This window comes from Rosa chinensis, chromosome 2, assembly GCF_002994745.2.
Source record: "Rosa chinensis cultivar Old Blush chromosome 2, RchiOBHm-V2, whole genome shotgun sequence".
Lineage (NCBI taxonomy): Eukaryota > Viridiplantae > Streptophyta > Magnoliopsida > Rosales > Rosaceae > Rosa > Rosa chinensis.
The window spans coordinates 45,596,486-45,668,574 of record NC_037089.1 but is presented as its reverse complement, the minus strand read 5'-3'; the positions used below and the strand labels follow the sequence as shown (position 1 = coordinate 45,668,574).

Sequence of the window (72,089 nt, the reverse complement as noted above, 5' to 3'; positions counted from 1 at the left end):
TGTTCTTGAAGCTTTTGGCTTTCATTAAAAATTGGTGTCATGGGTGCATGCTCTTTTTCATTATGCAAAGCTTTCTCTCTTAATTAATGGAAGGTCGGTTGGTTATTTTTCTTGTAGTAGGGGTGTGAGACAAGGTGACCCACTTTTCCCATTGTTTTTTTTGCTTAGCAAAAGAAGTTATGAATCATGGTCTTTCTGAGATGGTGTGTCTTGAGAAATTAAAGCTTATCTCTTCTCCATGTAATGCATTCACTATGCCAAAAAGGTAATCATACGACACACATCAGACGACAGAAGCCTAATTTTCTGTCGTCTCAATTTTTCAGACGACATAAAAATGTAACTATGTTGTCTGAATACTCACTGAAACACACTTTTTTCATTTTGAATAAGAGGGTGGCATTCAGACAACATAATAACGTTGTTAGCTCAAGATAGAAATATAGCTATCATTTTCATTCATCTGAAGCCGAGAAGGTAGTCATATTCAGACAACGGTGATAAGAAAATTCTGTTGTCTGAATATAAATTGTTGAAATTTTGGAATTCTCCCTCCATGCTCGTTTGACCATTTCCCTCTCAAAATGGTCAAACCCTAGTTGAGTCAAAAGACCAGTAACATTCAAACAACAGATTTAAAGAAATTGTGTTGTCTGATCAATTTTTTAAGTTCGGTATTTTCTTTTTCCTTTGAAAGTCCCATGTCCTTAAGCCTGATATTTTTTTCATTTGGTCTAAAACTCTCCAAGTCTCGAGTAGAGTCTCTCTTTGGGTCACCCACTCACCCCTTCTCCATCATTCTTCCGCTCTAGCTGTTTCTTTCCCTCATCAGATCTATGAACGAGGAACTAGTGTAGCTTTTGGGTACTCGAATCCAAAAGCCCCAACTACATTTCTCTCTCTCTTTACTCGCTAGATCACCCGTTCGTCCAACCCTAGAATCGTAAAAAACTAGATTAGTTGCAGTAGCCATGGCCATCTCTGCCATGGACCCAAAAGCCGTGAAATCGGACTTGGTCTTCATCCTCGACTACGGCTCCCATACACCCACCTCATCACTCGCCGCATCCGATCCCTCTCCGTCTTCTCCCTCACCATCTCCTGCACCAGCCCCCTCAAGACCATCACCGACCTCAACCCCAGTGTTGTCATCCTCTCCGGCAGTCCCCATTCCGTCCACACCGACGACTCCCCCAGCTTCCCAGCCGGGTTCACCGAGTGGGCCGAGGCCCACGACTTGTTTGTCCGCGGAATCTGCTATGGCTTGCAACTGATTGTGCAGAAGCTTGGCGGGGTGGTTAGGGCTGGGAAGAAGCAAGACTATGGCAAGATGGAGATTGTGGTGGAGAGCAATTCGGGGATTTTCCGGGACTAAGAGGGTTGGGGATAGGCAGGTGGTGTGGATGAGTCATGGGGATGAGGTGGCTAAGTTGCCCCAGGGGTTCCGGGTGATGGAGCAGAGCTAGCAGGGAGTGGTGGCCGCCAGCCATTGAAAGCCCAGAAAGCTGCAGTACCACCCTGAGGTATTATTTCAATGGACTTGTTATCATGTGCTTTCAACATTTTTGTTATGTATGTTGCCGAATTGGACTTTGATGAAACCCGCAATGTTTGTTATGACTTTCATATCTAGTAAATATGAATGGTTTTTGGTTCTTTCTGATTTCCCACAGAAAAAGTCATGTGGTAGTAGAAGTCTCTGTTTCTATTTCAAAGTGTGTCACCTTCTGTGTGTTATAATGTGATGGAAAGGAATGTTAGCAGTTGCTTTAATGTTGACTGTTTGTTTTTTTTTAAGTTTTCCTTGATTGAAAATTTCAATTGTTATTAGCAATTATAACTGCTTCAGTGAATGAGATTCGTAAATTGGGAATGGGAAAGAATGGGTTTTGGGAAGAGAAATGGGTCAGGGGGAGTATTTTTCTCTCATTCCTTTCGTTATTTGCAGATAATCTAAAAAAATGATAGTTTTTTAATTGCCAGAATGTGTGTCAACTCGTATGTTCTTCCTCTGAGTTGGGATTTCAGACTTCGATAAACCTAAAGACCTGTAAGTTGAGGAACTCATTACACTATTATCTTAAATTGAGTGAGTGATGCTTGTCCCATCTAGATTAGATTGATAGGAGAAGGTGGATTCCTCCTGTAATCTCTCTAGTCGAGTTTCCTACCAAAAGAAGTTTGCTGAGCTTGTTGTTAAACTTTCTTTCACAAGTTACCCCAGACACTGCGTTGTAGATTCAATGCCATGCATCATTGTTAAACTTCTTTTATATATCCCTTTCAATTGTACTTGCTACCTGGTTTGACTATTACATTTTACTTGGCGATTATTTGTTATTATTTTGGAATAGCCTATTCTTGAGCTTGTATCTCCAGACTTGCTATGATTGTGTTTGTTTCCTTTTCCTTTAGAAGAACCGGCCATGTTTCACATTTCTATCAACTCGATTGTAAAACTGCAAGTATGCTGCATTATCAAAAGAAGAGTGGGAAGAACAATTCGCAAGTATAAACTGCAAGTATGCTGCATTACTTGGAGATTATAGTTTTATTCTGAAGCATAAACAACGCAGGTTGTTAAAGTGAAATCAGCCATCTCAAGGTCTGGTTCATTCTCTATTATATATATCGATCTTATTTGCTTTACCAGAAAAGAAAAAAAACATTTGGGGACAAGCTGTGATTAATTAGTGATCTTTTTGATTGGCTTTTATATATTGTTTATAATCAACATGCATTTATGCAGAGTGGATTTAGATTATGGCAGCACTCACAGTTATTATTTTAGTATCTGTTTGATAATCTCAAACCATTTTATGGCTCCACTTTTTCTAATTTTTGGTTGTACACAATGAGACATGGTAGTTAATTAATTGTTATAAATGTCTGTTGGATCATTGTATGGAATTGATCAAAGGTCTTTTGCTGTTATTAGTTGAGTTGATTGAATGAGTTGTGAGAAAAAGATTGGTAGAATAAGATTAGTGTTTCTGTCTTAGTTCGATGAGATCAAGTTAGATATTTTCTGCTAAAAAGACAATTCTTTTTGTTTTTCTTTTTAAATAGATAGGGTGTTGTGTTTAGATTCATCAAATGTAGGTTCTTTTGGGTAAGTAAAACTCCTTTGTGTTTAGATTCATCCTTTAATTTCTAGCATCTATTTATGCATGTCAAAAAATTTATAAGAAAGCACATGTCGACCTTCTTAGTGCGGATACCCGAAAACTTTTAAGGTCTCTCTCCTCATGGATTGAAATTTTCTTCCAAGAGTTTTTTATGGGTTTAATTTCTGAATTAGAGTTCCAATTTCACTTGTGTTTAATTTCTGAATAGTTGATGGTAAAACTCTTTCATTCTCTTTTATAGCTTTATCTGTAAAAATTTGCTGATTGAACAAAACCCACATCGTTTCTCTGGTCATTTCTCAATTCTTCTATGACTACTTTCACATATCCTGTGAATATCTTATCAAGTCTTCCAAAAGCATCAGCATTATTCGAAAGGGAAGGTATGGTGCTTGGACCCCAAATAGACTAAACAGTTTATTTGATTGGATATTAATCTGTCTTTGTTTTCTTGATTTGAAATCTTATTTGTTTTTCAGTTGAGCTAATAGAAGCGTTTTGTTTTGTTTTGTTTTTGGGTTCTTCATTTCATGTAAAGTTTATGGTACCCTGAATTCTAATTATATTGATTGGAGATGCCTTATTTAATTTCAGATTATTCTGTTAATCACTTGATGCTTCTTTCTTCATATGTATTGAGTAGCTTCTGGTCCAAAATCAAGTATTTACAGTCCCACATATTAGAATATAAAACATAATTTACAGAGCTTGGTATGGTATGAAATTATGGGCACATCAGGTTATCAAAGTATGGTTATGATGTTAATTTGCTTCTATATATATATATATGCGACTGCTCTCTTTGACATAAGTTGACAAGTTTTGATCAGAGGCTGTGTAAAATGTAACTGTATTGTCATGTCTTTTGAGCCCAATGGCCTTGATTATGGCTCAAATTCAAGGTACAGAAAACACATTGAGAGCTGATAGACGATATTGGGTCTTAGTGCTCAAAACATTTGTTCTTCATTTGCGTATGTAAATATCTGGTTAGATTTCTCTGTCATGGAACAATAGTTGCTGGAATGTTTGGTTCTCATTCAAAAATGCATCAAGCATGCCCATGTTTTGTTCTTTTGATGATATCATTAGCCTAATAGTTGTTTGGGTTTTGCTTTATACCTTGTAGTTTCAGCATATGCAGTGAAAAATTGTATGCAAACTCTGAAGGCAAGTGATTGGCATCTTGAAGGAGCTAGGAGCATTTAATATATTCTACAGCCAAGCCACGGGAGGAGAAGAAAAAACAAATGTCCAAGTCTAGAGTACATTGTAAATTATTTTGCTAGTTAGCTTCAATAGTTAGGTCTCATGGAACAATTAATGACTATTGTAGATGTATTTTGATGGCTGTAATGACATTGGAGTTTTCAGAATGAATGCGAACATCAAAGAATGGCAAGAGCAAACTTATATGTGTCATCTGAAATACAAGGCAACAACAAACTTGAAAAACAATATGTTGTTGGAACAGCTGAGAAACAATAGAATAGAATCACAAATAACTATCCTCTGATATTGATTAAGACAACATAAAATTGTCGCTCAAATGTACATAGAACCACAAATAAGTATCCTCTTATGTTGGTTAAGACAACAGATAGTTGTTGCTCAAAGGTACATAGAACCATAAATAACTATCCTCCTATATTGGTTAAGACAACAGAAAAATGTAATCTTAACTAAAAAACCACGACAAATATTTGTTATATTTAATAGACATAGACAACATAATAGTTGGATTATTTGTTGTTTTATACACATTCAGACAACATAAAAATGAATTATAAATGTAGCTACAACAACAAATAACTGATGTTTCTTATATTTTCAGACTGCAGTTATATGTTATTGAAACATACTTAAGACCACAATTATTTGTAGTTTATAACCATTACAGACAACAAATAAGTTCTCAGCACCTAATACTTTAGTTCATTCATACCACAGAAAGATCATGAATACTGTCTTTGAAATGGCTATTAAACAATAGAAGATAAAGATTGTTGATGTCTGTTTATATATAAGGTAACACATTTCTGTCGTCTGAAATCTTCATAACACACACCTTTACATGTGAGGAATCAATCAGACGACAGAAGACCAAAAACATGTATGTCGTCTGAGTGCAATCAGACGACAGAGTTTATCTGTCGTCTGATTGCACAAGAGACGGCAGCGCCTCAGACGACAGAAAATCATGCAATCAGACGACAGATAAACTCTGTCGTCTGATTAACTTTTTGGCATAGTGATTGGCCCCTTCACATGTACTATTTGCAGATGGTGTAATTCTTTTTTTGTAGAGGTGATAAGTGCAATCTTCAGCTGATTATGCTATTCTTTGAAAAGTATGGCAGTGCATCGGGCCAAGTAACTAATAAGTCAAAATCTCAAGTCTTTTCGAGCAAGCATCTCTATAATCGGCAATATTCTATTGCTTTTTCTTTGGGTACACTATTAGAATAACTTAATCACACGACAGTCATCAAACGACACATAAATTTTTGCTATCGTCTGAGTTAGTCAGACGACAGATGTTTTAAACCTGTCGTCTCACCTCTATACTCATCCAACACATTGTCCTTTGGTAAATTTAAGAGATTTCAGACAACACTAACAAGAACATCTGTTGTCTGAAAAATGGAAAAAAAAAATTAATTAATTTACATTTATTTATTTTTACTCAAAACCCAACCTTTGTGAAAAACCCGCTTTCCCTCCCTTAGCTAAAAATTTAGGTCATTCTTCCTCACAAATCACTCTTAGCCTCTCTCTTACTTACCATCGTTCTCAGCCTTGCTCTGACTCACCATCGCTCTCACTCTCAATCCCCCTCACCCTCCTCTCATCCTTATCGAGCCTCTCAGCCTCGCCCTCACTCTCTTTCGTTCTCACTCTCAATGGGTTTTTCTTACTTCAACCTCCGATACAGCAAGGCACAACATGTAATTTGCATAAGTAAGGAGAGAAACGAAGAAGAGATCGGCAAACTACTTGCAGACCCACTCATGCAACGATTAAAGTAGAGAGAGAAGACTCTAGTGCTAAATAGGAGCAACTGGAGTTCGAGAAAGCTGTCAAAGTCACAGATTTGTATATTTGTATGCTTATTGCTTAACGTTCTCTCCCTATTTTGATTCTTAAGTACTCTTTTGAAATTTGAATATTCTAGATGCAATTTTATTACTCCTTAAGTCTTATATATTTTTAATTATATAAACAAAAGCTATAAAAATAAAAATTAAAAAATACAAAACGAGCTAGTCCCTTGGCCACCGCCAGACTAGCGCCTAGCAATTTTTCAAACCTTGATATATATATATATATATATATATATATATAGTGTGTGTGTGTGTGTGAGTTCTGTGGTATGAATGTATGATAAGCTTTTGGAATCTTTTTTTCGTTTTGTATTAAAATCTCATATATTTAGCTAAAAGGGATTTTGAATTTTGAAGTCGTGGACAGGTGCAAAGTGGTTCATTCCTGCCTGGATATTGCTGCTCCTAATGGTTTGTTTGGTCTTGGTATGGAGAAGATATATGTTCCTAGCATTTTATCCCGGGAAGGCTTTAATGCAGTGTGATGGCCTCAATTTTTATTTAGGCTGCTTTATTGAATTATTTATTTGATCTTTCTTGTTTTTTGTGTGTGTGTTGTGCTCTAAGATCGAGTCACATAGGGTACTAGTTATAGAAGTTGTTCGAATGGTGTATGTTTGTGTAGTTGTATATTAATTTTTTTATATATAAATATCTCATTTGGGCTTTAGAAGCATCCAGCCATCTATCTAGATGAAAACAGTTGTTTACTCTCTTCCCTCCATCAAGTTCGTTCAGTAAAGTACATTACGACCATACACCTCAGTCCTTCTCCTTTTTCTCTACTCTTCTAGACATATTGATATCTTCTCTTCAAGCCAAAATACTAAATCTGTAATAGCTCAAAAGAAAACAGAGAAGTCATTATGGCTATTCACTACCCAAGAATCTGAAATTCTTCTTTGCTTACTGCTGCCTCTAGCAAGTTAAATTTGCCACTCTTCTTAAACCCAATTGTTCTGCTTCAACCATTCAAGAAATTGGGATGTAATTGGCTATAAATTTGATTTAGGTGGCTCGATTTGCTGAAAAGGGTGTCAGCAATTGGAATTGATTTACTATAGCTATTGATTGGCTTTATTAGCCGTTGAACTAAGGCTTGAGGTAGGGAAGACAAAACCTTCCTATAGCTTACATTTTAATCTGGGATGTATTGGGATTCACTGCTTTAGATTGCTTCCTTTACGTATGAGATCTTATGTTGGGTATTAATTGATTTGTAAGTGGAATCTTGTTTGATATGGAATGCTTTCTCTTCAGGCAGCCTTGATTCCTTTTTGTTTTGCAATTATATGAAGGATTATACAAGTAATAACTATCCTTGCTTCTTATGATCATTACACTTTGTTCTTTTAGCTTTATCTGAAATGGTATTTGAGCAAAAGTTTTAACAATGATTTCTGGAAGCATCTCTCCGAATTTTCTAATGTCGAATAGTCATTGACTTGAATAAAGTAGAAAATGTGATCTCTCCTCTTATTTATCTATCGGGTAAATCTATGGTATGTTAACATTTCTCATACATCAACTATTTTTACCCCTCTAAGTACTAATGTTATCACTTTGAGGACTAATATTACTATTTTCAGGACTCATATGGTAAACTAATAAAATTTACTACTTTAAGGACTCATGTTACCACTTTGAGGACTAATATTATTATTTTGAGGACTCATGTGGTAATTAAGAAAATTTACCACTTTAAGGACTCACGTTACTACTTTGAGGATTAATATTATTATTTTGAAGACTCATTTTACCACTTTTTGGACAATTGTATGCATGTCATATGTTAACACATTATAGAATTTTCCTTATCTATATACTTTGCTTGTGGAATGTTTGCTGCAAGGACTAAAACATCGATATTTTCGCCAATATTTTGGCGATAAATTCATTTTTTTAGTCCCTGAAATTTTCATGGCCTACGATCATAATATCGCGAGATATTTTCAAAATTTCACGATATTTACGGATATATGTGATATTTACCAAAAGTTTAAGGAATATTTCTCAAATAAAATCCAAGCGAAATTGACATGTACAGGTTTCGAACCTGTCCCCTTCCTAAAGGAAGTCAAGAAAACACCCCAACCAATTGGGCTGACATTGTTTTTGTTCCAATACACCTTTTTTTATATTAGTATGTATTTTTCATGGAATAGATTACTAATTTATTTAGACAATTAATTTAAAATTCTAAGATATAATTTCTAAAAAATTTATATTTTTAGTTTGTTGACTCTAACATTTCTAAATAGTTTAATGTTTTACAAGATCTCCAAAATACTTTTGCCACGTTTTAGTAATATTAATTCGTTTGTATTTGATTGAATAGTTCTCTAACTTTACTAAATCTCTAATTATAATTAGTACCAAATATTTTACAAGCAGTAGCATATATACTCTTAATTACTATAATTCACTACTAGCCTCTTAACGCGTGTGTCAATTGGCTTTTTTTTTTAAACTTTATTTGTGTCTATAATATTTTGTTTGAGTTTTTATTAATATTTCTAAAAAAAGAGTTTGTTTTCGTAATTTATCTAAAAAATGTTTATTTTTTATGAAATTATGAATAACTTTTTTTTCTTCAAAAAAAAAATAATAACTTTTTGTTTAATAAGCAATTTTTTTATTTAAACTGCCAACTCCAAAAAAAAAAATTAAACTGCCATTGTAGTTAACAAAAACGTCTAAGATCCTTTTTTGTGTGTAATTTCTTCAATTCAGTTAGCTGTTATATTTACTATTTTAGCATTCATGTGTTAAATTATAGATTTTTAGACTATAATTAAAGAAGGGTAAATTGTGGGTTTTTGAAAATTTAACCATAAGCCTTGTTGGCTTAATTAATCACGCGTGTGTCAATTGGTTTTTTTTTTTTCTTTATTTGTGTCTATAATATTTTGTTTGAGTTTTTATTAATATTTCTAAAAAAAAGAGTTTGTTTTCGTAATTTACCTAAATTTTTTTTATTTTTTATGAAATTATGAATAACTTTTTTTTCTTCAAAAAAAAAAGAATAACTTTTTGTTTAATAAGCAATTTTTTTATTTAAACTGCCAACTCCAAAAAAAAAAATTAAACTGCCATTGTAGTTAACAAAATGTCTAAGATCCTTTTTTTTGTAATTTCTTCAATTCAGTTTACTGTTATATTTACTATTTTAGCCTTCATGTGTTAAATTATAGATTTTTAGACTATAATTAAAGAAGGGTAAATTGTGGGTTTTTGAAAATTTAACCATAAGCCTTGTTGGTTTAATTAAGACTGATGATACGAAGGTTGTTCACTATTTTTTTTTTCAAATATAATAGATAGTGAAACAAATAAGTAGCTCACAAAGTTGCACTTAAAATTTGGATATTTTCTCTCAATTTCCACCATTTCTTTCGAAAATTTGTAGATATCAAAAATTTTCCGATATTTTCCTCGAAATTTTCATTTTTCAGACTATCGATATTTCCTCAATACTTGATATTTTGGTGATTGGTTTGCTGACTATTTTGCATTGTTGAATATATGTCACTGTTCTCACATGGAATACCTCAGCATGAAATCTTTTTTTTGAATGGAGGGGTTGGATGTGTAAGATCCTTACTAGGAAGAAGAAAGGCTTACAAATGAAGGGTTAATATGATGTATTTTTGAGACTAATATGGTGGAAAAACTTTGAAAGCAAGTTGCTCTTCTATTTGTAAAGGAAAGCATTTTGTGCTTCCTCACCTTAATGATTCTAGCATGTTTCTTTCTCTTCAACTTTGGAATGACAAAACTAATTATGAAGCTATACTTGAGTTTCTAAACTTTCATTTTGTTATTGGCGAATATTTTACCAAGTGTTGAAAAAGTGTACATATATGTGTACTGTGTAGACTTTCTTTTTAGACAAACACTTTCAGTTTTCTTACCATGCTAATACATTTAATTCACAAATTTTTTTGCTATACATCTATAACTCTTTTATCCGTTGCATTCCTTACTAAACAAATTTATTTGCTCTTCTGGAAAAACATTAAAAAAAAAAAACTTGTTTCCACATTAGTCATAACCTGGTATGGGTTATGACATGCAGATTCCTTTTCCATATGTTTTGGACATGAGGAGTTGGGATAATCAATTTTGGTGACAAGGGGAGTCCTGACGGGGAAGAGAGCCCATTTAATTATGGCATGCATATTACTTTATTTGTTTTTAGCCAAAAATAGTGGCAAGTAACTAAGTATCTTCATTGCTAATGTTTTGTAGAGTGAGCTGGTCTATTGCCTGGCTGTTGTCAAGAGTTTGGAACTAAATATAATTGGACGTAAGTCTTCTTCATAGCAGTTTTCGCATGCTTAATCTTTAAACTTAAAAGTAAGCGAATGGAATACATGGCTAGGAACTTAGGATTTCGGTTACCTTAAGTTAAGATGACAATTACTCAGTTTATTAGCATCTTCTGCTGTTGGTAATCCATAATGATGACGTAGTCTTTAACAACGAATTAGAAAACAGCTACTATGACTTTCTACTTGCATTGCATTTGTTTACTGTTAAATGCTGGCTTATGCTTCAGCCATTCACACAACGGAAAACTTTATGACTGGCTACCATGTTGTATTTGACAGAGAAAAAAAGGTTTTAGGCTAGCAGAAGTTTCACTGTATGTATTACTCATCTATATGCACACACACCTATGCTCCATGGCCTGTGTATGATCTTTTTCGATGACCAAGTTTCTTTACTGCAAATGCATGCTATGACACTGAGGACCATCATACTTACTTACCCTTGATACATTATGCATTCTGATATTGATTTGCTGCAACTAGTTGTCATCTAATATTGAATGTGAACGTTGTTGTTTTCTGCTTTACCAACTTAAACTGGGTTGCTGGAATATTGTCATCTCATATTGCTCGCTAAAAATATGCTTACTAAAATTGTGGATGCTGGACTGCATTGTTCTGAATTACTCTGCATGTTTTTGATCAATTTATATATAGTCATGGATTATTGGATAGTTTTCTGAATACTAAGTGCAAACCAATTTGTTTCAGTGTGAAAAATAGGGAAGGCAGCATATACACAGCATCATATTGATGCAGTCATATTGATGCTGTCAGAACAGAGTGGGCAAAATTTGTTGTTAAAATATATATGTAAGTAGTATTGCATCTAGCTAATTAGTACTTGGGTTTAGGGACTTATTTTGGTAAATTGGGATTGCTGAATTGATCTGAACATGAATTTGTACTTTTGTAAATGTGTTGGATATGGTAATGTATGAAATAGATGACAGTTATCTATGACAATGTGATATTTTGGATATGTTTTGGACATGAAATTTCATATCTGCAACCAATTGTGCAAAGCCAATTCGGACAACAAATATAGGTCAAGTGTCTATTGTCTGAGATTCACTAAGACAACACATACTTAAAGCAACAAATAATTCATGTTGTCTAAATATGCCATTCACACAACAGATATAACAAAACTCATGTTATCTGAACTTCTGTTCACACAACATATCTAACAAAACTCATGTTGTCTACCCTCATCTTAGCCAACATATATAACAAAATCAATGTTGTATGAGATTCATTTCACTCATCATATATATACAATAAACTGTTAAATGGGATTCATAAAGTACAACTGAAAACAATAAAATGTGTCATCTGAGTGTTCAGTGAGATGACATATTCCCTTTTGAAATTGTTATTGTTAATGTATCTTGCACAACTGAGAAAAATGAAACTGTGTTGTTCAAGATATACTCTAGACCATAGATTCTTAAAAATTCTGATGTTGGAGTTTCACTAAACACAACAGAAACAAATGTGGCGTTGGAGATTCATTTCAGACAACAGAGGTTTCCCAACAGTGTGGTGTGAAATTCATTTCAGACATCACATAGTCATGGTCCGCTTGTCTGTGATTCATTATGCACAACATAGTTCTCTTAGAAGTGTTGGGGTAATATAATGTTTCTGAACAATCATCAAATGAACTGTTGTCTGAATGTCTAACAGATAATAGTTTATCCAAATCAAAATAGTTTGGTAATTTTCAGACTATAGTTATGAGCTTATATATGTCGTCTGAGTGTAACACAAGACAATAGTTTTGAACTGTTGTCCAAGCGAAGTCAATCAGACTACAGACTACTAGACAACAACAGCTTTTTTACTCAAACGACAGTTCCTAAACTGTTGTCTGATGAACTTTATGGTGTAGTGGTATTCCTCTTGGCTCAGCCCCTTTTATTTATTTGGGTGTTCCTATCTTTCATGACAAGGCTCGAGTGTCATACTTTAAGCCGATTGTTAATAAGATCCAGTTACGGTTCTCTAGTTGGAAGGGTTCTTTGTTTTCTATGGCGGGGTGATTGCAGTTGATTAAATCAATTACTTACAGTATGCTTATTTATAGCTTCCAAATCTATGTGTGGTCAATTTCTTTGCTTCGTCAAGTTGAAGTTTGATGTTGTAATTTTTTATGGTCTACGTCAATTGATAAGCGGGGAGTTCCATTGGTGGCGTGAAAAAATTCTTGTGCTCCAATTGATGAAGGGGGCCTGGGGCTAAAGCAGCTAGTGTTACTTAATTGCTCATTAGTTTTGAGGAGAACTTGGGAAATTTTTTCTTCAAGCGCTGAAGGTTGTTCTTTTATTCGGGCTAGATTTTGGCACGAGGATTCTTTGTGTCTCTCTTATGTTGCTTCTTCTATCTAGCCTTGGGTGAAGAAATTTTGGCCTATTGTTATGGAGAATGCTATGGCTAATTGGCTCGGGTACAAAAGTTTCTTTTTGGCAAGATAATTTCATTGGTAGACCACTAGTTTATTTTTTTGGCTCTCATCTTGTAGTAGCTAATTTACATGGGACGGTGGTTGATTATATTGTTAATGGGGCTTGGGTTTTTCCTGATCTTCTTCAATTCCATTTTCCTCTGTTGTGTGAATTAGTCCAGAAAGTTCCTATAGCCACAGACTCGTTGGTGGAGGATAAACGTATTTTGTCTTCTACTATGTCTGGGGAGCTTACCGTAAAAGTAGCTTTTCAATTTCTTCGTCAGCCACATCCTAAACTGAAACGGGGTAAGTGCATTTGGTCCCCATATATTACTCCTAGAATGTCCCTACTTACTTGGAAAGTGCTGTAAGGATGAGTGTTGTCAGATGACTTTTTGAAAAAAAATGGTGTGGCTTTGGCTTCTTGATGTGATCTATGTGGTAATATTCTAAAACCTATTGGATCACATTTTCCTTCATTGTTCATTTGCACGTACAATATGAAATTGCATGGCATCTAAATTTGATTTGGGTGTTGTTCCTATCTCTTTAATGGACTTACTGCGCGCATGTGGGATTGAACAACCCTAGTCCTCAATTAAGAAAGTTTTAGTTGACTTGTTTTACGACAGTACTTTGGTTTATATGGCAAGCTAGGAACAAATTTAAATTTGAAGGCTATGGGTTCCAAGTTTCAGTCATTTGCCGGTTCGTTTCTAGTCACATTTTAATAGCTAGTCGCATTGCAAAAGGTTGTATGCACAATACTATAAACAATCTCAGAGTTTTAAAAAGCTTTGGGTTTCAATACAGACCTCGTCGGGCTCTTACAATGGTTGAGGTTATTTGGCATCCTCCTTCATTGGGGTGCATTAAAATTAATTCGGATGGTACATGGAAGCAAGATTCTGGCATTGGTGGTTATAGAGCAGTTTTTTGTGATTACACAGGGAACTTTGTTGTTGCTTTTGCTTCAAAAATGGATATTCCTAGCTCAATTGCAGCGGAGGTTATGGCTATTATTAAGGCAATTGAGATAGCTTGGGTCAGAGATTGGAAGCACATATGGCTAGAAGTAGACTCGTATTGACTTTGCTCTCCTCATTTAGTCCCTTGGAAGCTTCGCATTGAGTGGGCTAACTGTTTACACCATATCTCTCAAATGCAATTTCGTTCTCTGCATATTTTTTAGAAGTAACCAGGTAACGGATGCTTTGGCAAATTACGGTTCAACTTCTACTAGTTTGGTGTGGTGGGATATGCCTCCCCCCTTTATTCATGCTCATTGTGATAGGAACCGTTTAGGTCTAAGGCAATTTCATTTGCGGTAGCTAAATTTGGTTTTGGTTTCGGGAGGTTTGGTTTTTGTCCCCCTCCTCTTATATTTTTCTCTTCTTTCAATAAATTCTTAGGGTTAAGGGGCCTTTTACCTCTCTTAGCTCTTGGTTTCAGCCAAAAAAATATAAAAAAAACAAATACAACTTTAATTGTGGAAGAAGATGAGGAGATTACATCAATTCAAAATATTTTATTGGGGGGCAATAAACTAAAAGTTGACATTTTTTTTGTTCACTTTTTTAAGAAACTTACTTCACGGAAGTTGTAGAAGATGTTAAATTGAGTATGTGGGTATGTGACACACTAAAATCGGAGTTGTAACGAAAAAGTTATAGAAGATTTAAGTTAGTGGCATTTTTGTAATTTTAGGATCACGAACAATTAGTTCCGAACCCAGATTTTTTTTTATCCGACGCTAGAACTTTGTGGCATTGCCGTCATCTCGTCTAGCCATCTCTAACCATGAAATTTGTTCCATTCTCTTCATCTCCAAACCATTTTTCCAACTATATATGTCTTGCTCCATGTTATTCACCATACACAATGAATCGAAGAAAGGAAGTTTTGACCCTTTTCCGACATCTTTTTTAAATTCCGGCCAACTTTGACCAAATTGGAAGGGAAGACCGGTTGGGCTTTGCCCGTCTTGCAATTCTCTGCAAACCTTCCAAGTATCACATTTCAATTTAATTCGAAGATGAAGATCCAGCCACCAAAATTTAGTGGCAGTGCGAGAGGGAAAAAGAGAGTTTAGTGGCAATGCATAATTCTTGATTTTTCAGACCCTGAAATGAACATTTGGCTTTTAAATTGGATAAGTGGGAATAAAAATCTCTTGGTGGAGTAAATGGGAGTACCTTGGCCTAATTTTGTGCATTGGGTCAATGCCTATATATATATATATACACACACACACACACACACATATATGGGCTAAATACTAGTTATTGGGTCAAAAATCAATTCAATCTCTAGACTTCTAATTTCATCAAAAACACCCATACACTATCATTTCTCATCCAATAGATCATTCTGTCAAGCTTCTGTCAAATAGAGCCATTAAACTGATGACGTGGATGCCAACTCAACTAGCAAGGAAGGGAAAATTCTGAAAATAACCCTAGCCCTCTTCTAACCTAGAATTTACCCAAAACCCCTATTACACGACATTCCTCCCAAACAGAGTCCCAAATAAATCTTTAAATCGAGAAAACCGAACGCTCTTGCTTTGAAATTGGGTGACACTGAAAAATTGAGAAGAATTATTGAACGGGCGAACTTTGTATTGATCTAGAGAAGATTTTGACATGGCTGATGACGAGCTCGATGTTTGGATACCCAGAAGAAAGAACGATGGAGATAAAATCCCTCATTAAGGTGAGTTTGGCTGTTGTAATTTTGGGCTAATTTTTTGGATTATGGTTTTGAATCTTCTAACACTACTAGGATAAAGTTCATAGACTTCAGTCCACAACTGATGTAAAAAAAAAACGATGTCTTAGTGTGTGATGTTAAAGATCACCAAAACTAAGACATCTGTTCACAACTAATGTCTAGTTTGCAATGAGACATCGGTTTAAGGTTCAGAACCGATGTAAAAAAGTTAATGTGATCACCATTTTGGTGTGTTTAGCTATTGTCAAACCTTCATATTTTGGCATTAGATGCTTAATGAAATATAGTTCTAACAACACAATTATCTATTTTAACATCGTTATTGATTTAGAAACAATGTCTGATAATATTTTACACATCGGTTCCTGAAGAAGAACGATGTTCAATGCTATATTGGACATCGGTTCCTTCATTTATATCGATGTCCATATTTATGCTAGACATCGGTTTTTGTTTATATATCGATGTCCATAGTAATTCTAGACATCGGTTTTTGTTTAAGAACTGATGTACATGCTCTTTCTTAACATCGGTTTTTATTTAGTAACTGATGTATTTTCTCTTTCTTGACATCGGTTTTTGTTTCCAAACTGATGCATTTTCTATTTTCGGACATCGGTTTTTATTTTCAAACTGATGTAATATCTATTTTTTGACATCAATTCTTCATCAGTAACTGATGTTTTTTTCTTTTCTTGACATCAATATGTGAATTCAAACTGTTGTTACATCCCTTTCATGCTGTATTTGGTACTAGAAAGCTGATCCACAAATAACATGAAATTCAAATGAAATTCAAATATTAGGGAATTGCATTAATTTCTATCCAAAATTAGAGTTTGAGGTAGCTTCAAAAGTTTTGCACAATAAACCCTAACCACTTTAAGGCTAGTCTAGAAGATACCACTACTGCAATAACTACATGCAGCATAATTTGTTCACAATTCATCCTGATATCACTACATCTACTACAAAATGGTCAGCAAAATCTAGCCTTACTCAAAATCATATTACTCTGCAGCATTGACATGGCTGTGAACTAAAGAAACAAGTTCATGAAGAGCATGGACAGCAACCGGCTCCAGTTCATGCAAAGTAGTTTCTTGCTTTAGCTCATTTCCTTCAAGATCCTGCCTCTCACTCGCCCGATCCAAATCCTTGTCATTCTGATCTGGGTAACATATAAAATCATGGCTGTCAGCAAAATCAGTGGCAACTGTAACTACAAAAGGTGTGAACATTGATACATAAAGCTAGCTACAGATCATTAATAGTGTTGATGTACTGTTGAAACATATAGAACTCCTTCCAATCTCTGTAGATATTGTAGGTGCATCATTTTATGGTCATTGCAGAAGCTATCGAAAAATGCTGAAGCTGGTAATATACATAAACATATAGAGAATTATTTTACTTTGAAAATGGAATATTATGTAATTATAATGAAAATGAAGATTAACAAACAATAACAACAAAAGTGGAAGATGATTTATACTAACCTGTGTCTCAATCAGTCAAATGTTCAAGAATGGATTCTAATTTCTTGTAGAACTCTAACAGCTCATTCATGTCTTTTGTTTGGAAAGAACTCCCTTCTCATGTCCATTAAAGCCTTTGAATATTTCTGAATATTTCTGAACACTTAAAATAGAATAATATGATCGCTGATTTCCTATAAAACGGAAGAGTCGAAAGTTAAGTACCTGCAAAAGCTCCAATTATAGCATTCTCAGGATCGTTGAGCTCTCTCTTTGCCTGATAAAAATGGAAGATCAGAAAGCTAATCATAGATATCAAGATAAAAGAAAATGCATATACTATACAAATCATTGTTACATATATGTATATATACAGACCGTGTATTCATATGTTATAGAAGCATTCAAGAGGAGGCATGTTGTCTCACTCACATGCACACTTTTTGTTATATAAGTCATGATCTCATGTTATATAACCATAGATTATTGCGGCTAACACTTGTGAATTTGGTTTAGAAGAGAAAAACTAATGTTTGTGATCCTCCCATTGGTATATTAATGGGGAAGTTGAACGGGCAAGAAATTGTTTCATGACTACTTGTTCAGAGTTTAGGGAATTCCACTTTGGGAAATAGACCAGCAAGTATATTCTTAGTGATCTGCTGAATTTAAGGCTTCCACTTTTGGCAGTTTATGCAGATTGGGGAGCTGATGTACTTTGAGAGAGAGAGAGAGAGAGAGAGAGAGAGAGAGAGAGAGGAGGGGGGGAGGAAGGTAGCTGGTATGTAGCTTTCTAGTGCACATCTTGACATATCGTCCCAAGTAGTAATGTTCCATCTTTAACCATTTTAATAAAAGCTTCCATCTAAAATATACAACTCAAAAGTGAACTAAAAAATAGAGAAATAAGACAGAACACATTGGCAACAGAATCGAACAGACAGAGGCTAGAGACTCAAGCTTAAGAATAGAATTCTAGACATGGTATAACACATGTAAAGAAAGCAACATCATGAAAATAACTGCAGGGAATACTTTTTGGATATGGATTTTTCTTATAAGATCTTAGTGGAATACAAATCAAAAGAGAAAGTGAGCTTTGACCAACATATCCTATCTTTTTGGATAAGGATTATAAAGGAGAAAGTTAGAAGGAGCCAAGCGATGGAGATAAAAGAAACTTAACCAGGTCCCAGCAAAGAAAGCTAAAGGAATCATGAGCTCCCAACCATTAATATTTAATAGTCATGCTGCAGAAATTAAACCCATTTACCAAACACGGAAGAGGAAAGGCTACAGAAATTTCAAATATATTTGTACTTAGAAATTAGTCACATACCAAACTGATAAGGAATCCACAGCAATAATTGCATGACTCAAGTATTTGTTATCTTAGTATTTGTTAACCTGACGTCATCAATATTAAGATTACCAGCTCTCCAAGTTGTATTAAATATTAAGGAACAACCTATTGAAGATCAATATCAACCTAGTAATTAAAAAATATGTATGTAGAGAGAAGAAAAATAAACATACCAGAGCATATATAACACCAGAGGCAGCAGAGAGTCCAACGAATTGCCAAAGACCAGAAGAGGCTTCCACAGCTTTGGCTATAGACCAAATATAGACATCACCGTCGGCAGATCCAACATCAACCTAATTGTCATTTGACTAGACATTGTTTGGTTACATGGTTACAACCTTAATTCTGAAGTAATTTCTTGGCTGAAATCAGTGCCAACCTGATAGGCAGGAATCAAGGCCTAAGATGAAGGCATTTCGAAGCACTCCTAGCTTCCAATCCGAATGTTAAATGCCAAAAAGATACAAGAAACTGTAGTTACAATTTGCAATTAAATGACAATTTAATTCAAGATAAACTTGCACATCTCAGACTCTAACTACAACAGAAATTGCATTTACATAACAGTTAGTACTACTTTATGACCATGATTTCAACCTACTTAAAATTTCAAATCATGCCTACGGATGAATGTAACTCATAAATTAGAAATAAATTACAGAACTTATCATCATAACACTGATCATGACTTTTCCAAAAGAAAAAAATAAAGAGTAAAACTTCACAGTTCACATAGCAATTAGAAGGCCAATAATCATATGCACCTGGAATCAAATTCATTAAACTAATGCAGAATGGAGTGCTTACTTCAAATTCTATGTATCCAAATAGTTGGAATAGAGAGTACAATCCCACCTAGAATGTGCAAATAAATAACATGAGTCCATTTTCGTTACACAAACAAATATATAACATGGAGGAAATTAAGAATATCTGCAAAAGATGAAGAGTATGGTCATTTTTAGCTAAAGAGCTTCCTTTAAGCACATTTGGATTTCAAATCCAAATCAACCTCCTTTACATCGTCTAATTCACAGCCACAAACCTTGGTGGCTAGCTGCTTCCTTGAATCCTTTCCTCAAGTTTACTTACAACCAGTTTGCTTACACTACTACACAAAGTGAATCAGACAACAGTCAAAAGCCTGTTGTCTGAATGAAAATGGAGATGTTGTAAACTGGCGTGTTGTCTGATCTCCCCCATCAGACAACATTCTTTTTTAATTGTCTCTCTGGTCATTCACACAACATGTGTACCTAAATATGTGTTGTCTAAATTTACCAAATTTTGATTCATGACGGTAGTCTGTTGTCGGGTATGAACTCAGACAACAGCTTACTGTCGGGGTGTTGAGTGAAATTCACCAAGCACAGCAATCTTTCCAAGCCTTTGTTGTCTGCTATATATTTTCAACGACAATATTGTATGAGACCTGATGTGTGAAGTAAACATCACACAAGCATTTTTGATTACCAAATGTTGTGTGAAATGTATTACAAATATCAATTTGCTCGATATGGTGTTGTCTCGGGTGAACCTCAGACTACATCTTCAATAACCGTATGTTGTCTGAATATCTCTAAGATAACAATTATCTAGATTCCAATGTTGTCTAAAATTCAATTAATATAACAATATTAATTAAGCATGTGTTGTACCGGATGAATTTCAGACAACACATTTTTTTTTCTTGTTGTCTGAATTAACAGTTATATAACAAGTTTGATGATACTGATGTTGTCTAAATGTAATTTAAGATAACATTAATGTTGATGAATTTGTTGTCTTGAATGAACCTCAGACCACAATATTCTTTCCTTCTTGTTGTCGGTGTTCCTTTAAGATAACAAGTTGGTATATAAAGGTGTTGTCTGAATTCTCCTCAGACAATAAGCTTTATTTGGACCTTTCTTTTGTGTTGTGTGATAGTTTGCACTACAACAGTTACATTCATGTATATGTTGTTGGACTTGAGTTTGCACAATTGATCTGGAAATAGGCAGATATGAAATTCAAAGTTGTCATTTACTTCATCATTCTCATACATCATTCTCGCAAATCTTACATTATCAATTCAAAGTACAAGCATCAACTCATGTCCAATCAAATCCATAGAACAAAGTTTCAACTGAACTAAAAAAGAAGATATAACTCCATAAGTACCAAGCGCAATGCTTACATATATGTCTTCACCATAAACTTTGCCCACTCATTTCTGACCACATCAATATCTTCCTGGGTATATGTTGCTTTGCCTCTTCTCTCCCACTGAAATAAATTAGTTTGTAGTTAGTAATGGACAAATTTGCAAAAAGAATCTATAGCTGTACGTCATTGAGCATTATGTATTATGGACAACCTTGACAAAGTTTTGTAATCTGAGCATATATGCCACTTAGTAATTGACATCAAAATTTCAATAACCATAATCCAAGCAACCAACAGCAAAATTTCAATTACATTTACCGAATAACAAGCATCAGGGTTGAAATAAGAGACATGTAAAAGTACAAAACTAGCATGTGCAATTAAGTTTAACCACCTGCCTACCACAATGTTTAAAAGTACCACTACAAATTCACTTACATAGTTCGAAAAAATAACCATATCCACATTCCCAGGCACATCAAGCAGCAACTGCCTCAAAGAATACTCCTTGGCACCAGCTGGGTGTAGTAACTCATCAGTATCAAGATGAATAATCCAGTCCATTCCAGCATCCTATTGTTTTTGTATGCAAGAGAAAATTCCAAGAAGACAAAAAGAAAAAAAATCAACACGAGCTCGTATCAGAAAGTAAGAATAGTAAGAATAACAAGAGGGGGGAAATTATATGAGATAACATCTTTCATACCCTTGCCATAACAATAGCCATCTCCATATTGAGAGATTGCTTCACAAATAGCTCATAATTGCATGGTTTGTAAAAGAAACTTGACAGCCATGTCTCATTCCAAATCTGACTGATGGTACCAAAAACAAGAAGCATAAGAACAAGTAAATCAGTAAAGATATATCCAAGAAACAACTATAAGAGATAAATGTAGAACAATGTGGAAGCATTTAAAGATGATTATTCATTGATCACGAGCTAAGGAAAGAGCCTAAGCAGCCAGGAATATAGCAATTATAAAAGAAAACTACATTAGCAGTTAGCATAAGAGTGGTCCTAGCAAAAAAGTGGCAACTCACCTTCTAGCTTGTTGCTCCTCGAGCTCCTTTGTTCTGTATATCAATTTTACTCCCTGAGAAAATACCAAAAAGTTTATCCTCAAAAGATTTTACCCAAAGAAAATGACAAGATATAATAGAAATCCATTTGAAGTGGGGGAAAAGAGAACCAAAAGAAGAATAAATCAACTAAGCTGAACATAAGCAGACCAAAGCATATTTTGACTCACAGTTATAGACTCCAGAACTTTGGATACTTCAGGAGACGCAGCCTTTCCTTCCACAAAAAGAAAAAAGGTGGAAACTCCAATAACCTTGTGATAAAACATCCATGGTAAAATCTGATCTAAGCCTGCCGACGTACTTGTAGTAATTACTATCTGCAAAGTCAGAAGCAAAAAAACACAAACAATTCATTAAAGTTTGTTTTTCAATAGAAATAATAATAATAACATAATGACACTGAGTCATTGTGAGAAGGACAGGGTCATTCCACTGAAATGTCTTTCTGTCGAACAAGTGATCATATTAAAATCTAGTACTCAAACCTAACAACTATCATTCATCATCTGAACAATTGGGTTACACGAAACATCATCAAAAGTGTTATAGAACGAAAACAAGACATCACATTAAATCTTTATAATCACACTAGTTAATAAAGTAGAATGTGATCTCAAAAATAGCCGACTCACATAATCAAGTTCTACTAGCCAAGGATTCACTCATAGTCTATATACATGTGCCTGTGAAGCAATGATATTGTGTTCGCCTATTCCAAGACCCAAACTGCTCAAGTTAATACGTTACTTTATCAGTCATAACCACATAAAACTCATTAAATGGATGTAGCTAATTCACCATTACTTTCCATTAGTATTAACTGGTTTAGGCTAATTCTACCACTGTAGAACCACTTGACTTACCCAGTTGACATATTGAATTATTAGAGCAGGCGTGCATAGGTTTTAAATAAAGGAGATCCCTTCTTTCAAAAATCTAAAGCAAATGTCACCGTGTCTATTTGGAGAGCAAGGTTAAGTTGAGGTTGCCAGAAAACAGATGGAGTTACTTCACATTTTACAGCATCTGAATAGAAATTCTTTATAATTGAGATGATAATACAGAGATTAGCATCATACGTAATCTCCCGTGAAGAGCAAAGTCTGAGTACCCATATCACAAGCAGTTGTAGCTACAATGGTGAAACAAAATTCACTTCTGTCGTAGGTTTCGCTATTCATTTCTGTGTCACTCAATTTCTAGCTCTGGCTGATCTCTCTAAGTACACAAAAGGTTTAACTTATAAACATGCATTTCAAATATACTATCAGCCATTGACAAAACATAAACCTGATAAGAAAATATTGGTTGATAGGAACTTATCCATACCAAAATGAAATAGCACTAGAGTTTAAGCTATAATTTGAACTCCTAAATTCATAGCATGAGAGAAATTGAAGTAGCAAATTATCACTTAGACTTTTCAGGGTACAAAACTGAGCATAACTGAGCAATATCCTTGACTAACCAGTAACCAAAGCTGAGGATAAGTCGTTAACTCATAACAGGGCATACCAAAACAGATGCAATTTCATACTCATGTATTGGTTGCCAAGACAATTTGTATTCAGTAACCAAGGCAGTTAGTATACAGTAACCAATTAGTATGCATTTACATACCATATGTCCATATCAGATACAATTAGTTTCCACTATGCTATTGTCCACAATTGTATATCAGATACAATTTCAATTCCCACACAATTTCATATTATCCAAAGCAGGAAATGACAATGTAAACTATTATCCAGAGCAGGTAATGGGTAACTATTTTACAAATTTTGACACAATGTGGAATTGGATGCGAACAAACCGAAACCAAGCATTTTAAGGCACCTGAATCTGAATAAACAACCTAACCGAAGAAACATGTATGCCTTCAAATTTAAAGTAAAAGTTGATATCAAATCGATAGTAAAAAAAAGCATAAGAAGAGCAGATTGTGAATGCTCTTCCAACTATTTATGCAGATTGTGAATACTCTATCAATAACTAGAACAAGCAATGACATCAACATCTCAAAATCTCAAACTCAAATAAAACCCAAACACAATCATACCCAACAAACCCAGATTGAAAATTTCCAAACCCTAATAAAACAAAGGCCAAATTAAAGAGGGATATAGTACCTGTAGACTAATCTAGACTAATAAATTCTCTAGCTCGACCAGAGTTGATGCGGCCGTAAGCTTCGGCGACTTCGAGCTCAGGCAGCGGAGAGAGTAAACCACCTGGGTAGCGACTAAGCTTCGGCGACTTAGAGCTCAGGCAGCGGAGAGAGTAAACCACCTGGGTAGCGACTTCGAGCTCGACCAGGTAGCGACTTCGGCGGAGAGAGAGTGAGAGTGAGAGGCGGAGAGAGAGAGAATGAGGCGAGAGCGAGAGAGTGTATCGGTTTCTGGTTTCGATAGGCTGCTAAGATGGTGAGAGCAAAAGGGAGGGAGAATGACCTAATTTCTTTCAAGAGACGGAGGGAAGTTTTTGGCTTCGATACGACCAAGGAAGGAATTGAGCTAGCAGATAAGGATTTGACCGATTTGTGTTTTGGGCTTTTGGCTACAAAAATAAATATAAATTAAACTTTTTGTTTTTTCTGATTTCTCAGACAACACATGTCCTAATAACTGTTGTCTTACAGTTATCAATTTCACCAAACTCTAATTGATTACAATGTGTTGGCTGAGTTTGAGAAGAAACGACAAGTATAACTAATATGTCGTCTGACTAACTCAAACGACACCAAAATGTCGTATGTCGTCTGTTACATGTCGTGTGATTCACTTTGTGTAGTAGTGTTAGTACAGGCCATCTGAAACACATAATCAAAATTGTTTTAACATAGATCATCAACAAATTACAAGTCCAAGCCATATCAAGAATAGATCTGAACCATAACACAATAAACAATTACCTAAACGCACAATTACCAAAATTTGAAAACATTATTTTGAAGTCCTAGCATCCAGGCGGTTCTAAAATCATGAGAAATTCATAACATAAATTAAAACCGAAAACGAACTTACTTGGCTCTGATTGAATCCATAGTACAGATGAATGGCTTGTCTTCATCTCCCAATCCAACAATCACAGGTTGAATGAAGCATGGACCAAACCTAAATCACAAAAACCAAAACACGATTGGGATTCATATGCTATTAACATTCAACACTAGCAAAAAATTACACCAATCAAAATCATCACTAACAAACCCTAACCCTAAGAGAAGAACAAGAAGTTCTAACTTACATAATCTAAGCATCAGTGGCAAGCCCGGAGAGGCCGAGGAAGAGCCTATTGCTGACTCTGTAAATCTTCTTGAAGTAGGTGGCAATTGACTGGAGCTGAACGCGAAGACAGCGATCGGAGGTGATGGCTAAATCGGACTACCCATCGTCATCGCTTCTTCCTAGTCTTGGCTGGTGTGAAATCGGAATCTGAAGTCGGGAAATTTTGGAGCCGGCGACGTCGATTCAAGGTGCGACTGAGCCGTCATCATTGAGACTCTGTTCGGTTCCTCCGTGAAAAGAGACAGTCGAGGGAGTGAGCGGAAGAGAAGGAGGTGGTGGTGACAGTGTAAAGAGAGCGGGAGAGGAAGGAGGAGAGGGATAGGGTTTCGGGGAAGAGCGAGAGAGAAAATGGGTCGCCAGTTTGTTATGTATTGTTGAAGATAAAGTGAACGAGACAAAAGTGGGAAATCTGACTAAGTGACCGTGTATTTGAAAATTTTCAACTTTGTGTTTTCCGCGTTTTTTTTAATTTTGGATTCAAACTATAGACATCAGTCAACAGTAAAAACTGATGTTTATTATACAAATGGAAATCAGATTTTCAAGAACTGATGTTAGAACATATTTTTTACATCGCCTGAAATTCAAACTGATTTAAATGACGTGATGTCTATTAGCATTATTCTAGTAGTGTAAATTGGGATTAAAGGGTTTCAGGTTTCGAAACCTGGGCTATTGTTTACAGTTCCAAACCTGGGTTTGAAATTTTTTGAATTTAAAACCTGGATTTAGGTTAGGGATTGAGGTTTATGGTTTTGTTTTTGATGAGATATTTGGTGTTAAAGGTTTTAGTGGGTATTTAAATAATTCAGACCAAATTGAAAGCCCTCATTTCATAACAAAGTTGGTGTTTAAAGAAGTTATGTGTACTAGATTCATGCTTTAAAGAGCACACTGCAATGGAAAAGAAAACAAGAGTACGTTTCCAGTAGTACCTGTTTTCAATATAATAGAACAGAACACAACAATTTTACATGTAAGTTTTAGATTATAAGTTTCTGATTTTGAGTTGAAAGCTACATCTCGGAGTTGAAAGTAGGAAAAGAGGTGATTCCGGTTTATCAAAAAGGTCATCAACGACCAGCAATTGTTGGACATGTAAAGATAGAGACGAGACCATTAATCCTTGTGGAGGCAAAGGTCATTGTATTAAGTACAATGACAAGATGTGAAGATCATTTTATAATTGAATTTTCATCGGTGTTAGTTTTCTATGCGGTTGCTGGTAGGTGAATATGTATTAACAAAATTAATAAGTTAGCTAGATTGCAAAACCATTATGTGTCATAAAATGGAGGACCTTGCTAACTTTGGTGATATAAGGAGCTAGCTAGATTGTAGAAACTCTATGAACTTTTAAGGATATCAGAATAAACTAAATGATACGCAATTCCAAAACAAATTCAAAAAGAAATCAAATTTAATCCTTATAAAGCTTATGCAGAGTTCAGACTAATAAAGCTAAGCTATGAATTTTGTAGTGGTTCATTTGAACCACAATGATGATTACTTGTTAGTTGGTTGCTAAAACATTGGTTTGAGGTTTTTGCGATGCTTTGCTGCTTAATTTGGAATTAATGGACTAACGTGAATAATCATTTATAATACATTTTCCTTGTCTTCATTGTTCTTACCTTCCAATTTCTAATTGTGCCAAATTTGTTAGAACTGCTAACATTTTCCCTTTGATGAACTTTTTTATTGATATTGGTATCTATTTCATGCTTTAGAGGGATTTGGATGATCAAACAATTTACAGTATTTTTTTGTACAAAATGCAAAAACAGTTGCCTTGGTTTGTCCCAAAAAATGTCTACTCTCACCAAAGAAGACGGCTGAATTGAAGGCATCGAGGAGACAAGGAGCAAATACCACAACTTTCAAGTCCACCAAAGTTGCTGCCACATCTACCTCAACAAGCACAAGGCCTCCGACATCAACTAAAGCATCAAAAGGGCAAGCTTTAACACCTTCCAGATCATATCAAAGGATCAGGCCGAATTCCAAGCAAGGGGAAAAATAGAAGGAACTATAAGGTTTAATACCAAGCCTTGACATTTTTTGTGCAACATTTTTTTCTATTACCCGGTTGCTAGCTCTAATTTTTTTTTTTTAAAGACAATTAGAGCTATTTGCATTGCAAACATTTGTAATGTTGTAAACATTTGGGCTACTAATTCTTTTGGAAATCAGATATGTTCCTTTCAAAGTTTTTTTTTCTTTGAAAGTTGTTCTTACTAAAAAAATCTCCTTATGTTTGATGGTAAGACTCCAAGATAGAGTAGATTTCAAATATAGAATTTGGTTTTTGTGATGTGTTTAAGTTTTGGTAGGAAAATATAAAAAATACAAAAATTGGGATTTTGGGTGAATTCTGGGTTAAAAGATGGCCAAGGTTATTTTTGGAATTTTCCCTTCTTTATTAGTTGAGTTGGCATCCACGTCATCAGTTTAACGCCTCTATTTGACGGAATGACTCATTGGATGAGAAATGATAGGGTAAGGGTGTTTTTGATAAAATTAGAAGTCTAGGAACTGAATTGATTTTGGACTTATACCACAGGGTAGTAACTAATATTTAGCTCTACATACACACACATACACATACACACACATATATATAGATTTTATCCAGAGCGGAGTTCTGCTTTGAAATTACGGAGTGAACTTCGAGTTTTTGGTCACTTTTAGGTCGCATATCCGCATCTCGACCGTTTAGTTTTTAGGTACCAGTGTCTAGAGCATCTCTGCAAATTTTCAATCAAATTGATGATTGTTAAGAAAATCTAACTCGCTTAAACCAATCGACGGATTGAATCTGTCAACCTAAACCGTACTAGCTTTAAGGCAATAATCAATGCCTTAACGATCATCAATTTTGGCTGAAAATTTGCAGAGATGATCTATACACTAGTACCTAAAAAATGAACGATCAAGATGCGGATATGCGACCTACAAGCGACACAAAACTTGAAGTTCACTCCATAATTTCAAAGCTGAACTCCGCTCTGGATAGGGTCTGTATATATACATATAGGAAAAGATCGCCGGAGTTCACCAGAAATTTCATCGAAACTTCTGTCAACTCTTAAAAAAAACATTTTATTGACCTTGAAACAAAAAAATTTATTGACTCTCAAAAGTTTATCAGATTTGTTTTTCGGGGCAACATAGAGGGAAAACTGATTTATGGCTCCCGCGTGGGCAATATCTTTCAGGTATGTCACCACATTTGTCAAACGAATAGAGTGATACGCTCAAAGCAAGCATATAATTTAACCCTATAAAAAGTCATCGTTAGTATATAGTAAATAGGGATTGTTCTATTCCGGGGATTGAGGGTACACTTGTCATTGTAAAACAATTAAATAATTAAAATAAAACAAAGTATAATATTTACACAAATATAGATTATTTACGAAATAAAGGGGGGAATTAGGGTTTTAGGTTTTCGAAAAAACAAAAGAAACAAATAAAATTAAGTATAAACAAAAACACAAGTACAAGAATGAAACATAAGAAACAAAGATAAAAACCAAGTTCATAATCAAATTCGATTCAACCCTACAATTGTTCTTCCAAGTCATGAGAAAGAAGTTGATTATGTGAAACATTTGAAGCAAACGATTTCCCATATTTTACTTTCCTTTACTAATTAATCTAAGTGAAAGCACATAGATCAATATTATCAAACATGCAATCAAAGTCTAGAAAGCTAGCAAATCATAACATGTTCAACGCAATACACATAGAGAAAGGCTATCAACTCAAGTGAACAACTTAGTATGAATAAGTTCATCTAATTGCAATGCTTTTCAATTAAATTCGGTTCTTGTCCAAAACCTTTACTACTTTTGATTCAAGTTCACAAAACTATTAGGTGAATCATAAACTTAAATCTAGCACCAATTACATGCAAACCCTAGATGTTTCAAACCAAATAAGATAAACACATAAAAGATATCAATCAAGCAAATTTAATTGAACAAACTCACAAAAGCAACTTAGAATCACAATCATAGGAATCAAAATCTTCATTCAATCATAAAATTTCAGAATTAAACTTTGTTCAAACATCAATGTCAACTAGAACAGTTCTAACGAAATCAAACAAGGTTCCAAAAAAGGAGGGCGAATTACACCGTGAGATGATGATGGGGATGGAGAAGTTGACGTTATGGAGTCTTGAATCTTAAAAGTAAGTCTTCAAGATGGATGATGGAGGGATGCTCACGGCTTGGTTCTTCTCTTCTTCTTCCTTGCTTGAAACGCTGAAGCTTGCACTAGAGGATGAAGAGAGCTTTTGTGTATAGAGTGAATTTCTGAATTGTGAGGGTGTGTAAAACATCTAGAGTAGGGGAGTATATATAGGGGACGGAAAAACTTGGTCTCCAAGCCGTTTATTTCTGCTTTATTTTCCGCGGAATTAATTTAATAATTCCACATAGCTTCCACCAATCCCGTAGCGCCAAGTAAGCTCTGGTGTGTCATCCAACCAATCAAAACTCTCCAAAATAAGTCTAAATCCCTTAAATATATATTATTGCCGAAATATATAGAGATTTATTCTGATTTTCTTCACTAATTTCGGCAACAATATATTTAGAGAAAATAGGGGACGAATCTAGACTTGTTTTGAGCATTTTCTTGTTGCTCACACTTCTTCTTTCCTTAAAACTCTCCCTTGAATATCTCCACCGAAATCTCTTTATTCTCTACTTGATTTTCACGCCAACTCTCTCTCTCTCTCTTGGTAATTCACGGCAAAAACCTTAAACTTTTCTCTTTGCGTCACAAACCCTAAAATCCAATGGGCTTTTATCCATTTTGCCAAAAATCCAAGTTAATCTAGAGAGTTCTTGGGCCATGTTGTGTCACCTTCAAGCCTTGTCATCAAGGTTCTAAAAGTCGGGCTAGTCGGCCGCCTAGGCGGCGCTTAAGCTCTAGGAGTGGAGGAGACGTTCCGATTTCGACCGAATCGTTTGCCTTAGGCGCCGGGCTGCTGGGCGTCCGCCTAGGCGCTCTAGGCGGAGGGTAATCGGGCTAGGTGTTTCCCGACTGTGGCTGGGCGCTAACCGCTGAAGTCTTTTTTTTTTTTTCCTTCATCGTTGTTGAATATCAAGACGACCTTCTGGGCTCCTCATCGACGGCAGCGTTCCAATGGTACGGTGGCAATCCTCCTCAACACAGATGGGTGACGCCAGTGGTATGGTCTCTCTGTCTCCCTCTCTCAAAGTCTCACTCTCTCGCTCCCTCGGTCCTCCCAATCTCTGCTCAACATCTCCATGTACTTTCAAACTTGGTAAGTGTCCCAATCTGAAATTTGATTTGTTTCAAAACTTCGATCTGTTTCACACTTTCACTGTTTGAGATCTGAAATTCGGGTTCTTTTTGCAGCAAAGCCTCTTTCTGCTTCAATTTGCTACACATCTATTCCATAACAAACAACAGGAACCAAGAAGATTAAAAACAATTCAAGATCCTAAACGATTTGAGCATAATATCGAGATAAGGGATCAAGTAAAGATTTGATATCAAACTATCTTTTTCTTAGATTGGGGATCAGACTTGGGTTCGAAGATAATAGAGAGAGAGAGAGAGAGAGAGAGAGAGAGAGAGAGAGAGAGAGAGAGAGAGAGAGAGGAAGAAAGCCGATCCACTATGCTCAACAACAAACTAGATATGAAAATGTTGCAGATCTGGAGAAGAAGAAAAAGAAGATGGAAAAACAAGGAAAAGAAAGAAGAAACAGAAGAAATTCGGGTTCAGAGTTCCTTTGAGCCTCTTTCTGCTTCAATTTGCTGAGTTGCAGCAAAGTCTCTGCTTTTCAATTTGGTTTTGACAGGTGTTGCAGCAAAGTCTCTGCCTCATTTTGGTTTTGACACGAACTACATCTATTAATTGAATAATTGTATTGAACTATTTGTCTATTTGACTTTGCTTACTTAGATAATTGGTTCTCAGTAATTAGTTTTTAACTTCTTACTGATGTTAATTACTTAATTGTTAAAATGTGATGGTTCATTGTTCTACATAGAAGCATTTTGTAGTTATATTTATATATAGAAATAGTTGTCAATGATATTATATGTTATAAAAATAAAATTAAAATTAAAAATAAAAAAACCGCCTAGTCCCCGCCTAGGCTCCCGCCTAGGCCTCTGGGCGCTAGGCTTCAGAGCTCCGCCCGACTAGCGCCTAGCGTTTTTTAGAACCTTGCTTGTCATTTTCCAACGCCATTTCTTCATTATTTCGGTCAAGTTTCTTGGTTAGCTTCGGAATCTTGCTTGGTACACTTTCCTCATATGCACAGGATTTCTTGGTTGGAACATGAAAACTTATTTCTTCATTTCTGCTCATTTGTGTAGCCCTTTGTGTCTCATCTTTACACCTCTCCACGTTTACTAGCTCATTTTTTCTTTCGTGAGTTCATTTCCACTTTTGAGCTCAAAGGACCTGAAAATAGAAACTATTACAAAAAATAGAAACTTTCCTAAAACGAAAAATAGAAACTTTCCAGAATTGAAAAATGGAAACTTTCTAAAAGTGAGAAATGGAAACTTTCCAGAAATGAAAAATAGAAACTTTCTAAAACTAAAGAGATTCATTTAAGGAAATAACTAAGTAAATATAAGGAAATAACCGTTAAAACGGCGCATTAAATTGCTCCTATCATAGAGTAGCCAGAGACTCTGTTCGCTAATTGGTGCATGCTAGAATACATATTTTTTTGTAGACACTCTCCTTATGCTTATTAAAATTTGGGGTTCAAGTATCATCTCCCCCCATGTATTCTGAGGTTTCATTAATGGTCAAGCTTTGAGGGCAGCCGTACTGGCCCTTTAAAAAAAAGTTTATTGACCTTCAATATAATTTTTATTGAGGGCCAATAACTAAAGCCCCAAAATTAGCTCTAAATTTGATTTCTTCTCATCTTTGTTTGCAAAAAAAAAAAATTATTGACCCTTAATAAAAAGTTTTGTGAGTTGTAGTAAGTTTTATTGAAGGTCAATAATGAGTGTAAACTGTAGCTTTGAAAGCTTTTGTAAGTCATAGGTAGTTTTATTGAAGGTTAATAATTAATGAGTTCTAAATCACAATTTTCTTGTTTTTACGAGTTGTATGCAGCTTTTCTTAGAGGTGTGTTCTTGTAATGTACTATGTATAATAGATTTTTCTAACGACTCTAAAATGAGTGAGTCATTATTGTACTACTCTCACTATAATAATATTTTTGACCTGTTTTCTCTTTTTAGTCAATATGAAAAAATTTTATTTATTTCTTGGTAGTCCATGTGGCATCAACCTAGCACCAGAGGTAGTCTATTTGGCATTAGTTTTGATTAAGTTCTTTTCTCAATCTCTTGTTCTTTTTATTTAATAAAAAATGATTTCAAATTTTTTTTTTTTGGTAATCGATTTGATAGTAGTTTCGGTGGGGTTCTTTTTTATTTTAATTTTAATTTTTTATCTCATAAACTATGAGAGAGTTTCTAATGAGGACCCACTAAAATAAGGATTTCAAGAAGACTTTCTTATGTGATCTACTTTTTAATCATATTTCCGCAAATCAACCGTTAGATATTTAGATATTTATGTGTAGATCATTTATGCAATTTTTCAACCAAATTGAAAAATCGTTAAGACATTTATAATCGTGATTTATTATTTATGAACATAAACAATTCAGGTTTGACAGATTTGATTCATCCATTGATTTGATCTAGTTCGGTACCTTCACGATTAGCATTTTGGAAGAAAATTTTCAAAAGTGATATACTCATACATACACAAGCTTTTAACAGTAGATTTGTGATAATGTAATCGAAAAGTGGGTCTCTCAAATCGTTGATTATAAAGTGCTCATTTTAGTGGTCCTCATTAAAGACTCTCCCCATAAACTATATGTCTAAACATATACTATAGTTAAATATTGGCACTGCGCTAAATTTTCCTATCACTTCCGTAAAAAAAAAAAAAAATCCAACTTGCCTCAATTTTGAATCTTAAACACGTCACTGAGTAAAAATGTAGATATTTGGTTACACATAACAATTAATTACTAACACAACAAAACTCTTTTGATACAAAAAGTCATATTAATGTTTCCATAGTTAGGGACTTTGGCACAGAGCCGGACCTGACATGAGACTCATGAGTCGGTCGTCTCAGGCCCAGTGTCTCATTGGGCCTAATTTTTTTTTCTGGGGGTATTTAAAAAAATTATTAAGTTAATAAAATGTTATGTTTTTAACTAAATAATAAGTTTGGTTTAGTTGGTAAGTTGCATTCTTTTCTTTTATGTTACCTAGGTTCGAATCCCCTTTCAGTTGTGTATATAAATAATTTTTTTTTTTCAATTTTTTTTTGTAAATATTTTTTTTTCTATAAAAAATATAGACTCATTTTTATTTTTCGCCTCAAGCCTCAAAATCTCAAGTCCGGGCCTGCTTTGGCACTTATGCTAGAGAATAATACGACACATTAGAGAGGATCGGAATTGTCAAAGATTTGCAACGGTTATTAGCTGTAAGTGAAGAGCATCACCAGCTTGACCTAATCGAAAAAGAGCACGGGCGGGGATATGGCTAGGCCCGGGTATTGACTCATTTGGTCTGCCAAAGTCGTACCATATTTGCATCGGAAAAACACAGGTTGGTGGTCATATTAATGTTTGGTCACCAATTTACACCTTTCACACTTCTTATTTGAAAAAGAAAAAGAAATATATAATAATAATAAAAAAAGAGAAAGGTTGTTTCACGCGGATGAAGGTGTGTGGATGTTGGTGAGCCAACCGCAGTGCCAGCTGGCTGTCGGGGAGAGGTCCCCAGATCCCTCGTCGCTCTGCACGTGACTCACCACCTCACTCTCCCTCCCTCCCTCCCTTTCTCTCCAAAACCCCATCGCTTTCTTTCCTCCTCATCGATCTCTCTCTCCTTTCCTCGTTTGCATCACTCTATATATACCACAGCCAGCTCTCTCTCTCTCCATCACTGTTAAACGCTACGCAAATTCTTGCTGAGAATCGCGATATGAATTGAGATTCAAATGCTACTGCGCACGAAAGGTGGTCTGGATTCGAATTCTTGGATCTGCTGGCGGTAATTTCCTGCTTCTTCTTCTTCTTCTTTTCGAGGTTTTTCTAATCTAATCTTTTCCGTTTTACTCATCCTACATTTGAATCCGCGGAATCGTGAATTTCAGTCTTTCTTGGCGATGTGTGATTGTGTTTTTCGTTGATTAGTGGAAGCAGGATTTAGATTTGCGTAGAAATGTAGGGCTCTAGTGTAGCTCTAGTGGCGATTTGAACTGACTTTGGGGGAGCATTCTGTGATTAGGTCTTTATGGAGTGATGGATTTTGTCTAATTCCGATGCTCAAGCTTTGTTCATGTCATGTGAACATGTGCAGGCCTAAGTGTAAGACTGTAGGCTTCATCTTTTTGATTTCTTTCTTTTGTGATTACAAAGGTCGAGTGTTCCCGGTGCTTGTGTCAATGTTTTTGAGTTGGGCACTCATTTGGTGTCTGTGGCACGGCACGGGGATAAAAGAGAGAGGGAGAAAAAGACCTAGAATTCTTTTGCTATGTGCGTCTCAAATTGACGGCTTAACTTGCTATTGATCACAGATTGAGGTAACTTGGGAAAGATTTAAGTGTTGTTCATTGCTTTTAAATCCATTGAGATTTTGACCCTAGAGGTCATGTTTGGAAGCATCACCCTATTGTAGGTATGTTGAATTGGAGAAGTGCTTAGAGTTCCTACTTGCTTTCAATTTTCCTCAATGTCGTCTCTTTTGTTTTAACATAAGGTCATAGAATAGTTACTTCAAAATAGGATGTTGATTGATCCATGGGAAAAAAAGGAATAGCAAATGTGGAGGCTTTGTGTGATATGATATTGAAGTGTAGATGATCATATCAAATGTAAATTGTACTAATTCAGTAGCTATGAGACAGGAATGGTATTGTTTTCTACTTTATTTTATAAAAATAAAATACTGGAAGAAAATTAAAAGCACCTTTATCTTCGCATATAATTACAAACTACACCATATCCATATAATAAGCTCTGTGATTGCATCACAAGTGTAGACCTGCTTATACTAATACATTTATGAGTTCACTAGCTGCTACAATCTTAAATTTCTTTGTTAATGCTATAATTATAGCAAGTCTCTTTATTACTGAATTTCATGATCAATAATACTGTAAAGAAGTATGGAAACTTATGGAAAAGGAAACCCATGAAACACTGCCTGTTTAATGAAAATTTGTCAGTTTAATGTTTTGATCTAGATTGTTAGCTTTCTGCTACATTCCTATGCTAAGTCTCTTCTACCTTAGTTAGCTCTCCCTACTGACTTCTCTCATGTATATACAGTTACCTACTTATTCCATTTCTTTAATCTCTCCTCTTTATTAGGCAGGCCAGCAGCGTACATATAATGAGAACGCATGTTGTAAACAGTGGATATCCTCTAAGAGCCATTTCTTATTGTAGATTCCTGTAACTAAGACTATGGGAAGTTAAAAGAGTGTGTGTGTGTGTGTACACATTCCACAGTGATATACTTGTAGTAAATTACATTCCCCGTTATTTTGTTTATCATTTCAAATAACATACATAAGTTTATTACAGTTTACTTTGGGAGAGAGTAAGATTCCATTCAGCTCTTTGGGTTTCTGTTTTTGGTGGCTTTCAAGTACTGCACTTTCTCTTATTTTCTGATAGATTGGAAAGCTGCAGTAGAGCAGTAGTTTAGGGTTTCTGTTGTTCATAGGGTGGTGTGTGCAAATCCTAGGTGGTACTGTATTTTGTGAAGTTTTTGCTGTTCATCTCTAATGTTTTTCGTTCGATCAATAGAATTTGTATGTTGTTGTTTTTTTTTTAATTTACTTTAGAAACAAATCCTTAATCTCTTTCGTGACTGGTTCAGCAGAAGTAAATATATCAAGTGACAGAGTTAAAAGAAATTTGAACTAGTTTCCTTTTCTCCTTTTTTTTTTCTTTCTTTAAGCGTCTGATGTCAAGCGGTATAATTTCAAGTAGAGTTTTAATCTTTGTATTGGTTCATTGCCTATTGTGTTCAGGATGTTTAGCTATGTCTACTTTCTATTCTTTAGCTGATATACTTCATATTTACTTTTAATTTACTGTATTCATTAGATACTTTTTGTTAATTAGAATTTATGATTTTCCATTTTTACCTTAGTTGAGTGTGTTGCTTAATTCTGCTCTTCTTTTGGTGCTTCTTCAGAAGCCCTTTAAGCCATTCTGTTTTAGATTATTTCATCTTTGACGTCAAATTTTGACTTTGGTACATTTGCAGGTCTTATGGCCTCCAGCCTGACGAAGTCGTTACCTTTGAATTTTGTAGCTCTTTGTTTTACGTCTAAATGACTAGTATTAGGTGGAGGATATCTTTTATGGGGTAGAAAGTGGGGGCGAAATGGTTTTGGATTTTAAATATATAAAGACATGGAGGATACACGAGACGATGCTGGGCCAGCAGAGCAAGGGCCTTCAAATGCTTCATGGTGGCCATCAGATTTTGTGGAAAGATTTGGGTCTGTTTCTTTGGGCTCTCAAGAAGAGACCTTGAGTAACACAGATTCTCCTAGAAGCTTGGATCAAGACGTGTTTTCATCTCAGAAAGCATCACAAGTTCTATGGCAAACAGGAATGCTTTTTGAACCAATTCCCAATGGATTCTACTCTGTCATTCCGGTGAGGTTCAATTTTTGGTTGTAATTAATAGTTATTTGTTGCAGTCATGATTTGTTGCTGCTGTTATACTTGCTTCTTGTTACATCTTGTATTATGGATGCAGAACGTGGGTGTCTTAGAGATGGATGTGGCTTTAAAGACACACACACACACACACATATATTTCTATTTCTTTTATAATTTAATATTCACACTGGTGGGTTGACTTTTTATCTTTCTCGGAAAGTTTACTTTCACATATTGTAATTTTTGGTATGTTTCAAGTTCTCTGCATGGTACCCTGTTTGCCTGCTGTGACTGTGTTCTTTGAAACAGTTTTTAAGAAATGATCTTGATTGATTCTTCCCTTTCCTTAAAAATGCGAACACACATAACATGGATCACCCTAAAAATTATAGTAACAATGCACACAAGTGAAGAGCTAGCACTGCATTGTTGATAATTTGATATAGTGATGTTATTTGGATGTAGCACTCTATTATTCCAATTATTGGCTTTATTGATAACTTTATATTAACTCCTCTCAACTTGTTTACCAGTACTAGATGTTTGATCATTGAAGTTGAATAAATGTGTCAATATATAGGAGAAAAGGCTCAAGGAGGGTTTTGATGATATTCCTACTCTTGAAGAGCTTCATGCTTTGGAGGCAGAGGGTTTGAAAGCCGATATTATTCTTGTAGATACTGCAAAAGACAAAAAGCTGTCCATGCTGAAGCAACTGATTGCAGCACTAGTGAAAGGATTGAACTCAAATCCACATGCAATGATAAAAAAGATTGCTGGATTGGTGAGAATATTATTTGATTTTTTATATTTATTTTGTTTGAAGCTACCTCGTGTCAACACTCCATTTGATCTAATTTTTAATGTATCATCCAATGTTTTCAATTGTCAACAACTGCTACTTTTATGTTGTACCATTGATCATTTGTAATCCTAATAAGATATGAGTCATGATGCCATATTGATCTGCAATTTGGTTCCGGTCAAAATGCTACAATCTTGCCACTTAAACCAAATAAATTATTTTTTGTTTACAGAGGTTAAAAGCATATGATCGTTGAAAATGAGTCGTTTAAACCTTACTGTTATGCTTAGCCATGCTGCTTATATAATTTTCAATTTGCAATTTTAATTGTTTAACTCCAATGCCTGCACAGGTTTCAGATGTTTATAAACGGCCAAACTCAGAAAGTCCAGCAAAAGCTGCACTGGAAGAAACCTCCCACATGTTTGAGAATAGAGGAGTTCAGCTACTGGGGCAAATACGGAATGGTTCATGTCGTCCTCGAGCAATCTTGTTCAAAGTTCTAGCAGATAATGTTGGACTTGAAAGTCGGTTAATGGTGGTAAGTTTTAAATAACTCTTTTAGTTAATAAAAATATGCTATAATTTCTTGTCAATCACCAGTAGTACTATCTGAATGGCTTTCTTTCAATTATTTTTTTTGTTTTTGTGTTTTTGTTTTATTAGGGTTTGCCTAACGATGGGACTATTGAGTGTGCGGAATCATATAAGCATTTGTCAGTGTTAGTTGTGTTGAACTCTGTTGAACTGTTGGTCGACCTAATGCGGTTTCCAGGCCAGCTGATTCCTCGTTCAACCAAGGCAATCTTTATGACCCATGTATCTGCAGCAGGGGAGAGTGATTCTGCAGAAAATGACTCCTGTGATTCACCATTAGAACCAAACAGTCCTCTATATGGAGTTTCAGAGAGAGTGGATCCTGACAGGTTAGTTGACTGCTTGATTGAGCTTGGAGGTTTTAAACCTGTAATGCCTGATGTTATTGATGCAAGGCGTAGTGCACAAAATTGAAATGTAGTTATTTTATATTCTTCTGTTGCAGTGCTGAAAAGGATGAGAGCCTTCAGTTCCGCGGAAGATTTGACGTTGCCTCAAATGTAGCAGGTCCTGCATTGCGAAATATGATGTTGCGACCTACAGCTGCTTTTGATAGAAAACTGAGGTAATTTACATAATCTGACCTGACATGTTCAATTGTAATTCATAGATGACTTCTGCTATGATCTCCCTATCATGTGTGCTTTGTATTCTCCTTTCCATGATGTTGTCTATTATCTGGTCATGTGCTTGATTTGAAACCTCTAAAATGCTGACTATGAAATGTTTTTTACCACACCATTTGTTCAAATCCTTCAGTTTATCACATAGTGAACCCAACATTGCAACTACTTTTTGGCGGCGTAGCCGGAGAAAGGCCATTGCTGAACAGCGGACTGCTAGTTCGAGGTTTTTCTTAATCTCTTCGTGTTTTGTATTCGTGTCTTTCAAATTTGGTGTTCTCAGTTGTGAAGATTCAGAACTCCTTATTGTCCATCATGCTAGATTCCATGTTTTGGTGTGGGTCTAGGTGAAAAGACCACCAGTTTATTTTAGAAAACAACTTGGTTTTCTTTTTCCGCATGAGTATACTTGACTTGTGAAGCTTGACTCAACAGAGTTGTACATATCCTTGGTTTGTATCTTATATAACTTCTAGAACCTGAAAAAAGGAGAACTGCATTCAGACATCATACATCCTTCAGTTTAGGAGTGGATAATAGGATTAACTTTGCTATACAGTTCTGTTGTTTTGAAAATGGGACTCTGTTCAAGAAGTGTCATACTAATGGATGAGAGGAAGATGACATGATACAAGCTACTTTGATAATAGATTATTGAGCTGATGCTGGTTTTACTGGTTCTGCTGCAAAATGTCTAGAAATGAGTAAAAGTAATTGCAAGGGGAGAGTGTCATATACTCCTATGTAATGAATGAGAAAGATGACATTAATCATGCTAGTAAAAGAAAAAAATTAATGAGCCGAAGCTGGTTTCTCGTTTCTGCTCTCCATAAATAAGTAGAAGTCATTGCAATGTTGCAGCTTTGTAATCAACATGGCTATAATTGATTCGTTAATAAAGGTGCATGTCAAAGTAGTGATCCTGACATATAGGCCCCTTGAATTTGGCAAAGTTATGGATGTTGTAAGTCGAAATGACACTGGCGAGAGAAGCATTTGTGGTTGATTCAAGTCAGTGCCTTACTGGGTCATTGGACTGTTTGTGTATGACTTTCCATTTTCAAGTCAAACTAGTGATCCATGGTTATCTGCCTTGTAATCTAGTGTCTTACATGGGATGAGGAGGTGGACACTTGTGGGATAGAATTTAATATCTTATAAAACAAGTTAGAATTTTATGATGACCTGTTAATGTGTGGTTTTCTGGGACCTTGGAGGTATTTTGATCTTGAATCGGAGGAGCACCAAATATAAACGCATGAAATTAGACGGGATATAGATTCAAATGAGTTATACTTGGAGGTTCATATCATGAATACATGGTTCCATCCTTTTTCCTAATCTACAATCTATGCTAATAAGATGTTCAGCCTAGATGATTAAATAGTCTTTATCCTAGATGGAGAGGATTGCTGGGTTGGGTGGGCAGTTTCCAAAGATTAGTTGTCAGATTATCATGGTGCTTCAGTACTATGGCCAAGGGTTTGAATTTCACCTTGGATTGGGGCATGGTGTTTAGAAATAAGCAGGACTGATTTGGAAAGCAAAAGTTCCTCCAAAAATCAAAGTTCTGGTGTGGATAGCAGCTCATGCAAAGCTCAACAAATGTGATTTTCTTCAGGAAAAAAAAAATAAAACAGCAATCTATGTCCTTCTGTTTTGGGAAGCATAAATGGCCTAGGAAAACAGTGAAGGAAGTTATTCTTGGTTGAGCCAGAGGTGTTGATCTAGCTGTTAGTTTTCTTTTTGGGGCTACACCTAGGATGGATGATTCAGGAATAAAGAAAAGAGGAACAATAGAAACATTGGTGGATTGGCAGTCTCTTATCCAGCAAACACTGGAATGAAAGGTACAAAACAGGGAAAAAGAATCACACAGTTACACAGATCTGGGAAATATAAACCACCTAAGTTGTATCCGAAAGTCAAAATTTCCACCCAAAGATCAAGATCTTAGGCTGGTTGGTGGTGCTTGGGAGGGTTAATACCTGTGATATTCTTCAGCAAGGAAGACCAAATGCTTGTTTTTTTCCCATTGGTGTGTTGTGTTATATGCAGGGAATGAATGGAGACCATGTATTTGTGCAGTGTGAAGTTGCTTCTCGCTTGTGGGAGAGGCTATTTTTGGAGGTCTGGTTTTTAAGTGTAAGGGGATCTGGTTTCGGCAAAGGTAAAAAGGCTAAGGTTCTATGTGGTTGTAACGTGCTAGCTATCATCACTTGGGTGCTTTGGATGGAGAAAAATAGAAGAACTTTTAAAGATTACAGAGGTGTAGGGCTGGAGGAACTTTGGATTAGAGTAAAATGCCTGGCAGATTTATGGGCTTCTGTTTCAGAGGAATTTAGAGATTACAACACGTCTTTAATTATGATTGCCTGGATGGCAGGTGTAGTGTAGGCTCAGTTTCTTTGGGAGTTTTATCTGCTTCAGTTAAGAGTTTGTAGTGTTGGTCTTTCTAGTCTTTAATGTTAATTTCCTCGTTGCTTGTGGACTTCTTGTCCACTTCTGTTGAGTAACATGCTCATATATAGAGATGGTTACATGTGGGAAATGTACTTTTTCATCCAACTCAATTAGCAGGTCACATGTATCTTAGGTGCAGTCTAGGCTCAGTTTCTTTGGGAGTTATGTCTGCTTCAGTTAAGAGTTTGTAGTGTTCTTTCTAGTCTATGATGTTTCTCTTTTTTTCTTCTCCTTGTTGCTTGTGGAGTTCTTGTCCACTTTTATTAACATATAGAGATGCTTACATGTGGGAAATGTATAACTCTAGCGTTCAACTCAATTATCAGTCACACGTATCCCTGTTTTTGTATGTATGTATGTATGATTTGTGGTTGGAATTGTGTTTAAGTTACTGGCTAGGATATCTAAAGTTGTTCAGAATTCCTGTTCTCTTGAAGCAATGTCTTCATTTATTTGTTTGCTGTAATTATTTTTTTTCCTTTCATTTGGTTTTTCAGTCCAGAACATCCTTCCTTTCGGGCACGTGGCCGGTCCATGCTCGGTGGTGATAGGAAGTCTTTTAGAGATTATGCTGATGACATGCCTAAATCAAGGTTTTATTTCTATTGATCTTATAATAATCCCTTTACATGAAAATTAGATCTAGAGATAGGTGTTATAGTTAATTATCCAAACTTTTCTTGCATCCTAAGGCAATGAATAGACAGCAGTCATACAAGTCTTATTCCTTAACTAAGGAACATGCATCACCTCATTATTTAGATTTCTTCCAGATTGGCTAGGTGTAGAGGTGGATGGTGGGATTAGCAATTGTGAGGGCACTTTTTTTGGCTCAAACTGATTGCCAGTACTTAATGTAGCTTTCAGTCTTTTTTGTTTGTGATGGGTGTGAGGGAGTGGGGAGCAGCCATTTTTGGTTACATGATGCGTACATCAATTCTCATTACATCTATACTATATTTCGGAGGAGAGGTCAATTAGAACTGAATTTTTGACACATATACCGCTTATTCGTTGGAAAGCATTGGAAATTTTCTTTAATAGGATTATAAAGTTAAACCATTCATATCAGGCTTGGTGTTATGGTCTGCTGAATTTCGAATTGAATACTACTATCTTTTATTAATATTTTCTTTTGTCTTGCATTGGATTTTCTTTCCTAGCTTATCTACATAACCTAAAAAATATTTGTATTCATGCTGGACTGCTTGTCCTCAATTCTTGATTGTAGCTACAGGTCAGATGGTGCATCAACATCAGAAGCACGTAGATTAAGAAGAAGAAGCATTAGTATTACTCCAGAGATTGGTGATGACATCGTAAGGTTGATGTTTATTTCATGTTTTCCAAGAGAAGTGTTTACTTCATTATAGATTGTTATTCTCCATTGTGGCAAACTGATATTTTCCCCTGTATTAAATTTCCGTGCATCTGTTTGGTTTAGTTTATTGGGCATGCTCATACCTTTTTTGTCTCCTCTTTAGTCTTTATAGTCTCTTTATACTGTAAGAATGTGATTTGCATCTTCCATTTGATTTTATTGTCAGAACTTAAGACCGATGTAATTTCTGATATAATCTGAAAGTTATTTTATGAAGAGAAGTTTTCATGGTTCATTTGGAATTGTACTAGGAGAATAAAACCTGAGGAAAAAATAATAGGCGTTGTTTTTGGTTTTGTTATCAAATATATTATAGTTTATGATCATATATTGTCGTTAGAGATGAAAGATGATGTCATATTTGTTCCTTTCTTGGCCCACAACATGTATATTTTTTTTTTGGGTATTCCTGGGTGCTTTGCGATACAATTGCCGATGTAAGGATCGCTAGGAACTTGTCGTGAGGCAGAATGCTGTTAATAGTTTAATACATCTATCAACAATTTCTTACACAGAAAGGCAAGTAAACTTTTAAATTTAGGTTCTCTTTCTTAAATTTAGGAACATTTAATATTAACAGTTGTGCCCTATGGATTTGATATTTCATCACTTAGCGTTGATGGATTCACCTATTAGAGCATTTGGAGCCATGGAAATAAATCTGTCAAGGAATGTAGTCTGATTATAAAGGATCTCTTGCGGAGCCTTGTAGGCTGCTATTATATTTTGATCTTTGTGTGCGGAGGTTTTAACTTTAAATTTTTTTTTTCCTTTATCATCATATTGCGCCTTACCAGAAGTACTCTTGTCAAGGATAGATTGAATTTGGTGAGTAAGGGAGGGATTGACACTTAGTTAACTTTGATTAAAAAGCAGAAGCACCAATTAAAGTTTTAGGGTAATAATGTAAAACTGAGCTGATAGCCTGATACAATGGTGAAATGTTCGAATATAACTAGTTCACTTTCATGCTGCAAAACCAATATGGACTAGCTAGTGGAAAAATTTCTGCACTCTTAAACCATATAAGATGCTAATCTAAAAGATCATTAGATGTTGATTTTCATATGGTGACATTCATAGTCTATGGTAGAGTAATTCGTTGGATTTCTTCAAGCTATTAGCCGTGTACTACCTTTGTAGTCCATATTAGTTTGTTATTTGCACTTGTTTTCAATTATTCACTTGGATTCATCACTGTAGCATGTCGAAAGCAATGGTGAGTTGACTCACTGTTCATTTGGCTCAAACCGTAGAGCAGTCCTTATACTTGGTATATGATGATAGTCTGTGTATGACTTGGTTAATTTGTCTATGCATAGTTTGATCATACTTTCCACAGACCCATCATTCTTTGGATCACGCTTTAAATGTTATTTATATGATTTTTGGATTTGTATATATATCCATAACTCAATAACTGGGTATTCAATCAACAACATTAGGGCTGTACGTGCGATGAATGAAACATTGAAGCAAAACCGTCTCTTAAGAGGGCAGGGAGATGAGAGGTCATACAGCCACTCTTCAAATGACAGTAATAATCTTCAGAATAATGTATGTTTCTCTCGTTCTGCTGACTTTATTTTAACTTGGTCAATTCTACATCAAATAAGTTTTTTTCATAATACTCGAGTATGATACTTTGATAAACACATGATATTGACAAATATTTATTTTGTACTGGAAATTATTGCTTCTAGCGTATGCTTATATTTGAAGGATATATGGTGTATTTGTTTAGTAATAGGAAAGTGTTTGTGACACATTGAAGCTATGTCAACGGGATGCCTGTACTTGTTGCTTTGTTATGTATCAACTGCTTTCTATATTTCTGTGTACAAAATTGAGGCTTAATATCTGCTCACCTGGATGCATATAAGTTATGGGTATGTTACCATGTTTTAGGGAAGCTTGAGGTAGATCTTATTTATTAATCCTTATGCTATTCCTGTAAACTACCGTATAAGTAGGAATCTCTTTATACAGTAGGTAACTCCAAGGTGTGGTTCCATGATCAAAGTATGAGATTTGTTAGGTCCCCATTTAAAACTTATTGCTGAAAATAATAATGAAGAAGCCAAAAATAGGGATCAAGTCTATACACTGGTTTTTGTCTGTTATATATCTTCATACATTCAGGATTAGATAATTAAATAGTTTCCGATTTGGCCAAGTTTTAAAAAATATTATCCTTAGAAAGGGACTGCAAAAATATATCTTCGAATTAATGGACCACGTTGTGGGTTGGGTATTAAAGAGTCACATTGGAAAAACCAGAAAATATTGTATTCAAGTCTGTGATTCTCAGTAAAATTATGGTTTTGATTCTTTAAAATGCCATATTTCTTTACTTGTTTTGTACGAGTACTTATCAGATAGCATGGAAAATGCACATGTACGATATTTAGAACTCATGTTCTCCTCAAAAGGAAAAATAAAACTCAAATGTCATCTTGTCTTTTGCTTTTCCTTTGCAATGTCTCCAAGGCACTTCAATTTAGGAAGAGTTGTCAAAATATGTTTCTTCTTTTCTTTGTCCGTTAAGTTGATGAAGAAATAAACGCCACAAGGAGCTGCTTTCTATCTTCTGAAAGAGATAGGAAATCTACAAGTCCTAATTTGAGAGCGCATGTAAAAGAAGAGAATTCAAATCTTGCAGAAGTAGTTTTGGATTTTGGTGTAGGTTTTTTTTTTTTTTTTTTTTGGGGGGGTGGGGTGGGGGTGTGTGCTAGTGATCTCAGCTATTTCTCCATGACTTTTATTTACTTATTGGACGGTCATACATATAGTACTTTGATAAAGAAGATAATGGTAATCATGTGCCTTGCCAAATGCGCAAATTCTCTAGTGCAGAAAGTATTTCTTAAGATTATTTTTCTTAACAGATTGCATAGAGTAATTTGTTAGTTTTCTTTTACAAATCTCAGCTTCTTAGATTTCTCCATGACTTTTATTTACTTATCAGACAGCCATACGTAACACTACTTTGATCAAGAAGATTGTGGTGAAATTCTCATTGAAGCCTGCTTATATGTTTTCTTCCTCAGGACCAAATCAGTACACAGAAAGCAATATCATTACCTTCATCGCCGCATCAGTATAGGAGCCAAACATCTGAGAGGGCTGGACCTTCAGAATTCACGAGAAGTGCTGAACTGGTTTCAACATGGAACAGAATTCTTGAATCTGCCACATTTGATAACAAACCTCTATTGCCTTACCAAGAATGGAATATTGATTTCTCAGAATTGAGTGTTGGAACTCGTGTTGGAATAGGTAAGAATTAACTTCTATAAAACTTCACTGCTCTGTTTCTTTTCTAAATCTAGCTGCTCTTCCAGCTTGATTTAGATCGTTTCTTTCATGAACTTGTGACTCTTTTTAAGTTATTGTTGGGTGTTATATATATATACTGCAGTACTAAGCGTTCCAACAGAAAATTTAAAGGTCCTAATAGTGTTGGCATTGACATCTGAGTAACTTTGCTGCAGGAAAAAGGTGATATATCATAGCAGTGCTTACTCGTAGATTTACATCATTGTTCAAGTTCATGAACACATCAGTACATCATCATTCCTTTTGTTTTACGCGATCACAGATAGTAGTAAAGTTTTCACAAGTAGGAGAAAAATTTCAAATAATACAAGATACTTTTGTGTAGAAGAGTTTCTGATTAATGTTGCTGGTCATTTATGAAGTTTGGTACTCTCATTAAGACACTATGGTAATTGCATGAGATCACTTCCAACTTCAGGCTGCTCTCTTACATGCTGTGTGTCCATCTTAATCTAGCAAACATTAGGTTTCCCAGAATATAAGAAGCTTCACTTGTCTAGGAAAAGCATCTAGTTCACCATTCTGAAAAACAAAAGTTTAACTCATTGAGCTTATTTTTGTTGCTTGTTCCATTTTTCAGGATTCTTTGGAGAAGTCTTTCGTGGCATTTGGAATGGAACAGATGTTGCAATTAAGGTTTTTTTAGAGCAAGATCTTACTACTGAGAACATGGAAGATTTCTGCAATGAAATATCCATTCTTAGGTATTTTCTCAGCAACACCTTCATTGTTGTGTTCTGTTTTTTTTCTCTTGTTGCTGCATTATTTAATAATAATTATTATCATTATTTTTTCTCTTTTATTGCTGCATTATTTATTAATTATTATTATCATTATTAATGATTATTTATTAATTTCTGATGAACTCTTTGTTTCCAGCCGCATTCGGCATCCAAATGGTACTACCTCTAATTATGCGCCATATTTCTTTTTCTCTTTGAAATTTGTATATATATATTCTGATACAAATTTCCTTTGTTTTCCACTGATTTGAGATTGACCGTGTTTTCTGCAGTCATTTTATTTCTGGGTGCATGCACAAAGCCTCCACGCTTGTCAATGGTTACAGAATACATGGAGATGGGATCCTTGTATTATTTGATTCATATAAGTGGCCAGAAGAAGAAGCTTAGCTGGCGAAGGAAACTAAAAATGTTGCGCGATATATGCAGGTGCGTTAAGTCTATCCTTCCATAACTCATTGTCTCAGTTCTTTTGGGCACTACATATTAGATCTACATAACAGATTTATGCTCTTTTACAATTATGATATTATCAAGCTTATCAAAATTTAGATTAAGCGGTACTCAGCATATGGCAAGAAAATATTCCGAAAGATAATTGCAACAAGAAATGAACAGTTAGAAGTCAAAATGGGTATTACATTGTTAGCTATAATAGGGATAATATCAGGCCTTTGAACGTCTCTCTGACACTCTGATGCATTATTTACCAGCTTGCTTTACGATTATAGGGAACTTATGTAGATAGTAAAATAGACGAGAAAGAGCCATTTAATTAGTATTATCATTTCAGCTATATCGGACTTTTTTCTCTAGTTATTGGATCACATTGATGGCTAGAGTCTGGAGGAGGTATCTTGATTTGACTAATTTATGGAAGGTTCCAAAAATGTTCCCTGAAGTGGGGAAAAAATGACTGTTAAGATAATTGCAGTGGCTAAAGGAATAGTCCCAGCAATGCAATCAAATAATGAGTAAACTTCAACGGACATTTAGTAGATCACCGTGAGCAGTGCGTGGATTATGGTTAAATGTTTTCTTTAAGATCTAGATTAAAAGATGGCAAGACTCGATGAGTTTTGATCTGCTGTATAGTAATGTTGCCAGTGCAGTAGATCTCAGTTTCTAAATGAAAAAATAATTGCTCCAAGTAAATGGGTGGAAAGAATTAGAAACGAGATTCATGTAGTCAATGGACACATCAGTGGCCTCCCACATATAATTGTCTGATTAAAGTATCATATGTAGTCAGTTCCTATATGCTGGCTATGCTAGAAATGTAGAAGGATCATTCTCAAAATATTTCATTGTTTTTCTTCGAGGTGTTAAATTAATTTTGGCTCATAGATGTTTTACAGAACTGTCTGAAACAATTTCATCTTTGTTTGCTTGCAACGTCTCTGCAGATGGTAGAAATGGAAGATTTTATCCAAGTAGCATTTTAGGCTGTCAACTTCATTGACGTAATATAAACTATGATCGTAACCTTGCTAAGAAATTTGGCATGTCTTGAGATTCCATACAATAGATTCTTGCAGAGGATTATCATAATTATCAAAATATCACTTGTCCATTTAAATAAATAAAAAAAACCATATAATTGATGTATGAATCCATTCATCATTATGATTGTAAGTAGTGTAGATTACTGACTGGATTTTTTGTTGGCTAAAGGGGGTTGATGTGCATACACCGCATGAAGATAGTTCATCGTGACCTAAAGAGCGCAAATTGTCTAGTGAATAAGCATTGGGCTGTCAAGATTTGTGATTTTGGGCTCTCAAGAATGATGACTGAGGCAAACATGAAGGACTCCTCATCTGCTGGAACTCCTGAATGGATGGCACCTGAGCTTATCCGAAATGAACCCTTCACAGAAAAGTGTGATATATTCAGCTTTGGGGTGATAATGTGGGAGCTCTGCACTCTAAATAGACCTTGGGAAGGAGTGCCACCAGAGAGGGTATGTGTTGGTCTGATTTCACTCCTTGTTTTGATCATATAGCTTGTAGCATCTCAGGATACTGTACTTTTAATTAGTTCAGTGACTCATAGTCTTCTTCTATTCAGGTTGTTTATGCTGTTGCCAATGAGGGTTCACGGTTAGACATTCCGGATAATCCACTAGGCAGGCTCATCTCAGGTATGGGCAATTTGAAAGTGTAATGGTTCATCAACTATCTAAAAACCTTTTGATTTAGCTGCCGTACATTTTACATCCAAACCCTACAATCTCTGCTTTTATCTTGGATTACAGATTGTTGGACAGAGCCGCATTTACGACCAACCTGTGATGAGATACTTTCGCGCTTGGTAGACTGCGAATAGTCGAATACTCGCTTTGCTGATACAATCTTGTTTCTTTATGTATAGAAAACATGGTAGAGGTGTTACATTGTATTCTCTCGGCTTAAGGTGTATCCTGTTGTTAACTTCCCAATCATCGTAAAATTTTAAGCTTGATTTTCTTTTATCCTTTTAAATTTTTCATCATCCAATCCAATGTGGCAACTCGGCTTTTTGTGCAATCAAAGCAAGTTTGTTGGTTTACAGACTTAAGCTGGACTTCGTTGTTGCTATTGTTTAGTAACTGCGCACTCATATAATGAGAAGGAAAACTGAAATCTATTTGTTGGCCAACGGAAATGATAAAATGAGGATCGAACGTGTTCAGAACTCCGTAAGCCTTTCAGCCTCTTGTAACCCCGAAAGAAAGAAAGAAAAAAAAAAAAAACGTACAGAACATTAAGAATGTAAGATACTAACATAATCTGACTGCTTGTGATCCATACTATTGACTCTCAGTAGTTCCACTTTCAATCAAGGATTGTGCGCCTGTTCAGCGCATCTTCAAAGCGACAGCACGAGTCCACCCTCATCTCTGTACTCATTTCATTTTCGGGCGCTGGATAGTAATCCTCTCTCAGTTGCACATCCCTTAAGCTGAGGTTGAGGTTTGGGTTTCTCACAAGGAACATCATGAAATGTTCGTGAGCAGTCCCATGGATGAAAAGCTTCCGGAGTGTGATGCATTCTGCCAGCAATCCGGCAGCTGGAAGCCAGAGACTCCTCTGGTTCACATCCCGGTCTTGAGGTGGCCAATAATCGACTTCGCTGAGACTCAATTCTCCAATCCCAGAGAGGAAGAACCTCTCCCAAAGTGACAAGTCCATCTGTCCTGGTGGAGCAGTCAGTGCAAATCCCACAGTATCACCACAATCCAGCTTCATCTTTGACAGCCGAGGAAAACGGGATAGGCAGCTTAACCCGAATTCTCGCTGTGTGGGTTTGTGCCTTCCCCTGCAATCGCCTTCCACCCGGATCTGAATCTCCTCCAGATTGGGGCACTCGTCCAGACCCACCTCTGGCAATGATGTCAGCAACTCCCCCACCTCAATCCAAAGTGATAGGTACTGCAGCCTTTCCCAAGTCTCATCACTCCAAAACCCATTTCCATTCGCGTAGCCATTGGTTGGCATATAGGAACAGTCCCCATCTGATCCATACTTGCACTTCTTGCTGATCCTGTGCTCGTACTCATCACTCCATTTCAGGTCCATGTCATCATTACCATTCCGACTCATCACAACACTTTCATCATCACCAACATCATAATCATTGACTTGATTGAGATCAAAGTCCCGTGGCCAGACACAATCTATGTGCAGACGCTGAATCCGATCGCGAATTGGCTCCAGAGCACAGACTGAGCCGGCAGCATCCAGGTTCTTACAGCAAGATATGCTCACATCAACTAAAGTCTTCCTCAACAAACAAGCCAGCGTCCTCAACCCCTTCACTGTAATTTTCTTGCATCCATACACCTCAAACTTTGCAAGCTTACAACACCCCCTCGCGATTTCGATCAATCCCATATCTGTCAAATCCGCAGAGTTCTTGATCGACAGTGACTCCAGCCCATGACACAGAGCAATGCCGTCGAGCTGGGACCCAACCGCCGAGCACAGCCCATGGAACTGGCCAAGCTTGAGAGCTCTCAGTCTGGGACACTTGGAAGCAAGAACCTCCAAGGCCAATCCACTGTCCCTCACGTTCTTGCACACATCTAGCACCAGCTCTTCCAGCAAAGGAAGCCCGGAGAAGAAGTCGATCAAAGCCGCCCGCCCAATCTGAGCGTCCTCCGATGTGAAGCCGTCGTCGTTTGGATCCCCACGCGCGTTGGCCAAGGACGACGTATCGATGAGATGGACGACTCTGAGCTCCGGACAATTGGTCGATATGGCCAAGAGAGCCTCCTCCCCGACGATCCCTATGTATCTGGGATCAAAAATACAAGCGACGAAGAGCTGCTGAAGCTTGGGGCAGGCCTCGGTGATGGATCGGATCTCGATGGCTTTGAAACCCTCGGTAATCGACGCCGTCAGGAGATTGAGCTTGGTGAGAGAGCGGGCCACGTTGGGATGGGCTTCCAGAACCGGAGGGAGGTCCTCGGTCCAGTAGTAGAATTCCGACAAGTCCAAATCGGACAGAGTCTGGCATTGCTGGAAGAGAGGCTCGAAGTCGGCTCCGAGAGGCGACTGCGGCCGTAGATGCCACCGGACGAGCTTGACGCGGCGGAGTCCCGGCCAGAGATTGGCGACAATCTGGACGGTGGAGGAGGATCGGGAGTAGACGGTGAGGGAGGTGACGGAGGGGAAGGCGACGCGGAGCCGTTGGGCGAGGAGGGCGGGGTCGGTGGAGGAGGCGGAGGGGGAGAGCAGCGCGTGTCCCCACGGCGAGAGGAGGGAGAGGTCGAGGTCGGAGACGGAGGTGAAGCAGGTCGGGATCAGGTGGAGGTCGCGCGCGTTGCCGCGGAGCTTGAGAGAGGTGCGCGTGGCTCTCTCGAGGCTGCGGAATTTGCGGCAGACGAGGGCGACCGAGTTGCGGGAGCGGGTGTCGGAGACCAGGCCGATGATGGTGGCGAGAATCGCCTCCGGCAGGTCAGTGATCGGAGCGGCGGCGGCGGCGCTCATGCTGGTTTTGAGATTGATAAGAGAGGAATCCAGAAATGAAAGGAGAGTAGTAATTGGGGGGGTGTGATTTGTCGTGTGGCATGGAGAGCCACGTGAACGCGATTGCATCTTTATTGGTGAGGGGGGGTGTGGGAATGCACGCACTGAGTGGAGCGCGTGGAGGCGCTAAAGTCAGTGTTGATTGAGTTTTGGATATGGATATGGATACGGATTCGGAACATGTATGATTCTGTACTCTGCCATCTGTTCGTTCAGTTTTCACCTTCTACATGGTTCTATGCAACCACCAGCATTCGATGCCTTTAGTTGCCCAACAAAAAAAACAGAGCAACCCTGTCTTACTTTTTTTCCATTTAAATCCGTAGAATAAAACAGAACCACCGCCCAAAATGCACGATAAATCACTCGTCTGTAAATTGTGGAACCTTTTACTTATAAATTGGAGACATTATTATCACCAGGCCAGACTCGAATAGTATTAGCGACCTGGATTGTTTTGTCATGTGTTGCTTGCCACCAAACTGTAACACTTAGTTAGACTTTGGTAGTGACGTAGTGCGCACGTTTAGAGCCATTGATCATCGCCGGCTCATGCTCCTTAGGTTGTTAGTAAAGAGGTCGACGGCGGAGCTAGCATTTCTATAAAGGAGTTGATTACAGCATATTGTAAAGAGTTACGAGTCCAATTAGCTGAAATTTCAGGACATAATATGTACTTTGTATGCAAAAAATAATTACTTTTTTCTTTTTTTTACCAGTAAAAAGTGAGTGAACTTTTAGTTCATTCATCAAATTTAGGGATGACAATGGGCCGGGTTGGGATGAGAATCACAATATCATCCCTATCCTTGGGATCATTCTCTACCCCATCCCTGCCCCAATTCCCAATAAAAATATATTGGGGATTCCCCGTCCCCATCCCCACTGGGAACTAAGCCTTCAAACCCGTCCCAAATCCCCAATAAGAATTTAATAAATAAAATAATTTTTTCTCATATTGCCTTTTTAAAAATAAAAATCTATAACAAATAAATTTAAAACATGATTAAATTCATAAATCATAATTCTATGAGTGCAAAAGTCAAAATACCATTAAAGTAAAAGTGTAGCTATTAAAGTGAAGTAGTAAATATATATATATATATATTATATAAAAAATAAATTAAAAAATATATATGTTAAATATATGTATATATTATTGGGGCAGGTTTGGTGATGGGAATCACAATACCATCCCCGCCCCATCCTCAATCTTAGATAGCGGGGATTAGGGATCCTCATCCTCATTCCCCATTTGTCCCCAAATTCTCCCCCCATTAGGGACATGTATCAAATGGAGCTCCACCCTGCTGGAGATATTTGTCTTCCCTAATCAAATTATGAAGGTGTGAAAGTGAAGTACGTATGCATAGCATGTGCATTGTTTGGTACACCAACAAATGATTTACTGTGGAAGGACAAAGTAGACCATCTCGCAACTATTGGAAATTTATAGATAACATGATTTGTGTTTCCTTTTTCCTTTGGTTTCCATACAGGAAAGTACAGAGAACATGATACAGGTGGTGATGGTTGGAGGGACAAGTCACAAATCGTTTTACTACTTTTGGTGTTTTGTGTTTATGCGGCCTTTTGTAGATGTACATGGACTTTTGTGGCCTTGGGTGGTGCCCTCTGTCCACAAACTAACAAGCTTATCCATCCATTCTTTCTCCTCCTTCTGCTAAACAACATTTTCCGTTTTATTTTGGGTGAATTATCAACATTCATTTTTTTTTTCTTTTGATTGTGGATAACGGATATTTTAGTCTCGATTAGACAGAGAGGTATATGGTTTCTTAGTCAATGGAGAAAACGTTGGGTTTACGTTTTCTTAGTGCACTGAACCAATTAATTTTACTTGAAATATAAGCATGTGTACATGTATTGAGTTATATGTGTTTATGTACTTATGAAAATGATCCTTGAATTGTAGAATGAACATCATGTTTCCAACATACCTACATGGCTAGCTGTAACTAGAGAATCACACGATAAACTCCTGCTAAAATTCACTTATTGGGGATAGTTAATATAAAAACTAAACAATTAAAAAAAAAACACCGAATATGGGAAATCAAACTAACTAGCTGGGATTCGTCTCTCTCACCCAGTCTCTTCAGCTAAATTAGTAAAATGAAATAAAGCATGCACAGTATGACAGTAACCATTAGTGATGGCCACAAAGTCCCATGTGCTCACGAGAAGCCATGGCTATTCCAAGTGGGCTCAGGGTGGCAAGGAGGCACAGGGAGAGAGAGGTAGGTACCAGTGGCCATCAAAATCAAACTATATATATTTCTTGATTAATTGATCTTTCCCGATCAGATGGTGCCTTTCAAGACCGAGATCCACCGTGTTGGACTCGTCAGCGAGAGTGAGAGCCGACGCCGACCCTGCTCTCATTTCTGCCATGGGCATTGCAGAAGATGGTGAAAGAGATAGAGCGCAAGGAGATCGAAAATCCTAAAAACCATTGTCGACCTAGGGTGACTGCCTGCATGGCATGGCTAATATCCAATAAAAGGCAATCATAGTGAGTGTCCATTCTTTGAAAGCATATTTCGTTTTCCTTTTAACAATGAGATTCAAAGATGCAATTAGCTAGTGATGAGAAATTCCTATCTAGCTAGCTTCCAGCAAAATAAAGTGGTGGCATCGAAATTTAAAGAACAGGGCGCAATGGGCGTCGTTTGAAAGTGAGAAAGACAGAGAATGAGAGAAAGAGCTGTGTGCATGCATCAGTACCCAATTTCGCACATGGACTTTTGGAAATAAGATGCATATATTGAAGTTTTAGTTCATCAGAAAAGTTATACCAAAAACTAAGAAAGTGGAACCTCTTGACTAAATGCAAGACATTCTTTCGCAGCAGGGGTTTGATTAATGACCACTCTCTTTTTTTTTTTCATGTTCTTTCATTTTCATCTGTAGCAATCGTGGTTATGTACGGAGACTGAAGTTGGGTTTATCCTGCTATTATTTTGCAAGATGCTCTCTAACGGTGAATTGTCACACCTTATATTTTGCATATATAAGGATATTTTTGTTTTAATAAAAGAGAGTTCTAGAGATTTGACGGTTGACCGAACAAAACTTTGATGTGACAAGAATATATAGCTGCACTTGATTTTTTGAGAACGATGTTCAAGACAAAGAGTAGGGATATTAGCTAGAGTCGCATTAATATGGATGAATGCTTTAACAACAGTAAGGATATTTTGTTTCTGAGTGGAAGGATGTCTTGTTATATATCCTTTATTTGCTAAACCTAGCTAGCGTTGAGAAATTTCTTCTCACCTTATCTCAAAGACTAAGCTAGATTCTTTGTGGATCAGGTTTTTACTAATGTCTGGCCTCTAGACTTCAAATCAATTGGATATATATAGATTATAATGTTTCATGTGAATGGTAAACAGGGGAATAAACATTCACAAAACGAGAAGTTGGCAATTAGATAGATAAATACAGTATGATTTTTGATGTGTCAGTATTAAGCATCTTGACTTGATAGTGATTTTTTACTTAAATACAAGCTTACATACTATTAAAATATGAGAAATATGAATATTTAAGGTTATCGAATCACAGAGATTGATTGAGACTAAAAGTTTTTGATTAATTGTTTTAATGGAATGTGCAATATAACATGGAGAACCTCATGGAAGGTGCTATGTACTGTGGAGAGCCTCGGAAAAATTGACGGTACAGGGGCCAAAACCCTAGAGACCACCACCGACGACTGTCGTCGTAGTTCGTGCTTAGGTTTCTTGATAGGTGAAGTCGTTGTTCCTATACCTTCCAAGCCTTGCCCCTGCCATACCCGTCGCGCCCGAACAACCATTTAGAGGGGTGTTCCAGTCTTATGCATCTAATAACACAAGCTTCGATACCTTTTTCTCACATAAAAGAGACCGATCTACCTCCATGAAGGGGGAACTAATTTAATCTACAGACTTTCCAAATCACACTAGAGTGCTAGACATTGCATCTCTATCCACACTCGAACCACCATTTACATAGGTACCACACTAAACTATTCACTATAAGGACAGTCCTTACACTCCAACGGTATTAAAACTCCACCAGGGTCGAGTTCGAAAGTCCATCTTATTTCGCCCACCACAATTCCACAGCTACGGTGTTATCAAAGTGCCAAAGAACACCGTGTAGAACTCCACTACATAGCACCACCGTTTCAATTGATCGCAGAGCTGGTCCTCAACTTTTTGATACCTTGGGCGAATTTTTTTTTTCTTGATGCCCAAACATAGAGAGAAAAACATTGGATGATGATAAATGATGAGAATGAATTGAATGAGTGAACAATTATTGAAACCTCAAATTTAAAGAGAAAATTTGCTTGATTTCAAGATTTGGGAGAGAGTAAGAGATGCTGGAATAATGACTTTGCAGTTTGAAGAAAAAGAAGAAGAAAAGATGCTACTAATTGCGTCAAGAAATCTGCAAATATTTTGTTATATATATATATATATATATATATATATATATACACATACATACATACACACACGCAGCCGTTTGAGAGCGGATGTCCGCAACCCAGAAAAAGTGCGAACGCCCCTCCTTCGGTTTCGGGAAGGCGGCGATCGCTACGCTGCAGGTGCCAGACGCACCCTCTGGACATCCCAGACGGCCTCGATCAAGAGGCGGAGGCGGAGGTGATTGGAAACTCAGGGGTGTGCAGCGAGCTCGCCGAAAACCATGGAAGCCCATCGAGCTCGACTTCAAACCCTTCGCCGACGAGTCCAGCCGCTTCTGAACTGATCCACGACGTGGCCTGGTTCTGTCCGGCAACAGAAACGCTGCCGTCGTTGCCCGATCGAGGCCGGAGGAGCGATGTCCGCACTTTTTCTGGGTTGCGGACGTCCGCTTTAGAGAGAGAGAGAGAGAGATATATATATATATATATATATATATATATATATATATATATTTATGAAGGCCCTTCCACTAAGGGATAGACCTGTAAATGGATCGGATTTTGATCCGGATCTGCTCCAGATCCGTGACTATTGGACGAGTTTGGATCGAAAGTTTAGATCCGTTAATCCGTTAATGATCCGAATCCGTTAACCCGTTTATTTAACGGATCAAATACGGATCTAGGTCGATCTGATCCGACCCGTTTTGTAATAATAAAATATTATTTTTTATAAATATAAAATATAAAATATGAAGAATTTCTAATACAATTTTTTTGCAGAAATCTAAGAGACAGTCTTTCACCCAAGATTCCAAGAAGCATTAAGAATTTTGATAATGTAATTCTACTTTTGGTGATACTTTTCATATTGTTTTAATATTTTATTAATATTTATATGAGGTATCATGATATAAATTTAATATTACTATTTAAAAATTTAAAATATTTGAAATTATAATGGGTCGGATTAGCGGATCGGACATCCGTTAATCCGACAGATACCGATTTGGATCAAGTTATCAACGATCCGCCGGGTTAACGGAGCGGGTTTGGATCAATTTTTTTTTTTAAGTAAACGGATTTGGATTTAGGTCGATCTAAACCAAATCCGATCAATTTACATGTCTACTAAGGGATCCTTTTTTTGGTATTTTATAGGGATAGAGCATTAGACAAACTATTCGATCACATTTCGGCATCTCAACCGTTCAATTTTTAGGTCATAACATGTAGATCATTTCTTTTTAGCCAAATCGGTGATCGTTAAGGTATCAAACTAGAATAAATCAATGAACGAACTAAATCTGTCAAAGTTGAACCGTTCATACTTATAATCTTAAGTCCCATTTTGAATGCCTTAACAATAATCAATTTCGTTGAAAATTTGTAGAAGTGATTTACACATTAGAAACTAAAAACTGAACGGTTAAGATGCTAAAATATGATCGAAAAGTTGGTCTAATGTCATATCCCTAAAAAAGACAAAAAAAAATGGATCCCTCATAGAAGGGCCATGTATTGTGTGTGTGTGTGTGTACTATTATCAAAAGAAGAGTTTTTGTTAGCCAAAATTGAAAATTTTGATAGATTTAACCCTGAAAGATAAAAAAATGTTGAGAATAAATTAAATCAGAAGGATAAATAAGACAATTATAATATATATATATTATTATCAAGAGAAGAGGTTTGTTAGCCAAAATTGAAAATTTGGATAGATTTAACCCTAAAAGATTAAAAAACTTTGAGAATAAATTAAATTAGAAGGATAAATAAGACAATTATAAAATAGATTTTTATTAAGAAGATTAAAAAGAAATGATACCACAACCCCAACTTTTCTCTCATACTTTTTTCTCCCTGCAATAACTACCAGTGAATCTACTTCTTCTGCAATAACTACCCACCTTTTAAAAAAACAAAAAACAAAAAAATTTAGTACACAAGCATAACAAATGTGATTTGAGACTAGTGTATATATATACTAATCTGCAATCACATGCTCATATAATACAGTCCGGCTACGGTGCGGATGGTACAGATTTTTGGTTTTCACTCACTTTCCGATCACATATTTTGATCTTAACCGTTCAGTTTTTAGGTCATAATGTATAGATCACCTTTGCAAAATTTCAGCCAATTTGGTGATCGTTAAGGCATCCAAAACTGCAAATTACAACAATGTACACGAATAGTTCCGGTTCAACAGATTCGGTTCGTTAGTGTAAATTGCAGTTTTGGATGTCTTAACGATCACTAATGTAACGCCCCAAGCTGCACCACACTAGCTTAAGCACGTCACAATGCCGCGAGCCTCTAAAACATAAACCGAACCCTCGATTTACATTCTAGAGAACCGCTAGGCATTTTGTTTGAAAACTTTTCGTAGAAACACAGCGGAAGCTACAAACAGTTTTAAGGTGAAAACTTGAATCGCTAACAACTACTTCGTTTGTCTAGAACTTGGATAAGGCTCACACGGGGTATGGATTCCAATGGAAGAGAATCCAACTGAGTTTAACACGAGGCTAGATAACAACAAGCTCTGAAACACGAAGTTTGAGAAATAAGATTTAGCACAAACTCCAGACAAGGGTTTACCGAACTTGTTCTGCACAACCAGCTCCGTCCGCTATTGTCCAGTCACCAGTGCACAGTACCTGCATTCATACTGTTGTAGGGGTGAGCTTTCGTCCTCGCTGCTCAATAGGAACTCCAACTCGACTAGGCTTGAAACCAATAAATAGATTTTGGAGCTCCAGTACGAAAATAGGCTTAAACCAAGTATTTAAAGTGAACGACAAACTTTAATGTTTTTCAACTTGAAAACTGATGCATGATGCTTAGATAAATAAGGCGCCCAATCCAAGTTTTACCTGATGGCCGGTCCCATAGACCCATTACACGACCTTATCTCAATTTAAATTTATCACCATGTAAGCGTAGCGAGAGCGTCTGCTACCTAGCTACACACACGTATCGGGTCGTCATTGCGATCGCTCACCGTCCGACCGGTGTAACTAACCCTCCGGAGGTTTTGGGGATCGAACCCAAGGAAGTCAGAGCCACCCTTCAGTCTCAAGCCATCACATTTCTCACATGGTTTGGTTAGTATGCATTGCATTTGAACATAACCAAACCATACCAACTAACATGCATCATTTAATAACAATATAAGAAAATCACTAACCGAGGAGAATCCTGAATCCCTACCTGGATTCCGATGCTTTATCTCACGTACTCTGAGAGTTGCGAACCTTCTGTTCTTCGGGCAACTGGAGTCCTAGATTCCGACATTTCGATAGTTAATAATCCATTGAACAATTTTACGAAAACTCGACGATTAACAAATAGTCTAAACCAACTGTTCCTGGTTGGGCCAGGAGTGGACTGATAGGAGCATTTTAATGCGATGTTTTAACTGCATTTCCCTACATTTCTTACGTTATTTCCTTATTAAAATCCTGTTTAGGAAAGTTTCCATTCTTTGATTGGGAAAGTTCCTATTTGTAGAAAGTTTATATTTTTGTAGTTTCTATTTATCATTTTAGTAAGTTGCCATTTTTCATTTTAGGAAAGTTTCTATTTTTCTTATTAGTTTCTATTTTTAGGACCTCCAAGCAAGTGGAAAATCTTGAGGAGGAAAATCAAAGTTGCAACCAAAGTGGAAAATCTTGAGGAGGAAAATCAAAGTTGCAACCAAGTGGAAAATCTTGAGGAGGAAAATCAAAGTTGCAACTAAGTGGAAAATCTTGAGGAGGAAAATCAAAGTTGCAACCAAGTGGAAAATCTTGAGGAGGAAAATCAAAGTTGCAAGCAAGTGGAAAATCTTGAGGAGGAAAATCAAAGTTGCAACCAAGTGGAAAATCTTGAGGAGGAAAATCAATTCAAGTTGAACAAGTGATAAACAAGTGGGAAGATATTTTTTACAAATTTGTCTAACATATCTAGCCCTTCATTTATGTTCATCTCCACCCTCCATTCATCATTTTTTGAGCTATAAATACACTTCTCCTCTCACTCTCAAAATACCAATTCCTTCATCCATTTCATCTTCTTGTCTCACCATTTCCTCTCCATTTTCCTTAGTCACCAATTCCTTCATCCATCTCATCTTCTTTGTCTCTCCATTTCCTTTCCATTTTCCCACAAATTCCTTCATCCATCTCATCTTCTTTGTCTCACCATTTCCTCTCCATTTTCCTTAGGCACAAATTCCTTCATCCATCTCATCTTCTTTGTCTCTCCATTTCCTTTTCATTTTTTCTCTCCATTCTCTAGTTTTAAGTTTCTGCATTTTCAAGCAAGGAGAGGAAGAAGAAGAAGGAGCCGTGAAGATCATATCCTCCATCATCCACCTTGAAGGCTTGCTTCCAAGATTCAAGATCCAACCATCTAGCTCTCCATCTCCATCTTCACTCACGGTGTAATTCGTTCCTTTTCCTTGTAACCTTTTTGGTTTCCTTGTTTGATTTCGTATGAACTTGTTTCTAGTTAACCTAACGTTTAGGGCAAAGTTTAAGCCCAATTTCTATGTTTAAATAAAGTTTTCGAATTCTATAATTGTGATTCTAAGTTGCTTATGTGAGTTTGTTCGATTAAATTTGCTTTACAGAAAACTTTTATATGTTTATCTTATTTGGGTCGACACTTATAGGATTTGCATGTAATTGGTGCTAGGTTTAAGAACATGAAATCGACTTTTCGTTTTGTGTAACTTGAATCAAAAGTAGTAAAGGTTCTGGACAAGAATCGAATTTAATTGAAGAGGATTGCAATTAGGTGAACTTATTCATACTAAGTTGTACACTTGAGTTGATAGCCTTTCTCTATGTGTAATGCGTTAAACATGACATGATTGACTAGCTTTCTAGGGTTTGATTGCATGTTTAATAGGATTAATCTAGGTGCTTTCGCTTAGGTTAATTAGCATTGAAAAGTAACAAATGGGAATTCATTTGCTTTCGAATGATTCACATGATCAACTCCTCTCTCATGACTTGGAAGAACAATTATAGGGTTTGAATCGAATTTGATTACATGGAATTGATTTTGATCTTTGTTCCTTGCGTTCCACCCTTGTATATATGTTTTTACGTTTTCTTTATTTTATTTATTTTAATTTTAATTTTAAGAATCATAATCCCCCCCCTTATTTGTGTTTACTTGTATATATTTATTCTTTATTTTATTTTTGTAAATAATACTTTATTATTTTAATTCTTTATTTGTTTATACAATTGTATATATTTTTATTCTTTATTTTATTTTTGTAAATAATACTTCTCTTTATTTGTTTCACAATTACATGTGTACCCTCAATCCCCGGAATAGAACGATCCCTACTTGCTTATACTACTAACGATATTTCAGGGTTAAATTGTGCGCTTCCCAAAGGCGCATCAATTTTTGGCGCCGTTGCCGGGGATTGAAAAATCACTTGCTAAATTGTGTCATTTATTGTATATATTTGTTGTTTAAAAATTGTTTGAAACTTAGTTTAAATTAACTAGGATGTTATTTATATTATTGAACACGAATTTTAATTGTAGGTTGTAAATTGAGAGGAATAGGTGAAGTCTCTTTTGTTAATATTGGCCTAAACCCCTTATTGGTACCTAGCTCAGGTCCCTTAAGGTTGAGGGCGGCCTTTATTAACACTTGTTGAACTGTCTTCACACTTATGAACTTTTTCATCTTAGTAAGTATAGCCTATGTGGAATGGTGTCTAGGAAGGGGACAACGTTCATGACGGGTTTTTGAATCCAGAAGTGCTTGCAAATGGGCCTAAACCACTATGTGGGAGTAGCTCATGCCAAAATGGATTTTTCCTCTCGTGTTCGTCCTCCCCCACCTGGCCATTTCAGTAAGGTTGCCCAAACGATTTGAAAGGGAGTTTGTGTCTAGGCGACTATACTTGGGCCGCACGTCCACTTGATTTACCGCTTGGAATTTGATTCGATATCAATAATGTTTATAATAAAAGAAATACTTGTGAATACTCTATACGTGTAAATTATTTTGTTGTTTCACACTTTAAACTTGTAAAAATACTTTTCACGTTTTATACTCACTTGAGTACTTAACTTGTGTCTTATGTACAATATACTTGTTAATTATACTTGTAGTTTGTAATTAATAGTTATACTTGTTTTTATTTTGTATTTCTTTGTTAATTATAGTTACTAACTTTATTTAATGTAGTTACCGTCTGGCTGCAAGACGTAAAATACAAGCGCTACTTGGGAGGCAACCCAATTCAGAATATAATCAGATTTGCTTTCTCTTTCCCTATTTCTTTTTATTTTTCAATTTTTCTCTATTGTTTTTATTTTAGGATTTGTTTTCGTAAATGTCTTCTATCTATGCTTACTTATTTCATTGCATGCTTTTAATTGATTACATTGAAGATAATGCAATATTTAAGTGTGGGGGAAGAGATTTATATTTTTGTCTTTCATTTTGAGTCCAATATATATTTATATTTGTCTTTTATTTTTTGAGTCCTTTATATAAAAAAATAAAAAAATAAAAAAAAATATTAAAAAAAAAAATTTGCATTCATTCAGTCTTATTAAATTCAGCTATTTACAAAAAAAAAAAAAAAAAAAAAATTTAAAAAAAAAAATATATAATAATAATAATAATAATACTAAGCCATGTCTGCATCTCTGTAGGAGTTGAGACTGAGCTCAAGGGAAATGCGAGAGTCACCGCCATAGCCGCTACCTCCCTCGGAAGTAGTCTTCATGTTGCTAAAGATGTCCTCACCATGCATGGGGAATAGTGGAAGGGTTTCAATCTCCTGGTGATATTCTCCTCGTTGTTCCATGATCGATCCATCAGCACCATAGCCGACACGTGACCCAAAGTTTAGATCAATGGATCTGTCAGTGGATCTATCATTACTAGTAGAACCAGTGGAACCAAAATTGAGATCGAGAGATCCACCAACCGGAACGTTCCGAAATTCCTTCAACTTCTGCCTCTCACGAGCCTTGAGGTTCTGGAACCAAAAGAAGACGTTTTTGTCCTCGATCTGCCCATACTGTTTCAGATGAAGGCAGATCTCTTGAATCTGCTCTGGAGTTGGGTACTTAAAACCCTTATCATAGTAAAGGCCCTTGAGGATTCTTAGTTGAGGCGGTGTGGGAGCCCACCGGTTATTAGTCCCGGCTGCTTGGTTGTTTCCTCCATCCTCGATTTGTTGCTGGGTCTGTTGCTCCATTAGTTGCAGAGTTCGTGGTTCCATGTTGATGAAGAAAGGATTTGAGTTTCGAAAGAAAGGCTGAAGGGTTGAGAGAGAAAGGCTGGAACTCGGAAGAATTTTCTTTTGGAGTGAATAGTCGCTCCCTCAGAATGCACCTATTTATAGAACGAGTGAGCGGATCTCCACCGTTGGATGGACGATCTCTGAGATTAAATCTACGCGTTGGATTAAAGTCACCCGAAAACACTGAAAAGCTGTTGGTGCGTGGAAGACACGTAGGGGAACCAAACGAATCTCGAGGAGCTGTGACAGACAAGCTACAGCCGAAAGCAGACCTAATTGCCGTAAATCAAGGAAAAGAAAGGACGCGTGGGGGAATCAAACGAATCTCGAGGATCCGTGACAGACAAGCTATAGCCGAAAGCATGCCATAAATCCAGGAAAAGAAAGGAATATTTACACGTGGGGGAGTTTCTTGGGCCGTGAACTATCATAACTCTTCTCCTTCCCGGAGAAGCTTTGTAAAACCGTGTGCCTGTTGAGATTTCTACCCTATTTTGTGCTTTACATATACATCCTTTTTTGTCTCCTCCAGATTTTACTAAGGTTTGTCTAAGCGTGCAGTTTCAAATTCCTTCTACTTCCTCATGGCTCGAACCAAGGTAACCCCTCGCAGGGGCGTCAATCAACGCCGTGTTCTCTCTTTGGAAGAAGAAGGTCGTCAAGCGGCCACTAGAGCTGGGCTTACTCGTCCATGGGACCATCGTCCTATCCGTGAGCGTACCCGCAGTCCCCCTCCTCTGCCTCGTCGCTCTCCCAGACTGCATCCCGGAGAGTCTTCTTCCTCACCAGCTACTCGTGCTCCTCGGCCTATGGCCACCCTGGAAAGCTTGTCGGATTCGATTGATGATTTGCGTTCCTCTCTCCGCGATGGTATTATGGTGACAGATTGGAGAGTCAATTGCATGATCGATTACATCTCTGAGATGAACTGCTCTTTGATCCGCTGTCACACTGCAATAAACAAGCTTGCTCAGGAAGTCAATAACTTGCAGAGTTATCCTCCTGGGTTTCCTCGCAAGGACACTACTGCATCACAACATGAGAACCCTCCTCAGGAGGCTGAAACCAGCAAAAGGGCTGCCACTCGCCAGCATACTGCTCCTCCAAAGGAGTAAATGGAGGTACAAGTCTAGGCTGAAAGACTTTAAACATTAAGCGCTGCATGGGAGGCAACCCATTTCAACTGTAGCTGTGGAGGAGACATCAAACGCAGATTTGCTTTCTTGAACTCTTCCTTCTATTTTATTTTCTTAAATTTTAAGTTGTTTTAGGTTTCGTTGTGTTCATTTTCTCTTCTATGCTCGATTTATGCTTTGCATGATTTATATTTGTTTATACATTGAGGACAATGCATGAATTAAGTATGGGGGAAGGGTTATTGTTTTATTGTGTTTTTAGTAGTTAGTATATAAAAAAAAAAATGAAAAATAGTTGATGTTGGATTGTGTTTTTTGTGTTTTTAATTGATGTTGTGATACACTAAGGTATATTGGATTAAACATAGTCTTGAAAAAGGGTAGCTGTTTCAGTCCCATTGCACATCGAGACTCCCTGTTCCCGTACCTAAGTGTTGAAATTAAATTAAATTGTTCAAAAATTTTAAAAAATTTTGGTTACTTTTGTTTTTGTTTTTGAGTCTTAGAATGCCCTTTCAACTGTCTATGATGATTCTATATCTCTGAAATCATGATTAAAAGAGGATCACAAAATTGAGATGATTTTTAAAATGGTATTCTTTGGTTAATTGAGATATATGAAAAAATGCATGCATGTGTAGTGGATATGGATTTCGTAACCTTGGTACAGAATATGAGCATGTTAGGATGAGTTTTGATTTATAAAAGCCCATGTGAGATATTTGAGCCATGTCCTTTTTTCTTGGAGTGATAATTGAAAAATATATTCTTAATTTCTTGGCGATGTTTTGATGATCTCATTATTCTTTCCTCTTGATTGACTACTTGCCATAGATTAAGTTTGATGGACTAGAGAATGCTAGAATTCACTCTTGTGCTTGTTGAAACGTTATATCAATACATGGCCCTGATTCTGGAAAGGATAGAGGCAACCTAGGAATTACCACCATTGCCAAATAAGCATGTGTCCCTATTTGTGCCCGTCGTGGGACTCCCTTAGATAAACCCCTTTGAGCTTACATTAAGCCTTTTCTTTCATCACCCTTAAATCCTTAACCCTGAACCTTAGTATAGCTACACTCATACCCTTTGTTCTAAAAACTTAGCGGAGCTATATTTTGGGACTTTACTTGAGGATTTGGCATTGAGAAAGAAAATTGAGAAGAGGTGAAAGTTCAAGTGTGGGGGTAGACTTGTCCATAAAGAAAAAAATATGTGAAAGCCGTGAAAAAGAAATGAAAAAGAAAAAAAAAATGTGTACGGCTAGAAAATTAAAAGAAAGAAAAGAAAAAAATGTATATGGATTTTAGTCCTCCATACTTGGTGAGTTTGGAGTTTGTTTTGAATTGAAGACCCACTATTGGAAAATTTCGTCTTTGTCCAATTCACTAGTTCGAGGGAAGTTTAGAGTGAAGATTGGGCCTAACATGAAGACATTTGGCCCTTTCATAAAACCTCTATGGGATGTGACGTTTTGATATATCTTGGTGGATTTCTTGAGGTCTCTACATCTACATGTGCTCTGCTAGGTTTTTAGGACACTTTGATAAATCCTTACCCTTCATTTCTTAAAACCTTGAGCCTTGGCCCCATTACAACCCTAAATAAGACCTTCTTGATCCTTAAGATGGGACAGCCTTTGATTTGTGGAGATGAGTTACAAGAGTTGAACCTATGGCTTGGGTCCATCCGTGCAAGTAGTTGATATCCTTCATGAGATCTTTTCAAAAAAAAAATTATATTCACAAAGTGCTTTTCGTTTCTTATATATGTGAGCTATTTGATTGCCTCAAAATATTTTCTCTCACATATAATTGAGTGATTATAAGCTTTTAAGCATTGTCTTGAATTCTGAGAGAAGAAAGAGTGGATATACCTTGTGAGGATATGAATCATACTTGTTCGAAGCATGCTTAACAGAAACCATCACCATTGTCACAACCAAGTCCTACTTGTGTATGTGTGGATTATATGTTTTAATTAACTCTTGAATATCTACATATTGATTCTTGGTTGAGTGCTAATCTTGATGTTGTGAAAGTAGGAGATTTCTGAGACAAAAAGTTGAAGGGCAATAGAGTCATTGTTTTTGTAGAGTCTTTAATTTTCGTTGAGTGTTAGTGTGTGTCTTAGTGTGATTTTGCTAAGGGACTAGCAAAAGCTAAGTGTGGGGGAATTTGATAGGAGCATTTTAATGCGACGTTTTAACTGCATTTCCCTACATTTCTTACGTTATTTCCTTATTAAAATCCTGTTTAGGAAAGTTTTCATTCTTTGATTGGGAAAGTTCCTATTTGTAGAAAGTTTATATTTTTGTAGTTTCTATTTATCATTTTTAGTAAGTTGCCATTTTTCATTTTAGGAAAGTTTCTATTTTTCTTATTAGTTTCTATTTTTAGGACCTCCAAGCAAGTGGAAAATCTTGAGGAGGAAAATCAAAGTTGCAACCAAAGTGGAAAATCTTGAGGAGGAAAATCAAAGTTGCAACCAAGTGGAAAATCTTGAGGAGGAAAATCAAAGTTGCAACTAAGTGGAAAATCTTGAGGAGGAAAATCAAAGTTGCAACCAAGTGGAAAATCTTGAGGAGGAAAATCAAAGTTGCAAGCAAGTGGAAAATCTTGAGGAGGAAAATCAAAGTTGCAACCAAGTGGAAAATCTTGAGGAGGAAAATCAATTCAAGTTGAACAAGTGATAAACAAGTGGGAAGATATTTTTTACAAATTTGTCTAACATATCTAGCCCTTCATTTATGTTCATCTCCACCCTCCATTCATCATTTTTTGAGCTATAAATACACTTCTCCTCTCACTCTCAAAATACCAATTCTTTCATCCATTTCATCTTCTTGTCTCACCATTTCCTCTCCATTTTCCTTAGTCACCAATTCCTTCATCCATCTCATCTTCTTTGTCTCTCCATTTCCTTTCCATTTTCCCACAAATTCCTTCATCCATCTCATCTTCTTTGTCTCACCATTTCCTCTCCATTTTCCTTAGGCACAAATTCCTTCATCCATCTCATCTTCTTTGTCTCTCCATTTCCTTTTCATTTTTTCTCTCCATTCTCTAGTTTTAAGTTTCTGCATTTTCAAGCAAGGAGAGGAAGAAGAAGAAGGAGCCGTGAAGATCATATCCTCCATCATCCACCTTGAAGGCTTGCTTCCAAGATTCAAGATCCAACCATCTAGCTCTCCATCTCCATCTCCACTCACGGTGTAATTCGTTCCTTTTCCTTGTAACCTTTTTGGTTTCCTTGTTTGATTTCGTATGAACTTGTTTCTAGTTAACCTAACGTTTAGGGCAAAGTTTAAGCCCAATTTCTATGTTTAAATAAAGTTTTCGAATTCTATAATTGTGATTCTAAGTTGCTTATGTGAGTTTGTTCGATTAAATTTGCTTTACAGAAAACTTTTATATGTTTATCTTATTTGGGTCGACACTTATAGGATTTGCATGTAATTGGTGCTAGGTTTAAGAACATGAAATCGACTTTTCGTTTTGTGTAACTTGAATCAAAAGTAGTAAAGGTTCTGGACAAGAATCGAATTTAATTGAAGAGGATTGCAATTAGGTGAACTTATTCATACTAAGTTGTACACTTGAGTTGATAGCCTTTCTCTATGTGTAATGCGTTAAACATGACATGATTGACTAGCTTTCTAGGGTTTGATTGCATGTTTAATAGGATTAATCTAGGTGCTTTCGCTTAGGTTAATTAGCATTGAAAAGTAACAAATGGGAATTCATTTGCTTTCGAATGATTCACATGATCAACTCCTCTCTCATGACTTGGAAGAACAATTATAGGGTTTGAATCGAATTTGATTACATGGAATTGATTTTGATCTTTGTTCCTTGCGTTCCACCCTTGTATATATGTTTTTACGTTTTCTTTATTTTATTTATTTTAATTTTAATTTTAAGAATCCTAATCCCCCCTTATTTGTGTTTACTTGTATATATTTATTCTTTATTTTATTTTTGTAAATAATACTTTATTATTTTAATTCTTTATTTGTTTATACAATTGTATATATTTTTATTCTTTATTTTATTTTTGTAAATAATACTTCTCTTTATTTGTTTCACAATTACATGTGTACCCTCAATCCCCGGAATAGAACGATCCCTACTTACTTATATTACTAACGACATTTCAGGGTTAAATTGTGCGCTTCCCAAAAGCGCATCATGGACCAAGGTTTGACCAACCTTTCCTAGTTTGACCAGGAGTTGACCCTTTTTGGCCACTGCTTGACTGACCTCCTTAGTTTGACCAACATTGACCAGTGACCACATTTGACCAATGTTAAATAGGTTCGATAATTAACTTAAAATATCGAACATTTACTTCAATTTACAATATACTCAAACCAACGGAAGTTATATTCATTTCCCAATTTCATCCACGAATGGATTTAACTTTATTTAACGATCTCGTCACATAGTAATTCCATCGAATTACTATGGACACCCAACATAAATCTAGCTTCACACAATGTGTCCCCAAAACGGCTAAGGACACCCAGAACCGTAGTTTACCTCCTTTTCCATTTTCATTCAAGGTTTGCCCAAAACTACTATTAACACCCACTTAACCAATTCTAAATATTTCACATTGACAACAGCCACAATTTCAAATATGCAACACAATACCCAATCAATCAAACAACTACTTTCTGCACTCGTAAGCAAAACAAGAAGCATCTAGTCCAGAACCCGAGTTCACCTTTGCTAGTACAACTCGTAGATGAACTTCGGGCTTTGATTCGACCAGCTACGGTCTGTGTTCCACCTCCTAATTTCTGAGATTGAACACAACTGAGGTTCAGTTCCAAGATTCAAGTCTAACTCAACACAGTAGTCTCACAAGGAGTTTCAAACCGGTCGTCACGCACAGCAACTCCGGCGGTGATCGACTGAACCCAGACTGCCAAAGCTTGAAACTTTGGCCAGATTGGAGAAACCACTTACCCAGACGCGTAGAGCTTGAAGACCTGATCGTCTTTAGTGTAGAGAGCACGCTCAGGAGGGCCGGAATAGTCACCGACGTTGATGAACTGCCACGGAACCGAGAGCACCCAGAAACCACAACCATCAAAACTCGATCCCATTTGAAAACTAATTGCAGAAACATGTATAGAATGACGAGGAGGTAAGGTTTTGTACCACAGGTGGCCCAAACGGTGGCCGTAATCGCCGGAAATTGCAGAGCTCACCGGAGAAGTCTTGGAGCTTCCAGCCGTCGTTTCTCCGTTCCCAGTCGCTGCATGTACGATCTGGAACCACAGGGACGAAGGCGACATCGAGATGAAGCAGAGGGTGGTCGTCCGTCAGAGATCGGTGGCCGGATGATGCGCTCAAAGCAAGCGCATAATTTAACCCTGAAATATCGTTAGTAGTATAAGCAAATAGGGATCGTTCTATCCGGGGATTGAGGGTACACTTGTAATTGTGAAACAAATAAAGAAAAGTATTATTTACAAAAATAAAATAAAGAATAAATATATACAAGTGAACAAAAATAAGGGGGGATTAGGATTCTTAAAATTAAAATTAAAATAAATAAAATAAAGAAAACGTAAAAAACATATATACAAGGGTGGAACGCAAGGAACAAAGATCAAAACCACATCCATATGCAAGAAATCCAATTACAATTCCTATAATTGATTTTAAATGTCATGAGAGAGGAGTTGATCATGTGAAACATTCGAAAGCAAATGATTTCCCATATTTTACTTTTCAATGCTAATTAACCTAAGCGAAAGCACCTAGATTAATCCTATCAAACATGCAATCAAGCCCTAGAAAGCTAGTCAATCATGACATGTTCAACGCATTAGACATAGAGAAAGGCTATCAACTCAAGTGTACAACTTAGTATGGAAAAGTCCACCTAATTGCAATCCTCTTTAATTAAATTCGGTCTTTGCACAAAACCTTTACTACTTTGATTCAAGTTTACACAAAACGAAAAGTCGATTTCATGTTCTTAAACCTAGCACCAATTATATCAAAACCCTAAGTGTTTGCAACCACATAAGATTAAAATACAAAAGTTTTCTATCATGCAAATTTAATTAAACAAACCCACATAAGCAACATAAAAATCAACATATAGAAATCACAACTTTATCTCAAAACATATAAACGGGCTTTAAACTTTGTCCTTAACATTATTTGTTAACTAGAATTCATAGTTCTACAAATCTAAACAAAGAAAACCAAAAGAAATTACAAGGAAAAAGATAGAATTACACCATGAAGGGAGTGGATGATGAAGAGCTTGAGACATTGATCTTGAATCTTTAAAGCAAGACTTCACTATCACGGCACAAGGTGGATGATGACGGCTAGGAGGCTTCATGGCTTCTTCTTCTCTTCTTCTCTTTGCTTAAAAATGCAGAAACTTAAAACTAGAGAATGGAGAGAAAAATGGAAAGGAAATGGAGAGACAAAGAAGATGAGATGGATGAAGGAATTGGTGACTAAGGAAAATGGAGAGGAAATGGTGAGACAAGAAGATGAAATGGATGAAGGAATGTGTGGAGGGAAAATGGAAAGGAAATGGAGGGACAAAGAAGATGGAATGGATGAAGGAATGTGTGGAGGGAAAATGGAAAGGAAATGGAGGGACAAAGAAGATGGAATGGATGAAGGAATGTGTGTTAGAATGAGAGGAGAAGGTGTTTATATAGGGAAGAAAAAGAAGAGTGAAATGATGAGTGGAAGAAAAATAATGAAAGTGGAGTATGAAAGTGATTTGTAGAATATGGAAAAGAAAGAGAAATGATGATTACACCCTAAAACATGGAATGTTTTTGGGTGATGATGATAGTGGATTAGTGTGAGAAATGATGGAGAAAACATGATGATTACACCCTAAAACATGGAATGTTTTTGGGTGATGATGATGGTGGATTAGTGTGAGAAATGATGGAGAAAACATGATGATTACACCCTAAAACATGGAATGTTTTTGGGTGATGATGATGGTGGATTAGTGTGAGAAATGATGGAGAAAACATGATGATTACACCCTAAAACATGGAATATTTTTGGGTGATGATGATGCTGGATTTCCTACTCATTTACTTCAATTTTATCTCCACCATTTGTAGGTAAGTGTGGACATAATGCTCATTTCACCATCATTTACTCCAATGTACCTAAGAAAATAGAAATTGAGTTAAAAATCGATTCGTTAAGGAATTAACTAAGCAAAATGTGAGGAATTGACTATTAAAATATCACATTAAAATGCTCATATCAAATTCCCCCACACTTAGCTTTTGCTAGTCCCATAGCAAAACAAAACAAAAAAAAATCCAAAACAAAACAAAGACTTGACAAAAAGCAAGTAAATGACTCTATTGCTCCTAACTGTTGTCTCAGAGACTCCAAACTCATGGCTTTCACGT

At 36.3% G+C, this 72,089-nt stretch overlaps 2 protein-coding genes and 2 long non-coding RNA genes across 12 annotated transcripts; 2 read left to right on the top strand and 2 right to left on the bottom strand.

Annotated features, from left to right (window-relative positions):
* Positions 1-700: 700 nt before the first annotated feature.
* Positions 701-4,543, top strand: LOC112184293. 3 transcript variants are annotated; one of them, XR_002930047.2, is made up of 3 exons: positions 701-1,523; positions 2,416-3,511; positions 4,258-4,543. It is a non-coding gene; the product is annotated as an uncharacterized LOC112184293 (long non-coding RNA). The 3 variants fall into 3 exon arrangements; XR_005806890.1 differs by having other exon boundaries at positions 705-1,523; positions 2,416-2,605; XR_005806889.1 differs by lacking the exon at positions 4,258-4,543 and having other exon boundaries at positions 706-1,523; positions 2,416-3,832.
* A 29,473-nt stretch (positions 4,544-34,016) lies between these two features.
* Positions 34,017-49,351, top strand: LOC112189952 (serine/threonine-protein kinase EDR1). 7 transcript variants are annotated; one of them, XM_024329353.2, is made up of 17 exons: positions 34,017-34,217; positions 36,447-36,844; positions 37,431-37,634; positions 38,008-38,196; positions 38,322-38,581; positions 38,698-38,817; positions 39,012-39,101; positions 41,836-41,931; positions 42,576-42,662; positions 44,165-44,276; positions 45,770-45,998; positions 46,639-46,762; positions 46,938-46,957; positions 47,074-47,230; positions 48,476-48,764; positions 48,872-48,944; positions 49,059-49,351. In XM_024329353.2, exons 2-17 carry the CDS (start codon positions 36,596-36,598, stop codon positions 49,127-49,129), a joined length of 2,370 nt encoding a protein of 789 aa, XP_024185121.1. In that variant the 5' UTR covers positions 34,017-34,217; positions 36,447-36,595; the 3' UTR covers positions 49,130-49,351. The 7 variants fall into 7 exon arrangements, with proteins under 7 accessions (XP_024185121.1, XP_024185124.1, XP_040370974.1 ...); XM_024329352.2 differs by having other exon boundaries at positions 34,019-34,217; positions 42,570-42,662; XM_024329356.2 differs by lacking the exon at positions 39,012-39,101 and having other exon boundaries at positions 34,018-34,217.
* A 56-nt stretch (positions 49,352-49,407) lies between these two features.
* LOC112189954 (F-box/LRR-repeat MAX2 homolog A) lies at positions 49,408-51,867 on the bottom strand. The gene has a single exon (XM_024329358.2). It carries the CDS (start codon positions 51,772-51,774, stop codon positions 49,618-49,620), a length of 2,157 nt encoding a protein of 718 aa, XP_024185126.2. The 5' UTR covers positions 51,775-51,867; the 3' UTR covers positions 49,408-49,617.
* A 17,392-nt stretch (positions 51,868-69,259) lies between these two features.
* LOC121051779 lies at positions 69,260-70,993 on the bottom strand. The gene is made up of 3 exons (XR_005806892.1): positions 70,929-70,993; positions 69,835-70,049; positions 69,260-69,725 (listed from the first exon to the last, which is right to left on the bottom strand). It is a non-coding gene; the product is annotated as an uncharacterized LOC121051779 (long non-coding RNA).
* Between the last annotated feature and the right edge of the window lie 1,096 nt (positions 70,994-72,089).

Bases quoted from the DNA above. Each gene is read 5' to 3' on its own strand.
- LOC112189952 (XM_024329352.2), top strand. From the start codon at position 36,596: ATGGAGGATACACGAGACGATGCTGGGCCAGCAGAGCAAGGGCCTTCA. The intron at 41,932-42,569 runs GTTTTATTTCTA...TCTTGATTGTAG, and splicing joins GATGACATGCCTAAATCAAG to CTACAGGTCAGATGGTGCAT. The intron at 46,763-46,937 runs GTATTTTCTCAG...CTTTGTTTCCAG, and splicing joins AATGAAATATCCATTCTTAG to CCGCATTCGGCATCCAAATG.
- LOC112189954 (XM_024329358.2), bottom strand. From the start codon at position 51,774: ATGAGCGCCGCCGCCGCCGCTCCGATCACTGACCTGCCGGAGGCGATT.